General features: G+C 45.0%; 1 protein-coding gene across 4 annotated transcripts; it reads right to left on the bottom strand.

Moving 5' to 3' along the window:
- Positions 1 to 14,414: 14,414 nt before the first annotated feature.
- Positions 14,415 to 70,135, bottom strand: IMPACT (impact RWD domain protein). Of its 4 annotated transcripts, none has more exons than XM_050942052.1 (11): positions 69,970 to 70,135; positions 65,355 to 65,483; positions 64,428 to 64,480; positions 63,752 to 63,814; positions 53,148 to 53,233; positions 50,756 to 50,884; positions 50,318 to 50,412; positions 36,854 to 36,927; positions 25,909 to 25,999; positions 20,367 to 20,501; positions 14,415 to 15,210 (listed from the first exon to the last, which is right to left on the bottom strand). In XM_050942052.1, the coding sequence occupies exons 1-11, from the start codon at positions 70,003 to 70,005 to the stop codon at positions 15,142 to 15,144; spliced, it is 960 nt and encodes a 319-aa protein (XP_050798009.1). In that variant the 5' UTR covers positions 70,006 to 70,135; the 3' UTR covers positions 14,415 to 15,141. The 4 variants fall into 4 exon arrangements, with proteins under 4 accessions (XP_050798009.1, XP_050798008.1, XP_050798010.1 ...); XM_050942051.1 differs by having other exon boundaries at positions 50,756 to 50,887; positions 69,970 to 70,133; XM_050942053.1 differs by lacking the exon at positions 65,355 to 65,483 and having other exon boundaries at positions 50,756 to 50,887.
- Positions 70,136 to 72,089: the final 1,954 nt, after the last annotated feature.

Raw genomic sequence — 72,089 nt, 5'->3', positions numbered from 1 at the left:
GCTCAAGTGAGCACAGTCAGTTATGTAGATTTTTTCCTTGCAGGCATTCTTAGTGAAATTATTCCTGGGGGAATTCTGCACCACTGCACATGCACAGAGTTCATATCCCTGCAGAATTTTTTCACCCACCAGGGCTACCTTGGTGCCAGAAAAAAGGGAAGCCGCTCCTGGTAGGGAGCAGCCAGCTGCAGAGAGGGAAGTGGGAGAAGAGGCTGCGTTCCTCGAAGTTGTCATAAACAGATAGCTAAGGGTTAATGTCTCTTTCACCTGGAAAGGGGTAACAAACAACACCTGACCAGAGGACCAATCAGGAAACAAGACTTTTTCAAATCTGGGTGGAGGGAAGTTTTGGGTGTGAGTCCTTTGTTCTTGGTCTGTTCTTTTTCTGGGCTCTGAGAGTGACCACAGGAATCTCCAGGCTTTCTAATCTTCTGTTTCCAAGTCGTAAGTACAAGGATAGTAAGACAATAGGTTTATATTTTTTTTTATATTTACATGTGTGTAGTTGCTGGAATGTGTTAAATTGTATTCTTTTTGGATCAGGCTGTTTATTCATTTTTTCTTTTAAGCAATTGACCCTGTATATTGTCACCTTGATACAGAGACCAATTTTATGTCTTTTTCTTTCTTTTTATATAAAGCTTTCTTTTTAAGACCTGTTTGAGTTTTTTCACTGGTTAAGGCTAAGAAACGAAGGGAGGGGGAAAATCTCTTTGTGTTAGATCTACTAAGCCTGACTTTGCATACCCTCTGGGTGAGGGGAGAGAGAGATTTGGTCTCTCGGTACTTGTGTTTCAAGGACTTGAAGCAGGAAATCTCCTAGAGTACCCAGGGCGGGGAAATCTGGGAGGAGGTAAAGAGGGGGAAAGGGAAGTGGGTTATTTCCCTTTGTGGTGAGACTCAGGGCATCTGAGTCTTGGGGTTCCCCAGGAAAGGTTTTGGGGAGACCAGAGTGAGCCAGACACTGAAATTTTTCTGGCTGGTGGCAGCGATATTAGATCCAAGCTGGTAATTAAGTTTGGAGGTTTCATGCTAGCTTCTCATGTTCTGAACTCTAAGGTTCAGATCTGAGTAGGACAGTTATGACAGAAGTGCCTTGCTGATGGGGCCAGATGAGGAGGCATGGGATATGGTGGGGACAGACAGCGTGGAGAACCTTGGGCTGCTGCAGGGGGTTGCAGACTGAGGTTTAGAATGGCTATAGCAGTGACAGACAGGGGTGAGGGCTGAATATTGGTGCAAGGACACATGGGGACAGGGCAGATGTGTCTGACTGAATGATAGGCTAGGGTTAGCCAGTGTCTGCATAGGGGAAGCTCTGCAACTCCCTAATAATCCCTTCCTCCTCCCCCAAAAAACTGTTCCATACTTCTCCCACCCACATCCAACGACCCTGCAGGTTAACTCCAAGGCTTCTTCCCAGCAATTACTTCCCTCTCCCTCAGCTCCTCCATTAGCCCTGATTCCCCCAAACCTTTGCGGGAAATACATTTCTATATTGTAGTTTAAATGAACTATTACTCAAAGTTCTGTATTGATATTCCTATTAAGGAATCTATTTGTCAAAAAACATTTCCTAAATCTTTTTTTGTTGTCTGTATTATTACAGATATACTTGCTAACAGGTATTTTGAAATAAATTACCAAAATAATTGAAACTGGTGTGATTATATTGTGGTGTTTTGACAAATAAAATATGTAGAATTTTACAGAATTTTAAAATGGTGTGCAGAATTTTTAATTTTTTGGTGTAGAATTCCCTTAGAAGTATGAACTGCAAATCTAAAGCTGAACAGTAATAGGTAACAGAGCTGCACTGAATGCCTTTTCAAAGTATTAAGACATTACAAGACCAAACTATTACTACAATTCAAAATTTAAAATTGCTATGTTGGGATAATGAAATGATTTTATCTCCTGTAAAAAATAAAAATGGTTTAGGAACAAACTAATCCTTTTTAGATTTATGTGCTGAAAAATTCTGAGTACATGGTAGGAGTGTTGGATTAAATGTTTTAGGCTATCTTTTTTTCAACCTAAATCACTTTGCACTGAGGGTAATCAAAGCGCATCCTGCATACCATCTGGCCACAGGACCTCGCAGTTTATAAGACTAGCAGGAACTAGCTCTCAGTATTCTGTCATTCCTTTTGAATTCCCCTTGGCTCATGGAGAACCCAGCACTTTGATAGAAAAGGCTTGTTTGTTTTTTTTTAAAATCCATATCGGAGACCAGACTATAAATGTCAAAGGGGCTGTTGGCAGAATGACAGCATTTAAATTTTCAATTTAAACACAAAAGAAGGAATGCAGATACTGTTTCTAGGCACTTTGGGGTCCTAGAGTGGTCAGTTGGGTTTTAGGTGCAGTCTGATTTCCTTCCACTACAGTAAAGTCATTGCAATCAAAATAATAAAAACATTTTAAAGCACCCTTCTCCTCCTCTGTTCTCCAACTGCTGTTTGCACCCTTTTCTGGGCATATTTATATGGAGGAGGTGGCTGTATTTAATGACTTGAGTAGGGATTAATGCCATATTAATTTCTCTCTCTGAATTTTCTTCTGATAAACAGATTACTCAATTTTTCCAGCCTGCTGGAAAATCCTTTCACATTTATTGGATGAAATATGTATTTAGTCCATAATTTGGTATCTAAATTACAGTGGTAAGGGACATTTAACAGCATTTTGTTTCTTTGCTTGTTTAAAAGCACCATTATATTTTATTAGAAGTATAAAATATATTTGGATAATGGGTTTTAATATAAAGGAATTAGAATGACTTTTGCACATTTCTTCTTATTTGATCCTATTTGAAAGTTAAAGTCCTATAAGATTTGTTTAAATCTAGCTGATCCCACAGTAAATGAAGCATTGTTGTGTTCAGAGGGGGAGCATTGTGCTGTATTTAAATTTTGTTTTGTTAATTTTTAAATTCATCCATCCAAACCCTTATGAAAATACTGTAATATGTTGCAGCCAAGTTCCAAAGCACTACAGCTTCCAATAGTAAAAGACGGTTACTCACCTTTGTAACTGTTGTTCTTCGAGACGTGTTGCTCATATCCATTCCAGTTAGGTGTGTGCGCCGCGCGTGCACATTCGTCGGAAAACTTTTACCCTAGCAACTCAGTGGGCCGGCAGGTCGCCCCCTAGAGTGGCGCCGTCATGGTGCTCGATATATACCCCTGCCGGCCCACCCGCTCCTCAGTTCCTTCTTGCCGGCTACTCCGACAGTGGGGAAGGAGGGCGGGTGTGGAATGGATATAAGCAACACATCTCGAAGAACAACAGCTACAAAGGTGAGTAACCGTCTTTTCTTCTTCGAGTGATTGCTCATATCCATTCCAGTTAGGTGAATCCCAAGCCTTACGTAGGCGGTGGGGTCGGAGTGAAATGTGGCAGAATGAAAACTGCTGAGCCAGAGGCTACAGCATCTCTTGACTGTTGAACCAGGGCATACTGCGAAGCAAAGGTATGGACCGAGGACCAATGGAGCTGCGCGACAGATCTCGTGGGTAGGAACACGAGCCAGCAAGGCAGCAGATGAAGCCTGAGCCCTGGTAGAATGCACGGTGATGTGGCTTGTAACAAGTAATAAGCAGGAAGAACTGGAAGTGCTAATAAATAAATACAACTATGACATTATTGGCATTACTGAAACTTGGTGGGATAATACACACGACTGGAATGTTGGTGTGGATGGGTATAGTTTGCTCAGGAAGGATAGACAGGGGAAAAAGGGAGGAGGTGTTGCCTTATATATTAAAAATGTACACACTTGGACTGAGGTGGAGATGGACATAGGAGACAGAAGGGTGGAGAGTCTCTGGGTTAGGCTAAAAGGGGTAAAAAACACAGGTGATGTCGTGCTGGGAGTCTACTACAGGCCACCTAATCAGGCGGAAGAGGTGGATGAGGCTTTTTTCAAACAACTAACAAAATCATCCAAAGCCCAAGATTTGGTGGTGATGGGGGACTTCAACTATCCAGATATATGTTGGGAAAATAACACCGCGGGGCACAGACTATCCAATAAGTTCCTGGACTGCATTGCAGACAACTTTTTATTTCAGAAAGTTGAAAAAGCTACTAGGGGGGAAGCTGTTCTAGACTTGATTTTAACAAATAGGGAGGAACTTGTTGAGAATTTGAAAGTAGAAGGAAGCTTGGGTGAAAGTGATCATGAAATCATAGAATTTGCAATTCTAAGGAAGGGTAGAAGGGAGTACAGCAGAATAGAGACAATGGATTTCAGGAAGGCGGATTTTGGTAAGCTCAGAGAGCTGATAGGCAAGGTCCCATGGGAATTAAGACTGAGGGGAAAAACAACTGAGGAAAGTTGGCAGTTTTTCAAAGGGACGCTATTAAGGGCCCAAAAGCAAGTTATTCCGATGGTTAGGAAAGATAGAAAATGTGGCAAAAGACCACCTTGGCTTACCCTTGAGATCTTGCGTGACCTACAAAATAAAAAGGCGTCATATAAAAAATGGAAACTAGGTCAGATCACAAAGGATGAATATAGGCAAATAACACAGGAATGCAGAGGCAAGATTAGAAAAGCAAAGGCACAAAATGAACTCAAACTAGCTATGGGAATAAAGGGAAACAAGAAGACTTTTTATCAATACATTAGAAGCAAGAGGAAGACTAAGGACAGGGTAGGCCCACTGCTCAATGAGGAGGGGGAAACAGTAACGGGAGACTTGGAAATGGCAGAGATGCTTAATGACTTCTTTGTTTCGGTCTTCACTGAGAAGTCTGAAGGAATGTCTAGTATAGTGAATGCTTACGGGAAGAGGGTAGGTTTAGAAGAGAAAATAAGGAAAGAGCAAGTAAAAAATCACTTAGAAAAGTTAGATGCCTGCAAGTCACCAGGGCCTGATGAAATGCATCCTAGAATACTCAAGGAGTTAATAGAAGAGGTATCTGAGCCTCTAGCTATTATCTTTGGGAAATCATGGGAGACGGGGGAGATGCCAGAAGACTGGAAGGGGGCAAATATAGTGCCTATCTATAAAAAGGGAAATAAAAACAACCCAGGAAACTACAGACCAGTTAGTTTAACTTCTGTGCCAGGGAAGATAATGGAGCAGGTAATCAAAGAAATCATCTGCAAACACTTGGAAGGTGGTAAGGTGATAGGGAATAGCCAGCATGGATCTGTAAAGAACAAATCGTGTCAAACTAATCTGATAGCGTTCTTTGATAGGATAACGAGCCTTGTGGATAAGGGAGAAGCGGTGGATGTGATATACCTAGACTTTAGTAAGGCATTTGATACAGTCTCGCATGATATTCTTATAGATAAGCTAGGAAAGTACAATTTAGATGGGGCTACTATAAGGTGGGTGCATAACTGGCTGGATAACCATACTCAGAGAGTAGTTGTTAATGGCTCCCAATCCTGCTGGAAAGGTATAACAAGTGGGGTTCCGCAGGGGTCTGTTTTGGGACCGGTTCTGTTCAATATCTTCATCAACGATTTAGATGTTGGCATAGAAAGTACGCTTATTAAGTTTGCGGACGATACCAAACTGGGAGGGATTGCAACTGCTTTGGAGGACAGGGTCAAAATTCAAAATGATCTGGACAAATTGGAGAAATGGTCTGAGGTAAATAGGATGAAGTTCAATAAAGATAAATGCAAAGTGCTCCACTTAGGAAGGAACAATCAGTTTCACACATACAGAATGGGAAGAGACTGTCTAGGAAGGAGTATGGCAGAAAGAGATCTAGGGGTCATAGTGGACCACAAGCTTAATATGAGTCAACAGTGTGATACTGTTGCAAAAAAAGCAAACATGATTCTGGGATGCATTAACAGGTGTGTTGTAAACAAGACACGAGAAGTCATTCTTCCGCTTTACTCTGCGCTGGTTAGGCCTCAACTGGAGTATTGTGTCCAGTTCTGGGCACCGCATTTCAAGAAAGATGTGGAGAAATTGGAGAGGGTCCAGAGAAGAGCAACAAGAATGATTAAAGGTCTTGAGAACATGACCTATGAAGGAAGGCTGAAGGAATTGGGTTTGTTTAGTTTGGAAAAGAGAAGACTGAGAGGGGACATGACAGCAGTTTTCAGGTATCTAAAAGGGTGTCATCAGGAGGAGGGAGAAAACTTGTTCACCTTAGCCTCCAATGATAGAACAAGAAACAATGGGCTTAAACTGCAGCAAGGGAGATTTAGATTGGACATTAGGAAAAAGTTCCTAACTGTCAGGGTAGTTAAACACTGGAATAGATTGCCTAGGGAAGTTGTGGAATCTCCATAACCTGGTTGAGTTAGGTTAGATAAATGTCTATTAGGGATGGTCTAGACAGTATTTAGTCCTGCCATGAGGGCAGGGGACTGGACTCAATGACCTCTCGAGGTCCCTTCCAGTCCTAGAGTCTATGAGTCTATGAGTCTATAAGTGCGGATGTACGCCATCACCCAAGATGCGATCCTCTGAGAGGAAAACAAGCAAGCCTTCCCTTTGGTCTGCTACCGTGACAGAGCTGGGGCACCTTACGAAATGGTTCTGTCAGCGCAATATAAATGCGAGCACTCTACAGATGTCCAGGGAGTGCAGTTGTTGCGCCCATTGCATTGAGCTGTGGGTAACATGAAAGGCCGAAACCACCTTAGGGAGGAAAGCCGGGTGTGGTCATAACTGCACCTTGTCTTTGTGAAACCGAGTGTATGGCGGAACCAGCGTAAGAGCTCTGAGCTCGGAGACTCGTCTGGCCGATGTAACAGCTACGAGGAAAGTTGTCGTCCAAGAAAGGTATAGCAGAGGGCCAGTCGCGAACGGCTCAAATGGGGGAGACATAAGTCTGGTTAAGACTAGGCTGAGGTCCCAGGTTGGGGCTGGGTGGCGCACCCGAGGGTGCAAGCGCTCCAAGCCCTTGAGGGACCTCGAACCCACAGAGTGCGAGAACACGGAACGTCCACCTTAGCCTGGCTGGAAGGTAGAGATGGCTGCCAAGTGTACCCTCAGCGATGATACTGCCAGGTCCTGCCGCTGAAGGCCAGAGGCAGGCCAAACAGAGGGGATCGAGACCTCAGTAGGAGCAAGATCGAGCGTATTGCACCTCTAGAAGAAACGCTTCCACTCAGCCAGGTACGTTGACCAGGTGGAAGGCTTCCTGCCACCCCGGCTCAGTTATGCAGCAGCCACACCGTGAGGCGAAGAGGCTGCAGGTCCGGGTGACGAAGCCTATTGTGGCCCTGAGTGATGAGGTCTGGGTGGGCTGGCAGGGTAATTGGGTTGGTTATTGACAGGCCGAGCAACATGGTATATCAGTGCTGCCTGGACCATGCTGGAGTGATCATGATGATGCGCGCTCTGCCCCTGCGGAGTTTGAGTAGGACCTAATGAACCAGTGGGAACAGTGGGAAGGCATAAAGGAGTTGGCCTTTCCACGGCATCAGGAATGCGTCCAAGATCGATCCCGAGGGGAGACCTTGGAAGGAGCAGAACATCTGGCATTTTCTGCTCTCGCGGTGAGCGAACAGGTCTATGCGAGGAAAAATCTCCACTTCTGGAAAACAGAACGCCTCACATGGGGCAGAGTGACCACTCGTAAGACAGGAAAGACCTGCTGAGTCAAAGCACCAAGGCGTTCCGAACGCCTGGGAGAAAGGACATCACCAGCTCCATCGAGTGGGCCATGCAAAAGTCCCAGAAATGGATGGCCTCCTGACAAAAGGGGGGAGGACCATGTCCCTCCCTGGTTATTTATGAAGCACATGGCCGTTGTGTTGGCTGTAAACCCCGAGATACCACGGCCTCGCAGCTGCCGCTGGAACCTCTGGCACGCCAGGCGGACTACTCTCATTTTTGGGGCATTGATGTGGAATGCCAGCTCCCGAGAAGACCAAAGGCCTTAAGCTCAGAGGTGACCATGAGCACTCGAGCAGAGAGATGACGCGTCCGTCGTCAGGGGCAGTGAGGGCTGGGGCGGATGGAACCGCATCCCTGCCCACACCAGGGAGGGAGTTAGCCACCACTCTAGGGAGCCTAAGGTGCTCGAGGGAACGGTGACTACCATGACCATTGGCTCCCTGTCCGGGCGGTACGCCGAAGTGAGCCGGACTTGGAGAGGACGGAGGTGGAGCTTGGCGTGTTTGGTTACAAACTTGCGGGCCGCCATGGACCCAGGAGACTGAGACAAGTGCGAGCCGAGGTCGTTGGGAAAGTCTGCAGACCTCGGATGATTGTTGCCATCGCCTAAAACCGCGGCTGTGATAAGCAGGCTCCGGCTAGGTCGTAGACCAGGATAGCCCCTAGGAAGTCCAACCTCTGCATGGGAACCAGAGTGGATTGCTCTATAGTAATCATCAGGCCTAAACCTGTGAATAAGACCGTGACGATGCCCACGTGCTGAGTGGTTTGTGTCTTGGAGTCTCCTCGGACAAGCGAATCGTCCAGATATGGAAAAACACATATCCGACATCAGCGAAGGTAGGCGGTGACTATGGCCATATACTTGGTAAATACCTGTGGGGCTGCAGAAAGACCAACAGTAGGGCCGTAAACCAGAAGTACTGACGGTTGGCTAGAAAGCGGAGGTATCTCCTGTGCGGAGGGAAGATGGCGTTGTGAAAGTACACGTCCTTCATATCGAGGGCGGCATAGCAGTCCCCAGGAGGCAAGGATGGGATAATGGTTCCCAGGGATACCATGCGGAACTTCAACCTTATCCTAAACTGGTTGAGTCCGCGCAGGACTAGGAAGGTCTGAGACCTCCGTTCGAGTGGGGGACTAGGGCATAACGGGAGTAAACCCCCTTGTCCCTTTCATCTGTCGGCGTCTGCACCTCTTGTACGAGGAATTGCTCGTGAGAGGGGTCCCTGAAGGGAAACAGAGTTGGAACAGATTAGAGGTGGTACCCATGCTCCACCGTGCGCAGGACCCAGCGATCTGAAATTAACTGGGGCCACGCCAGGAGAAAGCGGGATTGGGATCCCGGCCTGTGACTGGTACACCGCCCTCAGGTGCACCTTGGAAGGTTCGACTTTGGTCCCAGTGGTAATTGCGAGGGACCTTGACCTTGGCTCTTTAGGGGTCCTGACATTTGTCTGCAACCACCTTGGCCTCGCCGTTTGCCAAAGTCCTGTCTCTGGCTAGGCGCAGAGTATGGCGGCTGGGGACAGAAAGGTCTGCGTTTGGCCGCTGGCATATGCATGCTGAGAGAGCGCATTAGGACCCTATTGTCCATCAGGCTTCGCAGCCTGGGGCTGTCTTTGCCGCGAAGAGGCCTCTACGAACAAAGGGTAAGTCCTGAATGGCATACTGCAGCTCCGGGAACCTTTTTCCCCCGTCCTCCAAGACGGCAGCGAACTCTTGGCTGGAGTTTTGAGGGAGAAACTACATAAACTAAACTACCTTCACCCAGGTGCATAATTATAGCAGCTAAGCAAGGCTTGTTGCTTTGCTACCCAGAGCTGCAGGGCCTCTGCAGAGTACACCTGGCGGCCAAGTAGGTTCATTCGCCAAGCCTCCTTCGGTTTCGGGGCTGGCGCCCGCTGGCCATACCAATATCTCTCCTTAACAGACTGAAAGACTAGTGAGCAGAGAGGAGAGCGGACAGACGAGTAGTCATATCCCTTAGAGGGCACCATACCGGGTCCTCTACCTCTGGGACCTCCTCCACCTCAGGTTGTCGGCGGGTGTATCAGAATCGTGGTCCTGAGCATAAGATCTGCGCATGTGGGATGACACGGATGCGTGTCTGGATGGCCATGGAGGTACTAAAAAAAAAACATGGGCAGAGTCTCTGACTCTCAGACCTTGCCCAACTCGGAACCGGGGACCGGCACCGGGAGGCGTACCGGTACCTGGAACGAGATCCAGACCTGCAACCAGAACGATGCCGGGAGGTCGACCGAGCTCTCGAGGCTCGGGGAGAGGCTACGGGAGTCACGGTACCTGTCGCGGTGCCGGGAGTCGGAACGGTGCCGATAGTAGCGGGTCGGCGAACAGGATACCGACAGGTGCGGCGAGTGCAACCAGTACCAATGAGGAAACAGCACCGGGACTGCAAGTGGTGTCGGGTGTGCCGACGGGACCTGGAGTGTCTGCGGGACCGTGATCATGAACGGTGCCGCTCCGCTGTGTTGACAGAGGACGGTCATATGAAGAGACTGTATTACCCGCACCGGCGGTGCCAGGGTCAGGCAGCATCGACTCTGTCATGGCAATGAGATCCCTCGCCGTTGGTAATGTCTCCGGCGTGGAGGGAACAGCAGGCTCAACCACAGTGCATACTGGGGAGATTTCAGGCACCGGATTCGACGGCCCTTGTGGGACCGGGATCGACGGTGCCGACGTCATCGGTGCCTCAGCAGGTGTCGGTGCCGGGTGATCCGACTTAGACGAGCTCTCTGGCTGCGGTGCAGTTGGCACAGAAGCAGCAGGATCAGTAAGCTCAACCACGGCGCGTGCCGGGGAGCCGTCAGGCACCGGATTCGACGGCCCTTGTGGGACCGGGATCGATGGTGCCGACATCGTCGGTGCCTCCGCAGGTGTCGGTGCCGGGCGATCCGACTTAGACGAGCACTCTGGCTGTGGTGCAGTTGGCACAGAAGCAGCAGGAGCAGTAAGCTCTACCACGGTGCGTGCCGGGGAGCTGTCAGGCACTGGATTCAATGGCCCTGGGGGACTGGAATCGACGGCGCCGATGTCATCGGTGCCTCTGCAGGTGTCGGTGCCGGGCAATCTGACTTAGACGATCTCTCTGGCTGCGATGCGGGTGGCACGGAAGCAGCAGGAGCAGGGGGCTCAACCATGGCGCGTGCCGGGGAGCCGTCAGGCACCAGCAGGAATGTTAGGCTTTCTCGACCTCGGAGGAAGGGAGCGGTGCCGAGTCGACTTCGCTGCCGGCGACGGCCGGTGCCGAAAGGCCTTGGCAGTACTGGCGGGGTCCGGTGCCGAGGAGGCGCTTCTGTCAGCCGCTTGATCATCGCTCGGTGCCAAAGGTGGAGAGGAAAGTGAAAGTCCCGCTCCTTTTTGTTCTCGGCTTAAAAGCCTTGCAAATGGGGCACTTAGCTGTCAAGTGTGATTCCCTGAGGCACTTCAAACAGGAGTCGTGTGGATCTCCCTTCGGCATCGGCTTCTGGCATGCCAAGCCCATTTTAAAACCCGGTGAGCCGTGCATGGGCTTCGTCACTGGGTGCAGGGAAGGGGCTACTTCCTGAACCCCGCTAACTATTACTAAACTAACTATGTTAGCAAAGAAAAAACGTATAAATATACAAATATATATATAAAAGGATTATAACTGCATAACTATATACGAGAACTACGAGTAGCTAGGGAAGTGGAGGTCAGCTAAGCCGCACTCCACTGTTCCAATGACCGACACGGGCGGTAAGAAGGAACTGAGGAGCGGGTGGGCCGGCAGGGGTATATATCGAGCACCACGGCGGCGCCACTCTAGGGGGCGACCTGCCGGCCCACTGAGTTGCTAGGGTAAAAGTTTTCCGAAGAATGTGCACGCGCGGCACACACACCTAACTGGAATGGATATGAGCAATCACTCGAAGAAGAAGTAATGCTACTGCAATGTTTGGGACTATTACTTTAGGATACTGAAATTCACCAAATTAAGATAATAAAATGAAATATAGGAATGTCTATTTATTTTGGACTAGACTGTGTCTTTGCCAAAAGCCCTGATGAGTTAAGGGTCAGACCAGGGACCAAATTCTGACTTAGTCTCAACATACTTCCTCTTTCATCCCTTGCTCCATGGTGGGTGATTACACTGTGCCAACCCTATCCCTGACTCAGATTGTTTCCCCCACATGCTGGCTGGCACAGCTAAACTGGCATGGAGAGAGTAGAGTGAAATCTCCATCCATTCCCTGCCAATCTGTATGGGATGGGGGAAAATCAGACTTGCAGAGGATGCTGTTCCCTTAGATATCCTTATCTCACACAGAAGAGACAGAGGGTGTCTTACTCCCCTGTACTCCTCTCAATGGGTGCATACTACAGACCACAACTGTGCCTTTTATTGCCTATAGCTCTATCTCAAAATCACGAAGAAGTTGGATTACATCAGAACTGTAAAAACTAACAGACTATCACAGCTAGAGAGATTAAAGATAGAAAGGTTCCCTATAATTTATTGATCAGAACAAAACTGACATCCATCTAGAATTTACATGCACATTAAACTTGAATTAAATAGCACATTCTCAGCGTTACACAAGTTGTACTCCAGCAGAGTATTCTGGAACACCATGTACATCGTCATTGTCAGATTTCAATAAATATCTCACTTGTCTTGATATCTACATCAATCCTAAACCTTTTGACATCTGACCTACGCTGCCCTTCTATGCTTTAAAGGACAATGAAGAGACAGTTGCATGCAATCAAATGATTGAGCCCAACTCCCTTGAAGGTCTGCCAGCAGTCCAAAGTATCACAGGGAACACAAGTTCTTTGTAAGATTCATTGAAGCGATGTTTGGAACAAAAATCTACTCTCATGCTTTGTTGCAAAACAAATGTTTTGTGGAAAGCCACAAGTAAAACTTTGTTCTCAATGAAGGCAGCTTTAAATTAGAAAAATACTTTTTTAAAAAAAGAGGATATAACTTCTCTTATCTTATCAGTCCAGAAGAGGTAGTTCACCAGCAGCTAACATTCTGCAGAAGAAACAAATGCAAGCATGATGGCCACCGTCCTGGAGGTGACACAAAGGGGACTGAACTGGGAACATCCAGAGCTAAAAGCAGGAGCTGCTTGAGCTAAAGAGAGAAGGCTCAGTAGCTGGCTGCTGTAACAAGTAGTCTATTCTCTGGACTGGCACAGAAGGGGATTTACACACCAGTGGTTACACAAACACATACATACTGTCATTTTGACTATTTGCTCTCAGAGATGTCATTTGCTACCTCAATTAAATGGGATTGTTTTTGCTCACTGCTTCGTTGACAAACTTTTGTAATAGGAAAATAAAAGGCAACCAACACTTATCTGAATTTTCAGCTGAATAATTATTTGGGCAAAAATTCACGGAGCTTTTGGGATTCTCTAAAATCTTCATAAATAAATTGGCATTGGTCAAGGTATCAAACAACAAACCATATGACACCATGAATAAGAGCTCACCAAAGTTACCACATTTATTCACTAAAATATTTGCAAATCATTTTTAGTATTATTTGAACAGCTCTAACTTGGAGAGTTCCATGTCAACCTTTCCTAAGGATTCTCAAGTCTCTTAGCTTTGCTAATCTGCTTTCCAATCTCCTTCAACTTGACGGTTGATTTGTTATAGTTTATTTTAGGAGGAATATAGACCTAAATTTTTAGAAGTGACCACGGATTATGAGTTCCTCAATTTTGGGGTGCCTGACTTGACACTCCAGAAAGGCACTTGCTTTTTAGGGGGTAGGGGCTCAGCTTTTTCTGAAAATCAGACCCCTTTAAGGTATCTCAACTTGGGCATCTAAAAACTTAAGACACTTGAAATCACTAGTCACTTTTGAAAACATTAGCTAAAGTGTGCATTTTGGAAGGAGTGTATGAAACAAACATATCATGGGACTGGAATCGATAGTGTTTGTAAAATATCTGAAGCCCAACCCATTTTTACATAAAATAATTGGAGCAATTTCTTCCTCTAAGGAAAACACTGGAATATTGGGAATATTTGTCAACAGTTTACCAGAAGTAAAGGACAGTGTTTTGTTTTTAAATGACTCCATCTGTAAGATAACTAAACAGCTGCAAAGGGCTCTGTGAGTGTTCCGTTCTTTTGGAAATGAGGCCATTAGATGACTTATCCATAACTTTAGTATGACCAAACATGTTATGAGATTTCTCCATTGCTCTGTAACACTCTGGTGTAACTAGTTTAATCAGCCCAGGTCTATAGTAGAAAATGTTTGTGTGTATAACTGTACCAGCAACTCAAGGGCAGATTAAAGTTATACTAGCAAAAAATTGCTTTTGCTGGTATGTTTTATACCATTTTGGTGAGCAAAATAAACTATACTGTAAAAGCACTTTTTTTCCTGATACAACTACATCTACACTAAGGCTTTTGCTGATATATAAATGCCATTAAAAAAAGCATACCTCTACTGACAGTGCTATACCACTAAAATTTTCTAGTGTGGACCAAGCCTATGAAAGTGGCTTTATTCTTAGAACTCAAATAGAAATTATCAACCCTAGTAATTAAAGATCATAAAAGTTAGAGATGAAAAAGAAGCTCAGCAAGTGAGAGATACAGGGAAAAAACCTCAGGATCCACATGGCAGGTCCTTAATGCATAAGAGGAATCCCATTCACTCCCTTTGCAGGATCAAGACCTAAGTTTGCAGTATAGTAGAGAGAAATCTGGAAGTTCTATGAGAAAGGAAAAATTATTGGCACGAAAGATTCTACACAATTAACAAAACAGAACCACTTGTATGGATACTTGGTATTTAATATTCATTATTAGGTGCAATACATGATGATTTCAAAATTGCTGTTTCCTGTTTCAAAAACATTGGCTTTTCTAATTTTAAGGCACCTCACCTACACAGGTTTCAGCCTGACACACATGCAGGAAATTCTCAATGGACTGACAAAGTGACTTTTATAGTCTGTGGATTGCCACCTTTTCTTTTTTTTCTGCGTGATAGTTCTTGAGACTCCATCAAGCAGACTCTGAATTGTATGTTCAAGGACTAGATACACAGGAGAGCCTATCTGCTTTTTTTCTTAGGTACAGAAAGCTTTAAAAGACAATATTCTTTACCAAAGTTTTCATGTCTTCATCCCAATGCTGAAGAAAACTGCTGACTGAGTCCCAGTCCAAGACAGGCACTTGACTAGTGACCTGATGGTACGAAGGCCAGTTAATCCATGTTCTGCCTGAATCAAGTGTAGTTGACAAAAAAAAAATGGCTCTGGGTATGCACAGGACCCAGTTTAAAAGTATGAGTATGGAAAACTCATTTGTTTAAGCTCTCTATTCCAGAACAGCTGAGGCAACCATAGAACAGAAAGAAAATGTTTCTAAGCCCTTGATGAATTTTCTGCTGAATAAACATATATATTTCTGAGGATCTTTTCTACAGAGAAAAGATTCATGTTTAATTTTATATAAATATGTGTAAACTAAACTTTTTATGTTATTTTTAAATGAATTAATGTTCAGTTCTCTTCTTGTCCTTTCTTACTCTTTTGTTCTTTCCCAATTGCTTAGATGATTCTTCCTGAAAGAAAAAAAATCACACAAGTATGATTTCAGTAATCTCTTGCCTTCTAGTAAAGTACACCTTGCTTTTCTGTTCACTGCTAACATTCTTTTGAGGTGACTCACTACACTACACTTAATAGTGTAATTCATTTCAAATATTCATAATTCAGAGATTTTGTGATCATTCAGACTTGCATATTTAACAAGCTAACTTGCTTATTTAGTAAATTTTTGTCTTGAGCAACTCTAAAACCTTCATTCATAGTTACAAAAGGAATTATTGCCCTGGCTCTGACCTCACTTACAACAGCTAAGCTCTTTAGGACAAGGATCTTATCTTCCTCTGTTTGTACATCAACTAACAGAATGGACCACTGAACCTAACTGCGGGCTCTGGGCACCATCCCAATAAGCACTCAGATACTAAGGAAGAGAGCTGAATGAATAGATGAGAAACATAATAACTTCACACTGGTGTGACTTCACTGCGTTAACTGGGAGTGGATCAACATGTGTGCTTCACTCATTATCTTGCACTTCAGGACCAAAAAAGAAAGAAAGTGCTCATCCCAATAGCCAGCTGGGATTTTAGTGGAGGCAGATGCAGTGGAAACAGTTCTCAACTAGAAGCAGCTAATGCAGTGTTCCACATGCCCCCTTACTTCCTACATTCCCCTCACCTCTGGTGGGTGGGGGATGATGCTTCACTCTTCTCCTTATTTCCCTTTCCCCAAGCTGCCTCTCCCAAGGGCGGAGGACCTATATGTTGCATCTGTGTCCAAGCTGTGGGGCATGACAGGCTCACTCCTGCTGCCACTGGATAGGTGGAAGGAGGAGGGGTGCAGTGTTGGATGATTGGCTCCCATGTGGTGCAGTGGGGGAAAGGGAGTGACAAGGTTTGCTTCCCAGGTGGGGAAGCATTGCAGGCTCTCTGTTTCAGCCCCACTTTTAAGATACTAATGCTGGATCTCCTCTGATGCCAGAACAGGAGTAGAGATTTTTCCCCACATGGTGAAATTAGCAAGTTGCTGTGTGAGTTTTTTCACCTTCCACATGGCATCCAGGAGGTTTGGCTGTGGGTGATTTAATTACAATTGTTATAACTTTGGTGTGATCTGGTGTGGCTGGAGGATTAGGAAAGGCATTGGCCCTGAGTCCTTTCGTGGAATACCCAGGGGGTATGCCTATATGCAGGACCGGCGCTAGGGATTTGAGCACCCTAGGCAGACGGCAATTTTGCCGCCCTGTGCGCTGGTCCCGTAGCTCCGGTGGAGCTGCCGCAGTGGTGCCTGCGGAGGGTCCGGTGCTCCGTGGTTCCGGTGGAGCTGCCGCAGTCGTGCCTGCGGGCGGTCCACCGGAGCCGCGGAGCACCGGACCCTCCGCAGCCACCACTGCGGCAGCTCCACCGGAGCCGCCTGCCGCCCCCTCCGGCAAAACGGTGCCCACCATTTATTCTGGCGCCCTAGGTGATTGCCTAGGCAGCCTAAATGGTAGCGCCGGCCCTGCCTATATGTCTCATGGAGCTTGTGCCTTCCCTCGTGTTGTGTCTCCTACCTCCAGCATGGAGGAAAGGTGGGGATCAGGACTCTAGCTTCCAGGCTGGGGTGCCTGGCAGACCTAAGGGTGGCCTTCACTCTCATGTTCAGGTTTATAATACATTGGGGTGGCTTTCCCTAGTATGGTGTGAGTTGTTAATAAAAATACAGCCTCCACATTTCATCACATTATGGTGTCTGTGTCTCACTGTTTCCGTGTTCAAATCAACCCACGGTGTTTACGAGCTGACCACTATGAAGGGCCTCCAGTTTCTCATGTCTGGCATAAGTATCAAACACATCTGAATCTGTTGTTAAAACCTGTTGCCTTCCTACTGGCATGCATTTCTCACATTTTATGCATAATTTACAAAATGCCATTGATCCTATACTGGAAACTAGCTTTTAACAGAAAAGTTCATCATTGGAACACATTAAAGAGTACTTTTGCTACGCTGAAGACAATTAGCAAAAAAGAACACTTTTCCAAGAACCACAATTGCTATCTATAGTACTAGTATCTTTAGCATTCATTTGATAAACAGTTCACTGAATGATGTTAACTGCTATAAAGCAGATCAAATTACACATGCCTTAAAAGGAACCGAGTCAATCTGAAATGTCATTACAAAAACGCATCGAAAGTAAATCCTGACTCCTTGAGGACAATTTTTTGTTTTACAATCACATTTTCCTATTTAAAAAAAATATTTTTCTCTACCCTGCTGCTGTGTGAACAATCCACAACGCACACAAAAGAGAGGAAATGGATTGACTATACCATATAAGCAAACAGTAAAACTCAATATACACAAACTGCTGTGAAATGCACAAAGTAAAGAAACAGAAACGGGGGAAAGAAAATTCTTATCTCTTTCAGCTATAACCATCTTATATGTACTTTGTATCAGAAGTAAGAGAAAAGTTTCATGCAAAAAGTATGATTTTTGAAGTATCCCTTAAACAATTGGTTCCAAGCGTCTGGATCCTTTTAGAGTTGGCAATTACATATCATATACATACATGCATATTTACAAACATAATTTATATCTTCTAGAGTGAAGAGGAGGAAGGGAACAGAAACATTGAGACATGAGAAGCTGGCACGGACGGTAAGGTGCCCGAGGTAGGGAACTTGAAGTTTCAATATTTGAATTGTTTGGGAAAATTAGAGAAGGATATCATTTTGATACTTAGCACTTATACGCATAGGTGCTGACTCCGTGGTTGCTCAGAAATGGTGGGTGCAGCCAGACTCCTCCTGCCTGCTAGTGGCCCTGCCAATCAACTCCTCCCCCTCTCTTCCCGCACATCCTGCCCACAGTGGTCAGCTGTTCCGTAGTATGCAGGAGGCACTGGGACGGAAGGGGAGGAGGGCAGAACCGGGCAGGAAGAGGCAGAGTGGGGTGGAGCAGGGGCAGGGTGGAGGCTTGAGGGAAGGGGTGGAGGTGAGGAGAGGCAAAGCGGGGTGGGGGCTTGAGGGAATGGGTGGAGTAGGGGCCAGAGGTGGGGCAAAGCCAGGGAGTCAAGCACACACACACACACCCCAGCACATTAGATAGTTGGCATCTCTGTTTATACATAACTTCTGTTTCAGTACTTTGCAAATATTAATTCATCCTGTGTGCGCAAATATTATTGCTTACACAATGTATTACATAAGTAAGAATTATTATCTGAACTTTATAGATTAGGAAACAAAACCCAGAGAAGTTTAAGAGACTTTCCTATCGTCACACAGGGAGTCTGCGCAGAGCTACGATCAGAACTCAGATCACCACACTTCAAATTAGCAGAGCCCTGCAAACCTGCAGGTATCTGCTTTATATCCGTGGAGCATTTTTGCGGATAGCAGCACAGATGCAGATACAAATTTTGTATCTGCGCAGGGTTCTGACGGTAAAAGACGGGCAGGCAACTGTGAGGAACTCAGCACAGAACCTCCATCTGCCCTGGGCGGGGGACTGGGACACAGGTCGGAGGCTGCTCAGGCTCCCCACCCAAGGCAGGTGAAGGGTCCGCAGCAACTCCCCACAGCTGCCAGCGCAACTCTCCACAACCCAACTCCAGCTGGGGATGGGGGGGTGGCTCAAAACCACTGCCTGGCCATGGCCATGGCGGCTCAAAACCTCCATGCTGGCCTGGCCAACTCCATGCTCCACAGGTCTTCCCCTTCCCCTGGCCAGGCCAGCATGGAGCCCAACCGGGGAGCCATGGGGAGTTGCAGTGGACCCTCCACCTCCCCACGGTGTGAGGGTGGGGAGCTGAAAGCAGCCCACAGCCATGTCCCCACCCCCCATGCTTCCTGCCTGGCCAAGGGCAGGTGGAAGGTCCGGGACTTCGCGTGGGATCCCCACAGCTGCCCACGCAGATCTCCCCAACCAGGCTCCGGCGGTGGGGAATGCCTTGGAGCCTCAGCCTGGCCCCAGTGTAGAGCCCTGCTAATCCATGGATATGTGCAGATATCCGCACGCACGGATGCGGATAGCCACAGATAATTTTTGCAGATCGAATGCAGATAACATTTGTGTATCCGCGCAGGGCTCTACAAATTAGATACTTTAACCATAAGCCCAACCTTACTCTCTCTCATGGCCCTGTTAAGAGTAATGCTCAAACTGGAATATTACTCTGGAAGACTACTTAAAATCATATAAAGAGCAACACCACCAGGTGGTTTGTTATCAAGCTGTAAAATGTTTATATCAGCATTGTATAATGCGCTAAGATAAACATTTCCAAAAGCAACTAAGTGATGTAGGAAGCTAAGTCCCATTCAAAGTCAATTCACTTAGGTGCTTTTGAAAATTTTTACCCTTAGTCTTTTCTTTGTTCTCGATTTCCACTCTTCTAATCTGGTTTTAAAAAGGGGAAAGTTTGGTGTTTTATTGTTTATGAATTGTTTACATGTTTTTCTCTACATATAAATTTCTTCTGAGAGCTGCTTTCTCTTTGATAAAGCATCAAGAATGTTGAATTGTACAATCAGTGTAGAGTGAACGGTATTTCTGAAAAACAGCTCACTGTAGTTAAATAACCTGAGATTTATACTGTGTATCAGAACAAATGAGGTGTTTACAAAGAAAAAAGATATAAATATCAGACCAAGTCCTGACCTCTTTGAAGTTAATGTGAAAGCTTCCATTGATTTCAATGGGACTAGAACTTGGCCTCACTCAATCTCTGAGTCATTTGAGGATGAGGATGTCCCACGATGGTGCCTATTTGGTTATCAGGCACATACTCTAACTTGGGGATCTCTAATGCCATAGTCTTTACCCATGTAAGGCAGTCAGGTATTTACAAATCAACTTTTTTTTCTTTTTTTAATTTTATATTTAACAAGCAATAAAACCAAAATTACGCAACACACGGGAAAATTCCAAAGAAGTAAGAAAACAAAGGGGAGTCTATGGAATCTTAATAAGGAGAAAAGTAGTGAAAGAATCTTTTTAACTGAGCTCTTAGGTTTAGCATAAGCACTCAAAAATTACCAATGGAACAGATCCTCAGCTGGTATAAACTGTCATAGCTCCATTGACTTCAGCTGAAGTCAACTATGACAATTTCCCCAATTTAAGTACGTGGCCCTGTTTGTTCAGATATCGACATTGTCAATCTACCAGTAATAACTTACAGCTGAACTTGTATAACTGTATTCCACTAGTATATTTCTGGCACAATTGTTGATGTGTTTAAAGCGATCTGGTCCTAGCAGGATACCTCCATACCAGCGGGATACCACAACCAAAACATTACGGACATTCAAAATCTGTTTAAAAAAAAAAACCCAGAACATCATTTTAAATAGATAAACACATAAGTCAACAATGAAACTAATTTCTTTTGAATAATGAAAGCTTTTTCTTTCCCAAAGGAACTTGCAAGTGATAACCCCTGTTGATTCACATTTATTGTTTTTAAATATTATGCACTTTTAATTACTATTTGTATTGAGGTCTGAATCCCTGCCCCATGAGCAGAGCTTCTAGCTGCATTTTTAACTTTATCCTGAAACACTGTGAGGGTTAGGGTAGGTAATTGTCTTGGGCTGGTTCTCTGAAGACTTTTGTAAGCTGCGGCTTCAGAACATGCTTCTCAGAAATGCTCCAGGCCTGGGCTGCTGCCACTTGCATGGCAGCAACAATAGCAAATGGAGAAGACATGATAGGTAAGGAGCACTCATGTCCGAGTTAGGGTCTCTTCGCACCCTGAAAAAATAATTCTGGTGAGGAGGACTTGATTCTCATCTCTCCACTCAAACAGAAAGTTAAGGCAAATATTGGCCATTTGCCTCTTTTATCCCTCAAAAATACCCTTGCCTAGTCCCTGTGTTTTTCAGTTAAGTCAAATGTATCTTTCCGCTTTACTCCCCCACTCCTTCCCCTCGCATTCTCTTTTTATAAGTGCACTGGAGCCAGAGAATTTTGCCTAGCAGTACTTGTAGGAAGCAATGCTTGTGCCCCCGGCTCATAGCCCCTCCCCTGGCTTTATGGGGCTGTGCCGCCTCGATCCCCCTCAGTTCCTTAGCATTGAAAGCCCAGACACTAGACTCCAATGAAGAGAGGATGGAGGGTGGGTTGTGGAATACACGTCTGCATCACATATTGAAGAACCACTGCATCACATATTGAAGAACCACAGTGACAGTAAATAACCATTCCTTTTTCAAGTAGATGCAGCCATGTATTCCACTTGGGTGACTCACAAGCAGTACCCATAGGAGGCAGAGTCTATCTAAATAAGGATTCCAGGATTGCCCTTCCAAAGTTTGCATCAGCTCTGGAAGATGCAGTAATGGCATAATGGTTCATAAACATATGGATGGACGACTATATGGCAGCCCTACAAATGTCCAATATTGAAACATCATCAAGGGCCACTATTGGCATTGTTTGTGCTCTCATAGAATTAGCTCAGACCCACTCAGTGGGTGTAGTTGAAGCTATTTTATATGAAGACTTGATACAGGATGTTATCCATCTAAAGATCGTTTGTGAAGAGACTGCTCGATCCTTCATACGATCCCCATATAACACAAACAGGTGAGGCAAAGCACGAAATGATTTAGTCCTGTCAATATAGAAGGCTAGACATCAATTGACATCTAGTGTATGGAGATGCTGCTCCTCTTGAGATGAATGCGGCTTAGGAAAGAACACAGGTAAATATACTGCCTGGTTCAAATGAAACCAAGAGACCACTTTCAATAAAAAATTTTAGTGCGGATGTAAAGTCAATTTGTCCTTGGAGAACTGTGTATAAGGTGGTACTGCAATCAGAGCCTGCAACTTGCAGACTCTACTTGCAGATTTTCTCACAAACAGTAACACAGTTTTCTCGCACAAAAGCGGAAAGAAACAAGATGCCAGAGGCTCACAGAGGTCCCACTACGGCTGCCAGAACTGTGTGAAGGTCTTACAGAGGAACCAGCTCTCAGACTGGAGGATGGAAACAAAGGGTATGTCTACATCTACAATTTTGCAGCGCTGGTTGTTACAGCTGTATTAGTACAGCTGTATAGGGCCAGCGCTGCAGAGTGGCCAAACTTACAGCAACCAGCGCTGCAAGTGTGTTAGATGTGGCCACGCTGCAGCGCTGTTGCACACCGCGGGGAAGGAAACCTGCTTGGAGGGGGGGTCGGGGAACGCCAGAGCAAACCGCAGGGCTGGATACCTGCTTGGAGGGGGGGTCGGGGAACGCCAGAGCAAACCGCGGGGAAGGAGACCTGCTTGGAGGGGGGGTCGGAGAACGCCAGAGCAAACCGCGGGGAAGGAGACCTGCTTGGAGGGGGGGTCGGGGAACGCCAGAGCACACCGCGGGGATATCTGCTTATTCCACAGAGGTCAACAAAAACGCTGGTGAGTGTCTACACCTGATGACCAGCGCTGGTGATACAGCGCTGGATCCTCTACACCCGAGGCACGACCGGGTGTACGGCCAGCGCTGCAAACAGGGAGTTGCAGCGCTGGTAATGCCCTGCAGGTGTGTACACATCCTAAGTTGCAGCGCTGTAACCCCCTCACCAGCGCTGCAACTTTGTAGTGTAGACAAGGCCAAAGAAGCGCTTTTAAGAATCTTGCTACCATGGCACTGGAAAAGACTGATCTTCCAGGAATGGGGGAAAGAAATGCTGAAATTGCCAACAGGTGCATTCTCAATGAGCTAAGCACAAGTCCCAATGACCAATGATGCAGGAAGTACTGGTTAGAAGCCAGCATCAGTTGAACTCTGCAGGCCGACAACCACATAGAAAATCATTTCCATTTCACCAAATAGACAATTCTGGTAGAGGACATGCCACTGTTGAATAGAACCTGTTGAAAGCTGCTCAACAATGCTCTTCCTCCTCATTCAACCATGAAGTAGCCAGGCAGTGAGAAGGAAGGGAGCTGACTATGGGGTGCAAGCTGTGACCGTGATTCTGCATGAGGAGGTCAGGAGGGAGAGAAAGAGATATGGGAGGCTGAATCAGGAAGGTCATACAACCAAACACTGCTCGGTCATGCCAGGGCAATGAGGATGAGCTTGACCTGATCCACTTTCAGCTTGAAGATGACCTATGGAATGATCGGGATCAGAGGAAACAGAAGAGCCAATTGCCAGCTGAGATGGAAAGTGTCAGTCAGGGAGCCTGGACCAAATTGCACGTAATGATAAATATAATGAACCCAATTCACCCCAGTGTAACTCCATGAACTTCAGTAGTTACAGTATTGCAATTCAGGCATAAAATTGGAAGTTGTCCAATGAAAAGCATATATGGATACATGCAATCCAATATAAATTCACCTGCAATTGTTTTATATGGCAATTTATACAGAGAAACTTTATTTATGTAATTGTAAAAATATTGTCAAATTGTTCTGCCTTTGTATGTGGAAACAGGAATTCAATAAAAATTCCAGAATAAAAAAGAATAAAGGGGCTATGTAGCGGGGTAGTTACCCGCTCCAGCCCTGACAGGATTAAAACCAGCCCTGGGAGAGGGCTGGAGGGCTAAGAGAACAGCCCAGACTGAGTGGGAAGCTGGCTCAGCTGGGGCCACGCCCCATTTAGAGCCCAGCTGGCCCTATAAAGGCTTGAGCCAGGAGCTCAAGCAAACAGTCTCTCTCTGGCTGTAGAGGACGATGGGCCTGGCTGCAGGTAGCTAGAGACAGGGTACCTGAGTGGAGCAGGGCTGGGGAAAGGCAGAGGAACTGGGGAGCTCTAGACTGGAAAGCCCCAGGCTGTGGCCTAGCATTGGGCTAATAGGTACTGGGGGTTGCACAGGGCAGCCCAGGGGTAGGCAAAGGCAGCAGGTTCACCCCAACTTTGTTAGCGATGAGTAGGCTGATACTGCAGTCTGCCCCAGGGTGCAGGGGCTAGACAATGACTAGGAGAAGCTATATACTGAGGTGATGTGGGGATAGTGGGTGGGGGTTCCCCAAGGAGGGGATACCCTAAGACTGAGGGGTTACTGCCGGGGGCAGCACCCCAGATAACAGGGCACTGGGTCTGGGAGGGACACGGGGGTCAAGTGGCAGCGGGACACCGACTTGCAGAGGGCACTCCGGATGGCTGGTGAGCTAATTCCTGAGGACGACCAGCAGGGGGCGCTGCCAGGTCAATCTGCACACTTACAGGCTATCTAGAAAAGAAGCATTGAGACAATTTCAATACAGTTCATGTTTCACAATATACTTATACAACAATTGTGAGCTCAGTGAATTAACTCTAGCAAAGCAACTCCAGATATCGATTGTTCATAGTAAGCAGGATGCCAAATGGCATTAGGAAATTTTTGAGCTCTCTATCATTTTCAATCTAAAAAGTGTGTCTAAAATATTGTTTCTTCTAACTGGAAAGTACTATCTTGATTGAAGTTGTTTTAGTTTATCTTAGATAAGATAAAAGTCCTACAGAAGAGAAGACCACATCTTCACCGATCATATCACTAGAACACAGTGATATGATCATAGCACTAGAACCTCGGTGATAAAGAAATACGCCCAAGTTTGTGCAAGAGCTGGGGGGGGGGCGGGGGTTTTTTTTTTTAAAAGATGCAACACAAGTTCCCCAAACACCACACTTTCCTCAAAACTATTTTTATTCATTCTTCATGAGAATAGGGAAGGATGGGCCATAGTATAGTTATTGCATAGAGTCCAATCCTCCTCCCCAGGCATAAAGTATAATACTTTGTTCAATTCTATTAGTGGCAGAAGTTAATTTAGTCTACCTTGTCATTTTGGGTGAAGTATCCTATAGAGCTGCTATAAGAATATGGAAAAGTTAAAAAGATAGGTAGAATTTATGAAAAAAGAACAAGGAGTACTTGTGGCACCTTAGAGACTAACAAATTTATTTGGGCATAAGCTTTTGTGGGCTAAAACCCACTTCATCTAATTCTGCTCCAGTGAAGTGGGTTTTAGCCCACGAAAGTTTATGCCCAAATAAACGTTTTAGTCTCTAAGGTGCCACAAGGACTCTTCGTTCTTTTTGCTGATACAGACTAACACGGCTACCACTCTGAAACCTGTCACCATGCAAAGTAGAATTTATGGTTTAACTTCTTGCCTCATCAAGTTTCAGTAGAATAGAGACTGCAAATGATATACTAACCTGCAAAAACTGCAAACTCCCAAATGAAGATTAAAACAGAAAGAGCAGAAGTGGGTGAATTTCCCAATGTACATTATCAGTCATACGTGTGTTTAAGCAGGAAGTCAAGAGATCTCACCAAAGAGCTACAAATAAACTGCTACTACTCAAGCACTCATACACTTTTCTTTCCTCTGGGAACTATGCTTTCCGGATCTACACAGAATAACTTTCAAATATCTAATTGATGTGGTGTTAAGCAAAGTGATGGTCCTACGTAGAATCTTACAAGCTGGTGTGTACTGTTCCATTGGGAAGAGCAGGCCTGATAATGTCAATGAGTATTCAGTGGATAAGGGGCTGGACACTGCAGGGAATGCTCTGAGAACCTGGGAGTTGGTGTGTGCCTATCATTACCTAATAGAACTTTTTTTTTTTAAAAGCCAGGTAATATACAGAATACTAAATCTACAGGGCTATTTGCAGAGCAAGAATTAGAATCAGCTTAAGTGCATAAAGCTGTGAGCCTTATTTATGATCTATGATTTTTAAAACAGATTTAAAACTATCTAAAGACAAAGTTTGTTTCCTTTAACCTGCATAAGATGGAGGAGGCGTCCACCTGCTGCTGTCTCCCCATCATCTTCACAATCCTGTAAGTATGTCTGTTTGTCCTCACAGTATATTCTGAAAACAAGCAACCGTATTAGAACCTAATCCAAAAATATCAATCACTTAATATTTTTACAGTATGACACCCTTGCACACCCCAATATTCACCACTGTTATGTAACTATGATGTTTTGTACAAAGTATGCCTTGTGAGGTATCATGCTAAAAGTCTTGATCTGCTAGACAGTAATATCTCATTGGATTGTATGTGCTATCATTGTATGTGAAGTTATGAAGTTTGGCTATGTGTGTGTTACTGAAACATGGTGTGAAGTTGAAAACACCCACAAGCAGCCTTTCAGGTACAACAGTAAAAAGGCCAAACAATGTTAATAGCTTGTTGAGGAAATGCACACAAGCACAAGTATTACCCCAGGAACTGTGTACCACAGAAACCTCTCAGAAATAGCACTACACAATGGGAACTATTTGACCAAAGTCATGGCAAAAGAGCTTTCAAGCAAGTGGAAAGAAGATATAAAAGGGGGACAATGACATCATCATGGTACCTCACTCTCCCTGGAAACACCTGTGGGGCAAGGACTGAATTGTGGAAAGTGATGGTCCTAGGCTCGAGCGATTTTTAGCTTGTGTATGAAAACCTGCGAAAGCCAAGGCAGCTTGTGCCTTAAGAATAGACAAGCCTGTTTATCATCAGGGTGAGAGTCTGCTAATTCATATCCTCCCTATCTAATGTGTTAAGCTCAGTTTGACATTTTGTTTATTTACTAAGGTAATCTGCTTTGATCTGTTTGCTATCACTTAAAATCTATCCTTGTGTAGTTAATAAATTTGTTTTTGTCTAAAACCAGTGTGTGGAAATTATAACTTGGGGCAGAAAACCGATGCATCTCTCTCTCTCCACATTGAGGGAGGGGGCAAATTTTATGAGTTTACACTCTACAGTTCCCTGTGCAGCACAGGACGGTATAATTCTGGGTTTACACTCCAGAGGGGAGCGTGTGCCTTAGCAACTGGAAGGTGCCTTAGCTGAGCCTTCTCATGCAGAGCTAATCTCAGCATGTGTGCGTGTGAAGCTGCAGCTCAGTATGTCCCTATCTGTGCGTATGCTGGTGAAAGAACAAGCTTGAAGAGCTTGGCAACTTATCACAGCACCACAGTGAAAAAGGAAGCCCAGACTGGTTGGTGAGGCAGGCTCAGTGGTACCCTAGTTCCAAGTGGCACCCCAGGGGGAACCTATCACATACAGATTTACTGATATCTTCAAAAACTTTCATAAACACTGTGTAATCAACAACTTTGTTTACCAAGGACATCTGTATGAAAACAGGATTCCTGTTTCTTAAGAGCCAATCTGTAGGGACTGAATGTCTCAGGAGGTTGGTAATGGAAAGCACAGTTTTTTCACTTCTTGGACACTGGCTCAAGTCATCCAGGTCAGTAGTGAGTTATTAGCATTTGATGACAGTTCTGTCTGATAGGACTAGGACTCACACATGGACAGAAACTCATCTGAAGTCCCAGGCTAAGCAAAGAAAACCCTCATCAGAGTTCTGCATTTATTTACAACTTTTTTAATGTGACCAAAATAAAACAAACTAATAGAATCTGTGGCCACATTCTCTATATGCAGCTTAGCAGATTTTAAACACTAAATCAAATAATAAAAACAAACCAGCTCTTATCTCTCCCATGAGAACACAGAATAAAAACACACCTTTTTTCCTATGGGTCCCCTGCAGAATGTCAAAATGTTATTTTGAGAATATAAAGGTTTGTGGTTCACCCTAGTCTAAGCTTTAGAGCACATCACAAACATTTATCTGTACCACAGAACGTACATTTGGGGAGTGTCTACCCTTGTTTTTGCAAAAGCATTAACCACATCAGGTTAACAGGCAACCAATTAACCTGAGATAAAAAAAGACGGTTACTCACCTTTGTAACTGTTGTTCTTCGAGATGTGTTGCTCACATCCATTCCAGTTAGGTGTGCGCGCCGCGCGTGCATGCTCGTCGGAAACTTTTTACCCTAGCAACTCCAGTGGGCCGGCAGGTCACCCCCTAGAGTGGCGCCGCCATGGCACCCGATATATACCCCTGCCGGCCCACCCGCTCAATTCCTTCTTGCCGGCTACTCCGACAGTGGGGAAGGAGGGTGGGTGTGGAATGGATGTGAGCAACACATCTCGAAGAACAACATTTACAAAGGTGAGTAACCGTCTTTTCTTCTTCGAGTGATTGCTCACATCCATTCCAGTTAGGTGAATCCCAAGCCATACCTAGGCGGTGGGTATGGAGTGAGAAGTCGCGGCATGGAGCACTGCAGATCCGAAGGCCGCGTCCTCTCTGGACTGCTGGACCAGGGCGTAGTGGGAAGCAAAGGTGTGGACCGATGACCAGGTCGCTGCCCGACAGATTTCCTGGATGGGCACACGGGCGAGGAAAGCCAGCGACGACGCCTGCGCCCTGGTAGAATGCGCAGTCACACGGCCCGTAGGAACGTGGGCCAGCTCATAGCAGATCCTGATACAGGATGTTACCCACGAGGATAACCTCTGCGAGGAAATGGGAAGCCCCTTCATGCGGTTCGCTACTGCCACGAAAAGCTGGGGGGATTTGCGGAACGGTTTGGTCCTCTCCACATAGAACGCGAGAGCCCTACGGACATCAAGCGAGTGGAGTTGTTGCTCCCTGCCTGAAGAATGAGGTTTCGGGAAAAAAACCGGGAGGAATATCTCTTGGTTGACGTGGAAGGCTGAGACCACCTTGGGGAGAAAGGCAGGGTGCGGCCTCAGCTGCACCTTTTCTTTATGGAAGACTGTATACGGGGGATCTACCGTGAGAGCCCGGAGTCCCGACACCCGTCTAGCTGAGGTAATAGCTACTAGAAAGGCAGTCTTCCAAGAAAGATAGAGTAGGGAGCAAGTAGCTAACGGCTCGAAGGGGGGCCCCATGAGCCGAGACAACACCAGGTTAAGATCCCAGGTCGGGGCAGGGGGTCGGACGTTAGGGTATAGACGTTCCAGCCCCTTCAGGAATCTAGTCACCGTCGGGTGAGAGAAAACGGAGCGGCCATCCCCACCCGGGTGAAAGGTGGAGATAGCCGCCAGGTGGACCCGCAGGGACGAGATCGCCAAGCCCTGTTGTTTGAGGGACCAAATATAGTCCAAAATATTGGCCACTGAAATTTCCATCGGGAGGAGACCTTTCTCCACGCACCAACAGGAGAAACGCTTCCACTTTGCCGAGTATGTCGCTCTAGTGGAAGGCTTCCTGCTGCCCAAGAGTACCTCACGTACTGGGGTGGAGCAGCGCAACTCAGAACTGGTCAGCCACGCAGGAGCCACGCTGCTAGGTGCAGCGACTGGAGGTCCGGGTGACAGAGAGTTCCGTGGTCCTGGGTGATCAGGTCCGGGTGAAGGGGCAGGGGAACTGGGTCGGCTATGGCCAAGTCCAGCAACATGGGGTACCAATGTTGCCTGGGCCACGCCGGGGCTACCATGATCACGCGGGCCCTGTCCCTGCGCACCTTCAGAAGGACCTTGTGGACCAGGAGGAACGCGTAGAACAAGTGGGTCGTCCACGGAATAAGGAAGGCGTCCGCTATAGACCCGGGTTCCCGGCCCTGAAAGGAGCAGAACGCCTGGAATTTCCTGTTCCCCCTGGACGCGAAGAGGTCCACGCGGGGACAACCCCACCTCTGGAAGATCGAGAGGGCGACGTCCGGGCGAAGGGACCACTCGTGCGAGAGGAAGGATCTGCTCAGGCGGTCCACCAGCGTGTTCCGTACTCCGGGGAGGAAGGAAGCCGTGAGGTGAATGGAGTGGGCTATACAAAAGTCCCAGAGTCGCATCGCCTCGTGACATAGGGGAGAGGATCTGGTGCCGCCCTGCTTGTTGATATAGTACATGGTCGTCGTGTTGTCGGTAAATACCGCGACACAACGACCCCGAAGCTGGTGACAGAACGTTTGACAAGCAAGGCGGACCGCTCTCAACTCCAGCATGTTGATGTGTAGCTTCACCTCCTGTGGGAACCACAGGCCCTGTGTTCTCAGGGTTCCCAGGTGGGCCCCCCAGCCGAGATCTGAGGCATCCGTCGTTAGGGACACCGAGGGCTGGGGCGGGTGGAATGGGAGCCCCGCACACACTACGGACTGGTCTAGCCACCAGCTGAGAGAATCCAACACCCCCTGGGGGATTGTGATCAGCATGTCTAGTGGTTGCCTTGCCGGCCGGTAATGTGCAATGAGCCACGACTGGAGGGGCCTCATGCGGAGCCGTGCGTACCCGGTCACAAATGTGCAGGCTGCCATATGGCCTAACAGGGTTAGACATGTCCGTATCGATGTCAAGGGGGCTGTCAGCAAGCGCTGAACGATCACCGACAACGCCTGGAACCTTGGCAACGGCAGAAGGGCCCTGGCCACGGTGGAGTCCAGGACGGCCCCAATGAACTCCACCCTCTGCGAGGGGAGCAGGGTGGACTTGTCCACGTTGATCATGAGGCCCATGGTAGCAAACAGGCCGGTGATCCTGCAGACGTGGCTGCAGACCTGCAGCTCCGACGTGCCCCGAATTAACCAATCGTCGAGGTAAGGGAACACGTGAATGCGACTGCGCCGAAGATGTGCCACAACGACAGCCATGCATTTTGTGAATACCCTCGGAGCCGTAGAAAGGCCAAATGGGAGGACTGCAAATTGGTAGTGAAGGCGGCCCACCACGAATCGAAGGAAACGTCTGTGGTGTGGCCATATGGCAATATGAAAATAAGCGTCCTGCATGTCGAGGGCAGCATACCAGTCTCTCGGATCCAGGGATGGGATAATGGTCCTCAGGGATACCATGCGGAAGTTCAACTTCACTAGGTATTTGTTGAGCTCTCGCAGGTCGAGGATAGGCCTGAGGCCTCCCTTGGCCTTGGGGATCAGAAAGTAGCGGGAATAAAACCCCTTGCCTTTCTCGTTTTCCGGAACCGCCTCTATAGCTCCTTTGTTGAGGAGCGTCTGTACCTCCTGTCGAAGGAATTGCTCGTGAGAGGGGTCCCTGAAGAGGGACGAGGAAGGGGGGCGGGAGGGAGGAAATGATACAAACTGCAGACGGTATCCCGTCTGCACCGTGCGTAAGACCCAGCGGTCGGATGTTATTTGGGTCCACGCCTGGAGGAAAAACGAAAGGCGGTTGGAAAACGGGGGGGAAGGATCCGTGGGGGAAACTGGTACTGCGCCCTCGGGCGCACCTTCAAAACGAAGGTTTGGGTCCAGGCGGGGCTTTGGAGGAGCTCTGATTCTGCCCCCCTTGGTTCCCCGACTGTCTGCGCCTTCCATTTCTGCCGCGGCGCCTATTAAGGTCCTGCCGCTGGCGGAACTGGGGGTATGGCCGACGCTGCTGCTGTTGCTGCGGCCGGAAAGGTCTGCATTGCGTCCCAGGCATGTGCATCCCAAGGCAGCGCATAATGACCCGATTGTCCTTAAGACTTTTCAGTCTGGGGTCTGTCTTCTCCGAGAACAGGACCTGGCCTTCGAACGGGAGGTCCTGGATAGTGTATTGGAGCTCCGGTGGAAGGCCAGAAACCTGAAGCCAGGAGATGCGGCGCATCGTTACCCCCGAGGCGAGGGTACGGGCAGCCGAGTCTGCAGCGTCCAAGGAGGCCTGCAACGAGGTTCGTGCAACCTTCTTGCCCTCGTCAAGAATCGCCGCAAATTCTTGACGTGCCTCTTGTGGCAGCAGCTCTTTGAACTTGTCCGCTGCCACCCAAGAGTTAAATGCGTAGCGGCTAAGAAGGGCTTGTTGATTGGAAACCCTGAGCTGAAGGGCCCCAGCCGAATAGACCTTGCGGCCGAGGACGTCCATACGCCTGGCCTCCTTGGATTTGGGGGCTGGGGCTTCCTGTCCGTGACGCTCCCTCTCGTTCACCGACTGCACCACCAGGGAACATGGTGTCGGGTGAATATGGAGGTACTCATAGCCCTTGGAGGGGGCCAAGTACTTCCTTTCGACGCCCCTTGCAGTAGGGGGGATGGAGGCCGGTGATTGCCAGATTGTATTGGCGTTGGCCTGGATCGTCCTAATGAAGGGTAGGGCGACCCTGGTGGGAGCATCGGAGGAGAGGATGCTGACGACGGGGTCCTCGATCTCAGAGACCTCCTCAGCTTGCAGGCTCAGATTCTGTGCTACGCGCCTGAGGAGGTCCTGATGTGCCCTGAGATCTAGCGGAGGAGGGCTATTGGAGGAAGTGCCAGCCACCGCTTCATCAGGAGAAGAGGATGAGGAGACCCCTGGCAAGAAAGTGTCCAGCGGGGGGTCCGCCTCAGCCCTCGCCTCTGGCTCAGGAGGGAGACCAGGGTCTTGTTGCTTCGATCCGTCCTCCCCGTCTGGGGAGGGAGGGGGGCGAGACAACGACGCCTCCGGCGCCCTGTGCTCTGCCGTTGCAGGCCTAGGAGGAAGCTGTTGGGGGCCCTGGGCTTGATGGTACGCCCAGGGTGTCCAGAACCCCCACTGCTGCGGACCCTGGTCCTGTTGCGGAGGGTCTTGGAAAAGAGCCGCTTGTCTGTCGGTGCCCAGTGCGTATACGCTGTCCGCCTGCGATGACACCGACGGCTGTCTGGAAGGCCATGGAGGGGCCGACCGCGGCTGGTAAGAGTCTCCGCGGTCCGGCACCGAAGATGTTCTCGGTGCCGGGGACCGGTACCGGGAGTCATACCGGTGCTGGGATCGGGACCGGGTTCTGTCTCGGTGCCGGGATCTGGACTGGTACCGGCCGCTGCCTCGGTGCCGGGATTGGGACCGGGACCTGCCACCGACGCGGTGTCGGGAGGTCGACCGGGACCTGCCACCAGCTCGGTGCCGGGAGGTCGACCGGTGTGCTGATCGACGGCGGGACTGGCTCCTAGAGTCCCGGTGCCGGTATCGGCGGCTGGAACCCGACCGTGACCATCTGGAGGCCGATCGGTGCCGCGAGTACAACCGGTACCGCCGAGGGGAGCGGTGCCGGGACTGCGAGCAGCGGCGGGATCTTGAGCGACCGTGGTGTCGGGACCTCGACCGCGAGCGTGAGTCCCGAGACGGCGCCGTCATCATGGGTTTGCCCCTGGACGCCACCCGCACCGGAGGGACCGGGGGTGGAGGCTGAGTTGACTCAGTCAGGGCAATGAGGTCCCGTGCCGAGGCGAAGGTCTCTGGAGTCGATGGGACCAATAGCTCAACCCCAGATCTTATGGGGGAGCTCGGCGGGACCGGACTCGACGGACCCGGAGTCGACGGTGCCGGTAGCGCCGCGGCAGATGTCGATGCCGGGCGCTCCACTCGAGTCTGCCTGGATGGAGTTGCAGACTTCGAGGGTCTTGCTTCTGCACCCGGTGCCGGGGAAGGTCGGTGCCGGGGAGTCTTTCCGGTGCCGGTGCGATCCGGTGCCGGTGTAGAGATGACGGTCTGCGAAGCTGCCAGGTCGAGTGCCGCTTCCATTAGGAGAGTCCTAAGTCTCTGGTCTCTCTCTCCTTCTTTGTTCTGGGCTTAAAAGCCTTGCAAATGCGGCACTTGTCCGACCTGTGCGATTCCCCCAGGCACTTTAGACACGCGTCGTGAGGGTCGCTGGTCGGCATAGGCTTCTTACAGGCCGCACATTGCTTAAAGCCCGGCGAACCAGGCATGAGCCCGGTGCCGGGTGCCGGGAAGGGCTACGGCCCAAACCGGCTAACAACTATCTACAATATTATTTACACTATTAACTATATAACTAACTACACTTAACTACTAACTATTAACCGTAGAACAAGGAGAGCTAGGGACGTGGAGGACAGCTATGCCACGCTCCACAGTTCCAACGACCGACACGGCGGTAAGAAGGAACTGAGGAGCGGGTGGGCCGGCAGGGGTATATATCGGGTGCCATGGCGGCGCCACTCTAGGGGGCGACCTGCCGGCCCACTGGAGTTGCTAGGGTAAAAAGTTTCCGATGAGCGTGCACGCGCAGCGCGCACACCTAACTGGAATGGATGTGAGCAATCACTCGAAGAAGAACTCTAGTTTAAACAAATCCTTAGGTTCTGAGCCTAACTAGGTTTAGCTGAACTGAATTACATCACAGTACAGATAGAAGTTATAGATCAGAAAGGGAGTCTCAAGTCTGGTCTACACGGAAAACATACATTGGCATAGCTACATCTCTCAGCAGTGTGAAGAATCCATGTACGGATGTAGCTAGGCCAATCTAATCCCTGGTGTAGATAGCACTAGGTCGACAGAAGAATTCTTCCATCAACCTACCTACCAGCTCTCAGGGAGGTGGATTAACTACAGTGACGGGAGAACCCCTCCCATCGCAGTAGTGAGTATCTACACTGAAGCACTACAGTGGTGCAGATGCAGTGCTGCTGCTGTGTTGTAAGTGTAGACATAACCTTCAGAACTCTAATAAAACTATTTTTGACATCAGTGGAGTCATGATTTCACTGTCAATCTGAAAGTACGACTGAGATTTAACTCAGATTCCCCCGGCCACTCTTTGTCTCTGTGGGGCTTCCCCCGCCTCCAGGAACAGCTCTGGGGCAGCATGTGTCATGAGTAATGCTCAGATTTTGTCACAGATACAAAATGGGGAGAGATGGCGGTCCAAATGGGCCGCTGTGGGGGGAAGGAGGCCCTCACCACACATCATGGCTGAGCAGATGTGGCAGGACCCCTCGCCACCCACTGTGGCTGAGCAGCTGCAGAGGGGCTCCCACCGCCCGCCGTAGCTGGGCAGCTGTGGAATCCACTCACCGCCCACCAGAGCTGGGCAGCTGTGGGGTCCACTCACTGCCCACCAGAGCTGGGCAGCTGTGGGGAGCCCCACTGCCTGCAGTGAGTAGGAGCTCTGGGTTCCCTGTGCTGGGCTGGAGCTCCAAGGACCCCTGCTGCCCAGCATCTAGGAGCTGCCTCCTCTTCCTACTATTTTGCTCTTTGGTAGTACCACTAATAGATATAACTGTCTAAGTCAGTTTCCATGCATGGTGTTTCAGATCATTGGCTTCTCTGCTAAGACTGCCGACAAGGGATAACTATTAGTATCAGTTGTAGTGATGGCAGTTTTTGTTATGTGGATCTGGACTGAGATCAAGTCATATATGAAGCCTATGTGAAATGAGTTTATGATAAGGTAGGGCTGCTGGTAGCACTCATTAAGGTTGCCCAAAACTTCTCATATTAAGACCTCATTTTCAGTTACTTATAACTTTGCCAAATTTTTACCATTTGGGTGAAAGTTTCGATGGCAGATGTCTGCCTCTGGCTGAATTTTTTTGGGAAAATTTCAGCAAAAATGCTTCATCTGCTTCCAAGAATGAGGCTAAGAAATAATACTTTTTGTCCAGATTCAAAAATTCTGGTGACCTTTTTTCTTTGAGAAGTTCTAGTATCCTCATGTTTTGGAGAATGGACTTGAAATTCGGCAGAGGACTTACTTTTACATCAAGGACGTACTTTTTGTCATCCTCATTAAAACATGCCCAAATTTGGTCAAGATATAAGCCTTTTAAAAAAATCACAATTTGCACATGTTCAGCCTTAGACCTTCACGGCAAAACCTCTGAAGATTCCATTCACACTGGGCATACTCCAGCCCAGGGCTGAGCAGAAATTTAATGTGCAACCTTAATTCATCCCTCTGGTGCATATGAATTATGATACAGTTCTTAATAAAATGAGGACATACTATCATTTCCACAGGATCCGTTTTATTCAGTGCACAGGATGGACAGTACTCAATGACTGACTGTTCAATATTTTGTTTCAGCCTCATTGTTCAATGTGTGATGCTAGGCCTTATTTACTGCACACTATTCAGATCCTGCTATGAAGACAGGAAACCTTAATTCTGGTATTTCCTAACTTTTCAGTGCCTGACTTTGCAACCTTAAAAATGGTTCTTTTAATGTCATTTTTTTTGCAAGTCGTATACATAAAATGTATGTTTGTGTGTATGTGTTTCACTCTCTCACATACACACACAAACACATAGTTTAACAAACACACACAAATCCACTGGAATGTCTTTTTGGAAAACTGGAAATAACCCTGCATGCAAATATGCAGCCTAGAATATTTTATCATCAAAATAAAATAAATAGAAGTGAGGACGTTTAAATGTAGGCCAGGAAAACAGTTTATGGGATGTTTTACTTTATATTTTATTTATATGTACAATAGAGTGATTGTACATTATCTTCAAAGCAGTATGTCTCTAATGGATTTTGACCATGGAAACGTGGCTGAGATAACACACTGTTGTCCAAGTACCATCCACACAAACTGATTTTAGACATTTCCTGAGTAGCTTTTAAATATACTGTCCTCTATGTCCCTCTTTGCCATGCTTTGTCCACATGTATGTGGTGTGTGCAAGTGTGCATGTGTGTGTATATATTTATTTCTATTCTCACTCTATTCTTCTGGTACCATACTTATTTATTATTTGTATTGCAATAGTGCCTTGGGACTTCAGTCAGGGATGGGGGACTCATGCAGATACATAAAACAACAAAGAGGTTCCTATCACAAAATGTTTACTATCTATTTTTCTTTCTATTTTCATTATGAATTAGTGGACTCTGCTGGAAGGATTGTTTTCATCCAATAGCATTCCAAAGGTGTATGAGTAGATTCAGAATGATCAGTAATTTTCAGACCATATGGAATCAGTGTGTACACTTTTGACTTGTAGTTGTAGATCACTCTTAGGCATTGTTTGAATCCAAATGCAGTGTAAGAAAATTATATGACCCCATAACACAATTTCTGATTTTTATTTTATATCTGTGATCTTCATGGTTTCTATGAGCATGTGTACTCATAACAAAACTTAATACTCTTAATGTATAGTTAGGGTCAAAGTTACTGAGGCTGAAAATTCTCTACTCTTCACTCACCTGTATGCATATATGTTGTGGGTAGCGCTTGCTATTTTCTTATTCTCATATAATTTGGCAAGAACCATTTTCACCTTGGAAAAACAACAACAAGGTTTGTAGGCATCATTTGTAAAGGATCTGTATACAGAAATTAAAATAAATAATTATCTAACATTAATCTTGAATTGTTTTAATGTATCAAAAGAAATTGGTGTTTAAAAAAAATAAGTAAACTATCCAACAGATACTTCTCTCCCTATATTCTCTCGATCACCCTGATTCAGCAAGGTACTTAAGTATATGCTTAACTTTAAGCACAAGATGGGACTAGTCAGAGGTTTATGTAGCTTGCAAAATCAGGGCCTATAAGCATTTCTACAGCCCTCATCATCCTAGAATTTAAGCACTATAGTCTACTGCATACTCCCTTGACATGCAGGTGTAACTGTTGTGACAAAGTTCCTCCTCTACCTTGGTGGGTCCTGCGCTTACCAGCGGATTTGCTCACCTCAGTGATCTTCCCTTCTGGTGGAACCCACAGTCTTGGTCAACTCCTCCTGTGTCTGATCAGGAGTTACAAGGTTTGTGGGGAACCCGGGTCCGCCCTCTACTCCGGGTTCCAGCCCAGGGCCCTGTGGATTGCAGCTGTCTATAGTGTGTCCTGTAACAGCTGCATGACAGCTACAACTCCCGGGGCTACTTCCCCATGGCCTCCTCAAAACACCTGCTTTATCCTCATCACAGGACCTTCCTCCTGGTGTCTGATAATGCTTGATTGTCTGATAATTCCTCAATCCTCCAGTAGCACAAAGTCTCAGTTCCTTGCACCTCTTGCTCCCAGCTCCTCACACATGCTTCTTCTCCTCTGGCTCCTCCCCACCTGACTGGAGTGAGCTCCTTTTTAAACCCAGGTGCCCTGATTAGCCTGCCTTGATAGGCTGAAGGTGTTCTAATCAATGTAGCTATCTCCACTGCCTTCTAGAAAGATCTTAATTAGCCCTAGGTGCCTTGATTAACCTGGAGCAACTGCCATTTGGTTACCACGGTACTAGGGATTTGTTTAGCCTGGGGCTAACATACCTGTTCCTCAGTACTTTACTGTAGCCATCTGGCCTTGCCCCATCACACTACCTAAAGCAAGCAGTGGTGATTATACAGAGCATGATGTAAAGAAGATACAATAATTTCTTTCTATAACATCAAAGGTGCTTACTTCTGGAAGTTAAGAATGAATTTGATGATATGTCTCTCCTATATCAATATGCAAAGCATCTGTTGTTCACACTGTTCGTGCAAAACACTCACAGAACATATGGGATGGTCTTTAGAGTTGCACATTACACAAGTTGCACAAGCATAAATTTTGAAAACTCAGCAGATTACTAGAATTCTATGATGTATTCTGGGGACAACGTGAGGAACAGTACTAATGTTTTCTTAAAAGGTGATGACCAGTTCAATCAGTTGAGCTTCATTTATTCATAGAGCTTCACTCTGAGTTGAAAGCATTTAAAATTGCTTTTGTAAATGTGGAGGAAGCAGATTTCTCTCTTTTAACACATAACACAGTATGTGAATAGCAGAGCCAGGCCATCTCTTATTGACTATTGTTCCAACTGAGCATACTGTTCACATTGTAAGAAACTGATAGGCTGAAAAGGATAGACCTATTTAAATATATAGTATTAATGACTTTGTAATGTTCTTGTTTTACTGTGCAGAAAAATAATCTCTTAACAAGTTGATATGTTTTTAACAAATAGCACTTTTAAAAACATTTAGTAAATCAATATTAGTTCCTCTTCTGTGTCTAATTAAACAAACTTGCAATTGTTCTGCCTTTATCAACTGGGTCTAGCAAAGAAAAGAGCTTTCCTAAAGACACTGTTTTAGTAAACAATGCATGATTAATATTACTTTAAGCAAAATATTATTAAAGTTGTGAGAGCTTAAGAAAGCATGTCTGGCAAGCAAATTGTTTTTAATTCAAAAGAAAAAATGTCTGTTTAGAGTAATCAATATATAGCTTCAATATTAATCGTTGCAGTATGGTGCTATTCCCATTTTTTTCCACAGTGAAATCAGTAAATGCACTGCAAAAATAGATCTAATACATCTCAACAAACCATTTACTGCATCTCAGAAGAAAACGCTGCTTCAAAAACTTATTTTCCCTCAACAATTTTGTTCCTTTTTAAAAAATATATGTTGAAGTACTATTTATATCACTTTACACACTTTCAGAGCTTTGTCTGAATGGATGCAATTAAATTATATAATGCACAGAATCACCAGTTTTGAGACTGCTTACCTAAAATAGAGCATTATTTATTATCTGTCAGGTTCCCAAAAGCATGTAATAAAGGTTCATTCTAAGGAACCTTCAAGACACACACATAAAACTTAGCAATCAGATAATTTTTTTGTAACCCATGTCCTCTCTTTATTTCCCCTCCCTACTGATCCTACTTGTTGTATTTTTTTGTATATTCAAAACTGTAAGCTACAAGAGGCAGAGAACCTAACTCTTTATATGTCCATCAGGCACCTAGCAAAGTTTTAGAGAACTTGATAAACAGTAACAAGGTGAAGGTAAAAAGAGGGAAAACAGGAGCACTCAGTTATCACAAAATCAAGATGTTGAAAATAAAATTAATCAAAGAACCAAAGGACATGAAAAGAAATTCTTTTGAATTGCTCACACTGCAATGCTAGGAACCCGGGTAATAAATCAAAGAAATTGAAATTGCTAATGTATGAGCATAAATTAAATCCCACTGATATTACTGAAACCTGGTGGGATGATCTGCACAACTGGAATGTTAAAATCAATAGTTTCAAGCTATTTAGGAGGATCGAGTGAGCAAAAGGGGAGGGAGAATGGCACTCTGTCACAAATAGCATTACCTGTTTCTGAGTCACTAATAACGCTGAAGAAAATGATCTTAAATGCATTTGGAACAATGTCCTAACAGATAAAGCACAAGATAGGGTACTAGTTAGTGACTGCTACAGATCACCAAATCACACTAGAGACAGACACATAAGGAGTCAGTCATTCTATCTACAATGTGTAGGAAAAAAAGCAGCATGATCATGAGGGACTTCAATGTGAATGACATATGTTGGTGGTCTTATGCTGCCAATACTAAAACATCCTTAGAATTTCTAAACATTATAGATGAGAATTTCCTCACTCAAAAAGTGTTGCAACCAAGGAAGACCTTGCCCTAACAGATAAAGAGGAACTTATCACAGAAGAGAAGGCTGGGGCAATAAGTTTGACACTGACTTGTCCTCTTTGATCTTGCGTAAGATTCTGCATATCAGTGGGATGGGCGGAAAAGCATACATGAGTGTCTAGTTCCACGGAATGAGGAACGCGTCTCCAGGGGACGCGTTCCGAGTCCCTCTCTGGAGCAGGATTTGCAGTTTTGTGATGTGGCAAACAGGTCCACCCATGGGTGCACCAGTGGGAGAAGAGTTGTCACAGTATCATGGGGTGCATTTCCCATTCATGTTCTTGTGAGAAGTGTCTGCTGAGTGTGTTGGTGGTAGTGTTCTGACACCCAGGCAGATAGGAAGCAGTGATCTCTATGCAATGTTGTATGCACCAGTTCCATAGCTGGATGGCTTCTGTGCACAGGGAGTGCGATCCCGCCCCTCCTTCCCCCCACTCCCGTCTGTTGATGTAAAACATGCATATCTGACTGCTCTAAGCTCTAGAAGATTTATGTGCAGATGCATTTCTGACAGGAACTATCAGCCCTGTGTTCTGTGAGCTCTCAGGTGCGCTCCCCAGCCTATCAGGGAAGCATCTGTCATGAGCATGAGCACAGGGGAATTTTGATAGAAGGGGATGCCTGTGCATACGTTCCAGTTTTGTCCACCATTGCAGGGAGACTAATACCTTTGCTGGAGGAGTCAGCATCATGTGGAGGCTGTGCCTGCTGGGTCTGTATATGGAACTAAGCCAATCCTGAAGGCACCTCATATGTAGTCTGGCATATTTGACCACGAAGGCAGTGACCACCATGTGACCAAGAAGCTGCAGGCATGTTCTTGCCTCTACTCTGGGGCAAACAAATAACATGCGTATGAGATGTAAGATGGCAAGGAATTTGGTGTGTGGGAGTGGGACTCTGGACAAAATCGAGTCCAGATAAGCCCCGATGAACTCGATTTGCTGTGTAGGTATCAGGGTGGATTTTTGGAAGTTTATTTGCAGGCCTAGACTGTGGAAGAAGGAGATAGTAAAACCAGTGGCCTCTAATGTCTCGTTGTATGAATGGCCTTTGATAAGGCAGTCGTCTAGGTAGGGGAAAAGTACAATTCTGTGTTTGTGTAGGTGGGCCACCACTACTGCGAGAGTCTTGGAGAATACTCTAGGTGCTGTGGCGAGTCCAAAGGGTAGCACTCTTTATTGGAAGTGTTTGTGCCCTACTGTGAATCACAGAAAGTGTCTGTGTGCTGGGTGAATAGATATATGAAAACAGGCATCCTCTAGGTCAAGGGCTGAGAACCAATCCCCTTGTTCCAGCGCAGGTATTACTGCACCCAATGTGACCATCTTGAATTTTTGTACGTGTACAAATTTGTTCAGTCTGCGTAGGTCTAATATGGTACTCCATCCCCCTTCTGGGTCAGAAAATATTGAGAGTAAAACCCTTTTCCCCGATGTTGTGGCAGTACAGGTAACACTGCACCGAGCTGTAGAAAATGAGTCATCTCTGCTTGAAGTAGGTGCTCGTGCGAGGGGTCTCTGAAGAGGGACAAGGAAGGGTGGGTAGGCATGAAGTGAAAGGGATGGAGTAGCCCAATTGTACTATTTCCAGGCCCAGACATGGTGGAAAAACTGGAGGCAGTGGCCAAATGGACAAATAAGCAGTAGTGCCAAGGGATGGTCGCTCTGACCCTCAACCAAGGCTTCAAAATTGTTTGTTTCCTGATGTGTGGGACGTAGTGAGTTGCGCTTGGTTGTGTCTGTGCCTGGGAGGTCTGTTGCGGTTCCTCCCATTATCATACGGTCTCGACTGGGGCCAGTGATATTGTTGTGCGCAGGGCCCCTGATAAGGTTGATACCGTTGTCTCCTGGGGAGGGACGGGTATATCCCAAGTGTGTGCAGAGTGACCCTGGAGTCTTTCATAGTGTGAAGGACTTCATATATTTTTTTTTTTGAAAAAAGTTTATCCTTATCAAAGGGAAGGTCCTCTACTTTGATCTGCAGATCCTTAGGAATGCTAGATGCAGACAATCAGGAAGACCTGTGCATCACTACCGCGGTGGCGGTAGGACAGGCTGCTGTGTCCGCCATGTCCAGGGATGCTTGTAGCACCATCTTAGACACCAATTGACCTTCAGCAAGGACTGATTTAAAATCTGATCTTCTCTCCTCTGGGATATGGGAGGTAAATTCAAACAACTTGTTGTAATGTTAATAGCTGTAGTCTGAGAGGAGGGCAGAGTAATTTGCAATTCTGAATTGCAGAGTGGAGGAGGTATAAATCTTACAGCCCAGGAGGTCAAGTCATCTGAGGTCCTTATCTTGTGGAGCGTGTATTGTGGTTGCTTTGTTCTGTGGGTCGCAGAGAGAGTTGGGCTGTGGGTGGGAAAATAAGAAGTCTACGTCCTTAGCCAGTACATAATATTTACGTTCAGCCCTTTTACATGTTGGTGGGATGGAGGCAAGGATCTTCCATATAGTGCCAGAGGGTTCCAGTAGGGCCTCGTTTATGGGTAGTGCGATCCTTGATGGCGCAGAGGGTTGGAGGATTTTCAGGAGTCTCTGCTGTCTCCTGCACTTCCTCTAAAGCAGTGGTTCTTAACCTTTACTGCAGCCTGCACCCCTTTGGTTCTCAAAAATATGTTCTCTCATCCCTTACCAAAAATCGTTGAAGTACGTCAGTTCTTTAAACCTAGATATATCATAACTATAGAATGAAAGAGAGAGAATTATATATTTACTTTAATTTTGCAGTTCAAATTTAATCATTAAATGTATAATGTTAATACATAGGTTTGATGAAACAAAGTAGTTGTACTTACATGCCTGTGCTTAATTTGTATTTTCAATTATTTACCTTCTAAAAAAAATTTGGCATGTTTCGCACCCCCAGAAAGGGCATCTCGCACCCCTAGGAGGTGTGTGCACCCCAGGTTAAGAACCACTGCTCTAAAGGAATGTTCTGACTGTTTGCCACTCTCTTAAAAAGTTCCTGGAACTGCTTAAAATCATCCATGTTCTGTAGTGGTGGCATGAGAGCTTCATCTGCTGCTGATGGAGAATTATGATGAGATGATTCAGGGAAAGGTTCATAGCCCACTTCCTTGTGGGGGGGGCTCCGGAGCTCTAGATGTAGATGGAGCTGGAGATAGAAGTGCAGAGCGAGTCTGAGGTTTGGTGGAGGGTCCGTAAGAAGGACTGGCATCATGGGCAGACCAAGGGTACCACTGTGGCCACTACATAGGGTATGAAAAGTGGGGCCCCACCCATGGGGGGACAAAGCAGGGAAATTGAGGCTCATTCTTGTGGGGTGCCATGCAATGGCTCCGGAGGGAGAGGAGAGTCAGGTGGGGAAAACTCTGCCTGCTGCGGCATGTCATTCGCACTGTCAGTGAGTGCAGCTGATCAAAGAGTGAGCACTTGGTGCCTAGGAGAGGAGAGTCAGGATCTGGGGCCATGGAGATGTCAGCATGCTGTAAGAATTGTTGCTGCTCTGTGGGCAGCAGTGCCATGGGTCTTGGAGCATGAGCTGACGTCCACAGCAATTTCTGTTTAGTTGGCAGCTGTCTATAGGTGCCCTCCAGAGGTGGCATGTCTGCAGTGGGGGTTATTGTCAGTCTCGGTGCTGACGGTCTTGTCAGCGCCAGGGTGTACCATGCAGCCGGTCCCAAGTCCGTTCGCAGTGCTGGCAGGCTCGGTGTCGAGGAAAGTTGACGGCTGGGGGGGGGTCAAATCCTTGTTTCTGTGCCCTGTGTGAGCCATGTTTAAGGTGCTGGGGCGGTCGGCTGTGCCGGTTTTTGGGGAAGTGACTTCACCGGAGGAACACCAGGGGAAGTGACTTCACCGGAGACCTTTTTCATTTCTGTAGGTCTCTGTGTGGAGAGGTTGAGGCTTCCTGCCTCTTTGCATGAGAGGGTGAAGCTGCACTCCTGGTCAGTTCCAGGATATTTCTAGCTAACTATTTCTGCTTGTTTTCTTAAGTCACTTGGGAAGAGGTTCAGCACTGCCCCAAGTCCCATCTTCAGCCGAGGACGGTTGAGAAGGAACTGAGGAGGTGCAGGACACATACACACAAGACAGACCCTAACAGACAGACCCGGCGTGAGACAACAGCTGGGTGCGTGCGTCCCAACCAGGCACTGACACCGAAGATCTCCGATCAATGACACCAGGGCACACAGACACCTGGAGGGAGCACCCACAGGGACAGAACTGGAAGAACTAAAAATTAATGGTATCTTAGGTATAAACGATCATGACTTCATCACATTTACAATGTACAAGCAGAATTAAGCCCAGAACAGTAATATATCTACTTGGTACTTCAAAAGGGCCAATTTCACAAAGATAAAAACAATTGTGTGGCACATCAGCTGGGAGGAACAATTTAATCAGAAAAACATGAATGATGATTGGGAATCATTTAAGAACACCTTATTTGATCTCCCAAAAAAACAGAATCCCACAATCAAAGAAGAAGGTTGTGCTGCTTAAAAAACCAGCCTCAGTTAGCAAGGAGATGATGGCAGCTGTAAAAAACAAAAAAATACTATATAACAAATGGAAGAAAGGTGAAACAATTAATGTAAATCAGAAGTTAGTAACTGTAGAACACTGATAAGGGAAGCCAAGGGACATGCGCAATATATGAACAGCAGAGTTAAGGACAATAAGAAGGAGTTTTAAAAATATATTGGGAACAAAAAGAATCTTGACACTGGTATTAGTCTATTACTAGATGGAAATGGTATAACTATCAATAATAACGCAGAAAAGGCAGAAGTGTTCATTAAATATTTCTGTTCTAAATTTGAGGGGGAAAAAGATGTTATAGTCTTATATAGTGATAACACTCTTTCCATTCCACTAGTATTTTGGAAGGATATTAAACAAATTAGACATTTTTTAAATCAGCAAATCTAGATAACTTGCATCCAAGAGTTTTAAAAGAGCTGCCTGAGGAGCTTGCTGGAATGTTAATGTTGATTCTCAATATGTCTCAGATTACTGGGGAAGTACCAGGAGACTGAAAGAAAGCTAATGTTGTGCCAGTTTTTTAAAAGGGTAAACAGGATGACCCAGATAATTATTGGCCTGTCAGCCTGACATCAATCCTAGGCAAGATAATGAAGAAGCTGATACAGGACTTCTTTAATAAAGAAATAAAGGAGGGTAATGTGATTAATGTAAATTGACATGGGTTTATGTAAAACAGGTCCTGTTAAACTAACTTAATATCTTTTTTATGAAGTTACAAGTTTGATTAATAAAGGCAACAGTGTTGATGTAATATACTTAGATTTCTGTAGGGCTTTTGACTTGACACCATACAACATTTTTATTAAAAACTGGAACAATATAAAATTCACATGGCACACTGTAAATGGCTTAAAACTGGCTAATTGTAAATGGGGAATTGTCATCAAGAGGGTCCATTTCCAGTGAGGTCATGCAGAGATTGGTTCTTGGTCCTACACAACGTAACAATTTTATTAATATCCAGGAAGAAAACAAAATTACTACTGACAAAGTTTGCAGATGACACAAAACCTGGGGGAGTAGTAAATAATGAAGAAGATAGGTCACGGATTCAGAACCATCTGGATTGCTTGGTAAACAGGGCACAAGCAAACAATATGCATTTTAATATGGCTAAATGTAAATGTTTACAACTACAAAAAAAGAATGGAGGCTATACTTACAGGATGGGAGAGTCTATCCTGCGAAGCAGCAATTGAAAAAGATTTGAGGGTCACGGTGAATAGTCTGCTGAACATAATCTCCCAATGTGATGCTCTGGCCAAAACAGCTAATGAGATACTAGGATGCATAAAAAGGGGAATCTCAAGAAGCAGAGAGGTTATTTTACCTCTATATTTGGCACTGGTGTGACTAGGCTGGAACAGTGTGTCCAGTTCAGATGCTCACAATTAAAGACGAATGTTGATAAATTGGAGAGGGTTCAGAGAAGAGCCATGAGAATGATTAAAGAATTAGAAAGCATGCCCTACGCAATAGCCTCAAGGAGGTCAATTTATTTAGCTTTATAAAGAGAAGGTTAAGGGTGACTTGATTACAGTCTAAATGTATTTACACAGGGAACAAATATTTAATAATGGGCTCTTCAGTCTCACAGAGAAAGGTATAACATGATCCAATGGCTGGAAGTTGAAGCTAGACAAATTCAGACTAGAAACGAGGCATACATTTTTAATAGAAAGAGTAGTTAACCATTGGAACAATTTACCAAAGGGTGTGGTGGAATCTCCATCTCTGACAATTTTTAAACCAAAATTGGATGCTTTTCTAAAAAGTATGCTCTAGACATTATTTTAGGGATGTTCTATGGCCTGTGTTATACAGAAGGTCAGACTAGATGATCATAATGGTCCCTTCTCCCCTTAGAATCTATGATGTACTATTTTAGGTGATATTACACATAACAGAGTTTCATTCTGTCCATTCAGATGAATCTTTGCAAACATGTTGTGGCACAGATTTAAACTGTCATCCAACATATACAGACTGAGAGTGAGTGCAGTTATTTCTAGTACAAGTTTTCCAGGATGCTCCATGAATTTTATTTACAGCAGATTGTGAACAACAGCGTGAAGGATTTTTTATTTTTAATCTCTAGACCATTATTTGGACAGATCTCATCTGTTATTTCAAACAGATGTATCTGGAATGTTTTATATTTCATAATGATTTAATTTTCCATACTCGTTACTAGGATACAAAATTAGAGGCCTGAAGTTCTGTTTATTTCAAATTTTGTATGCTCCTCTCATAATGAATTCTAAAGAATTTCCATTAAAAAATTTGGGGTTTTTTTCCAAACATTTCCCTCCTGTGCTTTTTCAACTTTTTAACTCTGCAATTTTCAAGTTAAATACATACACATCTTTTCCATAACCGATTTAAATCAATTTCTCCCTTATAAAGGCATAATCAGTAGCATACAATACATCTGAAAATTTTTCAGTGTGATTTTACTAAATTAGCTTAATCCAATTTCACACTAGTGGTTAGATTGTTTCCCACACTTCTGTGGGCAAAAGGAATAGAACCCAGTAGCTCTCTCAGTTGGGACATATAGGGAGACAAGTAGCCACTGCTTGGCATTTTTTTTATCTGGCGCCACCCTAGGATCCCACAAAAGCTCTAGTGGAACTCTGAAGGGTCCTTCTTCCACATTATTTTGGAAGTGAGGCCAAAGCAGGTGGAACAGCACCAGTCTTCTGATGCATCATCCCTAGCTGACGATGCAGATATCTAAGTGGATATCCAATTGAGAGTTAATACAGCATTAACTCCTTAAGAGCTTAGCTTCTCTGTAACTGCTACTGCACAACTCCAGAGGGACTCAACCAAAGGATGCATGGGCCCTGAAGGAGATATACTGCCAGGGCTGGGATGGAAGTCAATGGAGAACCATGGGGAGAAGCCAGCCCTCCAAGTGGACACCTCTAAAGCCACAGCAAGAAGGTTCTCTTTCACTGTGAACCATCGGAATCTGTGAGATTAGGAGCCCAAACACTCAGCCCAATCCCTAAACTTCCTAAACTCCTCCCAGTAGAAGGGACAATTATCTGACAATCTGGACAGTAAGCACATATTTTCCTGGCCTTTTGCCTCCTCCTGCGGGTAAGCACAAACTAGCTTAGGGAATTCATTATTGCTTTTTCATCTCCCCAGTAAGAATTTATGAATAATTTTTTTCATTTATGAATTATGAATAATTAATTTGTTTGGTGGAAGAAATGAGGATACTCAAAGGGAGATAACACTTTCAAACTGGATTAGTATTTTATACTTTCAAGTATATTTGTGGAAAAGAAGCCAAGTAAAGATACCTTCCAGAATGATCAAACAATCCAGTTGCATAGACTATATATGCAATGTGCATGTTTTGCTTTTTTAAATTTCAAAAGAATACATTAACACAAAATATTAAGTCAGAATAATAAATAACGCCCAATGAATGTAGAGCCAGGGAGAGTTAGGAAGCCCCTTTGCAAACGCAAAACATAACTTTTGGTCTTTTATCTTCAAAACACCAGGTCAACTCTTTTTAGCACCTTTCAAAAATTTAAATACCAACCATGGAAGCTTTGTGGATTTTAAATACCTAATCCCTTCAGCAAAAGAAGAGTAGAAAAAGTAATGCTACAAAACATGTTAAACTGCAGCCATTACCTTTGTTTTCAGTTTTAAAATAATAATTACTATACCAATTAAAAGTACCAGTAATATTATTTAAAATCATAGTAAAGGTTAATTGAAACTGTTAAAGAATGTGAAATACTGAACAATAATTAGAAGTTACATAGCACTTTACATTTTCATAGTGCTTTACAAATATCACTTAATATTATGAGGTAGGCAAAGTGTTATGAATAAATGCTACTCCCTTCATAGTTACTGATGAAGCTAGTTTTTGTTATGATCCCAGTTTTAACCACACATACCATCACTTTAACTTTGCCCAATCAAAACCCCATCTGTCTGAAATTTCCTAAGTATTTTGAGAGGAGGGATGAATGGAGGAAAGGAGAATTATTATTTAGTTTTCTACATAGGTAGCTTTAAAAATCTGTTCAGATGAGTACATCTCTGTGGAGATACTATTGTGCACGTCACAAATATATGCTTTAGGAAGCGCATACCCATTGGTTATGGGCTTCCTCCAATCAGTATCTGTGCTATGCATAGCTTAAGAACTGTGACCAATAGGTGCAAGTATCCTAAAGCAAGAAGAGGAAATAACATTGGTGGTACTGATTCCCTACTTTACTGAAGCCATATTATCCAGAGGGACTTAATTTTAGTGCCTCTCTAGCCACCATAGTCAAAATAATATGTATACACCTCTACCTCGATATAACGCTGTCCTCAGGAGCCAAAAAATCTTACCGTGTTATAGGTGAAACCGTGTTATGTTGAACTTGCTTTGATCCACCAGAGTGCACAACCTCGCCCTCCCAGAGCACTGCTTTACCGCATCATATTCAAATGTGTGTTATATCAGGTTGCGTTATATCGGGGTAGAGGTGTATGTCAAGTGATAAAGACTCTGCAGCTCACATTATGCCCTCCATGATAACTCTATTACCTCCACCAGGTTTGTTCTATATATCTTAAGTACTCATATGGCCCCTGTTGCCACAGAATCTGAGCACTTCACAATTTTTAATTCATTTTATGCTCAACATGCCTGAGAGGTAGGGAAGTACTATTAGCCCCATTTTACAGGTGGGAAACAGAAACATTGACTAAGTGATTTGCCCAAGATCTCACAAACTTCTTGTGGTGGAGCAGGGATTTGAACTCCCAAGTTCTTGGCTAATGCCCTAACCATTATTCCCCTCTTTGTAGCAGCTGTCAAAAACGTAAATGCCAACCACAAAAGTGTTGTGCATTTTAAACAACTAATCCCCTTATGAGCAGAAAAGATAATGCTACAGAACAGGCTAAATTGCACCCATTACTCTTGTTTTCTGTTTTTGTTCAGGTATAATAGACACAAATGTTTTTGTTAATGATGGACTAGACTCCAGATCACTTTGCCATAGCTGTACTGGCTACATAGTACCAAAAAGAGACTGAAAAATAATTATTTGTATCACTAAAATGAGAAAATGCGACTAAGACTACAAAAAGATTACAGATGTTGAACTAGGAATTTAATGTGTATACAGTCCCTTTCCAGAGTAGAAACACACTTTAACTGATTTGCCCAAGGTTACACAATATGTCAGTGTCACAACTAGGACTAGAACAGGGGTTCTCAAACTGGGGGTCAGGACTCCTTGGGGGTCATGAAGTTATTACCTGGGGGGTCGCAAGCTGTCAACCTCCACCCCAAACCCCGCTTTGCCTCCAGCATTTATAATGGTGTTAAATATATAAAAAAGTATTCTTAATTTATAAGGGGGTGGATCACCAGTAAAAAAAGTTTGAGAGCCACTGGACTAGAAACCAAGTCTCCTCACTCCCAATCCCATGCCTAGTCCACTTGAAAGCAAGTGATAATACTTACCTTCTTCAACAGTGAGATGGGACAACTGCATTAATGAAAAGTATCACAGGGAATAGATTCAGCAAATAGTGAATCACAATGACTGGTTCTTATCAGAGCAGTATTAGCATATATTTCACAAAATAGAGATGCATTCAGATAGTTCCAAGTACATCAGTGGTATTTAATCAGGCACAAAACTGTAGGATACAAATCTGTCTTACAAGCTTTACTCACCTGTTTGGGGCTCACTATAGGAGCCAGATGTGCCTGAAAAGTACTCCTTCGGTCCGAGATTGGGTTCCCATGATTAATTGGTGGCAGTTCTTCATCTACCAATTTAAAATTAAGACCTCTTTATTTATATTTTTATTTTGGGAAGAAATATGTCTACAACTTCCTAACAGTGTATTTAGCTAGCTAGGAAATAAGGCATACCTCCAAATTCTAAAGAACAGCTCAGAAAAAGCTAAAATGACAATATCTCACACACCACAAAAAAAGGATGCTTTATAGTTACTATACAATACTATAGGCTAGGGAAACAAAATACTTATTTTTAAACCAAATATTGTATAATTATTTGATAAAATATAAAGGATGGTGATAAAAAGTAGAAATATAAAGGTTCTCTCTTCTAAATTTTTACATTAAAATTAGCAGAGATTCTTTTACCTTCTTGGCTTTCAGACATAACAAAATTCAGTGTTTTAATTGTATCTTCTTGAACTGGTTGATACTCCAGGGAATAATCATCTTCATTATCTTCATCAATCTCTTCAGTAATTTTCTCAATGTTTGGGCCTGCTGGTGTAGACAAATAGAATTTGTAACAAATTTTATCAGGGTTATCTGGCACAAAGTATAAACTCCAATCACTTTGCTCAAAAGTCTCTAAAACCGACAGTACGAATCAGTTTTTAATCTGTGATTAAACTATTAAATGTATTTGACAATAACATTAATTACATTACAACTGGTATTTTTAGTGCAATATCTGTGATTGCAATCTTGCTAAAAAGTATTATTGTAATACTGGCAGTATGGTAGACATATGCCATAGGTTATAAAACATGTTCTGTTTTAATACTGGTTTAAAAAAAACTGAAGAAAATCGTTGTCTACTATTTAGACCAAAAGATTAAAATATTGTTGTTGTTAAATGAATAGTAAGATGAGAATGAAAACAGAAGTTTAGTCATCCAAGTGTGATCCACATTAAACAGGGTTCCATACCACAAAAACAGTCCACATAATTTGGCAAAGATTATATGCTTTGGTCAAGAAAGTGTGAAGACTGACCTATTCACAGAATCAGAAATGAAATGAAAATGTCCTGGTAGGTTATCAAACCTATCGCCCCTGCTAAAGTAGGATTGTTCCCTACAGTGCACTTTTAGTATTTTGTCTACTCTATTTTTAAGTATAAAGACTAAGCTTAGTGACTGTTAGTGACTATTCCCTCCAGCTCAGGTGATTTGTTGAGCATTGTAGGAAAGATCTGAACCTAATGCCCAACTCTAACTAGTATGGGGTAATAAAATCCTTCAGGTTTTTTACTATTCCCAATTCCTTTCTGGTCCCATTTAAGTTCCATGTTGGTGAAACATGCTACATTGATAGTGTTGGAGATTGAAGTCTTTTATTCACTGGGAAGATAGTCTCTCTTATGGTTGGTGGCAGTGCCAGTTTCCTCAGTAGCATAGCTACAATGGTGTGAGAGGTGCTGTCATATCAAGGCCCATAAGGTTATGGGGGCCCAACCAACAGAGGCTGCTCTATCTTAGGGATCGTTGTACTTACACCATAGTCTACATACAGGCTGACTAGGCAGTGCCGATCAGCTGGGGCTCCAAGAAACAGGAAGCAGCCCCTAGCTGGGCTTCTGAGAAAAATTCTCCCAGAGGCTCTGAGGACCAGGAAACAGCACCCAGGCAGGCTGTCAGAGAAGTGTTCCTGCCCTCTCCACAGCCACTTCCTGCTCCCAGCATGGTACGATCATGGCTGTGATTCAGGCACCAAGCAGCTCGGAGCTGCTAATGGAGGCACCACAAATGCTGCTGGGCCTTCACGTTAGTGTCCCAATGCACATGCCATTCCGAAGCCAAACCCCATGGGCCCTGCTGCTTGACAGCCTGCAGCCCCTGCCACGGTTGCTGCCTTGGGTTTGCACTATAGTCACCAGTGAGAAGCTCATCTGGAAAGTTGTGTAGGGAGGACTGGTGGTGTAGGGAACCAGGCAGGCAGTATGATGTACAAGAGGCTGAGGGTGTTCGGGGTGTGGGCTGGTGGCGTGAAGTGCAAGAGGCCAGACAGAAGATGCATGATGGGATAACCTGTGGGAGTGGAGTGTGGGGAGGCGAGTGAGGGGTACATGGTGCAAGTATGAAGAGCCAGGCAGAGGCTGGGATGGGCTTCGGGTGCAGGGGGCCAGGCTGGGGGTTCCGGGGGTAAGAAAGGGGATACAGAATAGGAGCAAGGCTGGTGGTGTCCAGGTCCCATTGTGGTTGAGCTGAGTGGCTCCAGGGGCACAGATGGGAAGCAGCCCCTGATTAGAATTAATCTCTTAACTCCGTTAGAATGTGTTTCTCCTCACTAAGCTATTTTCACTGGTGTTAGGTTTTATAACATAGTAACATAGTTTTATAACATAGTATATTGAGAAGAAAATTGACTGAGCCAACTAACATTTTTTAAAAAGCCAAGAAAATTTTGTTATATGACAGTAAGTAATGACCAGAGGTTGTTGCCAACACTTTTAGAGTCATTTAAGCCTTAATATTTCATTATTTATTTCTACATTATTTATTCCTACATTATCTGGAGTCATTAAAGCCTTAATAGCTCATTATTTATTTCTACAGACATCCATGTACTGGCGTGATGTGGGACTCAAGAGCATCAGAGCCAGCCCTATGGATATCACTAAGGCAAAAAATTCCAACAGCGGTGCACGTGGACCCGCACATATCCAGAATGGAATCAACATGAGCAAGCGTTCAAAGAAGAATCTTACTTTAAAATTAAAACAAAAGTAAACCAAAAATACCACATTTTTCCACATTACCTGCATCAGATGACTGAGACTTTTCTATCAGAACTTCTCGTATCTTCTCCACCCAGAGGTAAAGGATGCTTTCACCAAGATTCTTCCTGGAAGTTATACAAAATTCACAGTAAGTAAAAGGGCCTTTTCAGAGGCTTCACTTGGGGAATTATTTACATTCAATAAATAATATGAACAAATTTTAGAACTACATTATAGAAATATTATAGATTGAAATGCTGAAGGATTTACACATGCATGTGGGAGTAGAGTTCTTTTCTGAGTGGTGGTTTACAGTTTGAAATTCTTGATGGCTTCCATTACAAGGTGCTGCAACTGGGGCCTGGTCTACACTACACATTTATACCGAATTTAGCAGTGTTAAACCAATTTAACCCTGCACCCGTCCACACAACGAAGCCATTTATATTGATATAAAGGACTCTTAAAACCGATTTCTGTACTCCTCCCCAACGAGGGGAATAGCGCTGAAATCGGTATTGCCATGTCGGATTAGGATTAGTGTGGCCGCAATTCAACTGTATTGGCCTCCGGGAGCTATCCCACAGTGCACCATTGTGACCGCTCTGGACAGCAATCTGGAGTCGGATGCACTGGCCCGGTAGACAGGAAAAGCCTCACGAACTTTTGAATTTCATTTCCTGTTTCCCCAGCATGGAGAGCTGATCAGCACAGGTGACCACGCAGAGCTCATCAGCCCAGGTTAACTATGCAGTCTGAGAATCGAAAAAGAGCTCCAGCATGGACCGCACGAGAGGTACTGGATCTGATCGCTATATGGGGAGAGGATTCTATGCTAACAGAACTCCGTTCCAAAAGACAAAGTGAAAAAACATTTGAAAAAATTTCCAAGGCCATGATGGAGAGAGGCCACATTAGGGACTCAGTACAGTGCCGTGTGAAAGTTAAGGAGCTCAGACAAGCCTACCAGAAAACCAAAGAAGCAAACGGAAGGTCCGGGGCAGGGCGCAAACATGCTGTTTCTACGCTGAGCTGCATGCAATTCTAGCGGGGGTCCGCCACCACAACCCCACCCGTCTCCGTGGATTCCGAGGTGGGAGTAATCTTAACCTTGCCTGAGGATTCGGCGGACGGAGAAGATGAGGAGGAGGAAGAGGACGAGCTTGCAGAGAGCACACAGCACTCCATTCTCCCCAACAGCCAGGAGCTTTTTCTCAGCCTGACAGAAGTACCCTCCCAGCCCTCCAAGCCACTATCCCAGACAATGAAGCCATGGAAGGGACCTCTGGTGAGTGTACCTTTGTAAATAAAAAACATGGTTTAAAAGCAAGCATTTTTTAATTATTAATTTGCCCTGAGGACTTGGGATGCATTCACGGACAGTAAAGTTACTGGAAAAGTCTGTTAACATGTCTGGGAGCAGAAATCCTCCAGGGACATCTCCATGAAGCTCTCCTGGAGGTACTCCAAAAGCCTTTGCAGAAAGTTTCTGGGCAGGTCAGCCTTATTCTGTCCTCCATGGTAGGACACTTGGCCACGCCACGCATGTAGCAAGTAATCTGGTATCACTGCATGACAAAGCCTAGCTGTGTATGGTCCCGGTGTTTGCTGGCATTCAAGCAACATCCGTTCTTTATCTCTCTGTGTTATCCTCAGGAGAGTGATATCGTTCATGGTAACCTGGTTGAAATATGGGAATTTAATTAAGGGGACAGAGATGGTTGGGCTGTTTGCCTGTGCCTTAAAAGAAATCCTTCCCTGCATTAAGCCAAACAGAGGGAGGAGGGGGGGGTGATTGGCGCTGAGCTTTTTCGCGTTTGGCTAGCTGGGATCTTCCCTGCCACCAGCCACGTGGCGGGGGAGAGGGTGGCTAGCAGCGATCTTCCATGATACCAGCCACGCGGTGGAGGGAGAGGTAAAGCGAGCATCCCAGAGAATTGGATGGAGGCGGTTCTGGTGCTGCACGTTAACAGGAAAGAAGCAGCACTCAACGGACTTTGCTTGCTATTTGGGAAAGGAGGGCGCTGGATATATGAAGGCTGCAGAAGCTGAAAGACAATGGTTTACCATGGCCACATGCAAGCCGAATTCTGCTGCCCGGACCTGCGTCTGTGATCTCTAAACACCAAAGCTGCAGGCACTCAATATTAAGATGCAAAATGCAACCTTGTAGTGAGATCACATGTGCTATGTAAGGTGAATAGTGTTGTTCACCCTCAAAGAGTATAACCATTGTTCTGTAAAATGTATCTTTTTAAATACTTCTCTCCCTTTTTTCCCTCTCTCCTGCAGCTGCAAATTTTTCAAGTCTCCTTCCTCCGTCCCGAAGGCTATCTCAAATAAGGCGGCGGAAAAAAAAGACGCGAGACGAAATGTTCTCGGAAATCATGGAAGTGACCCGCTATGAAAGAGCTCATCTGAATGAGTGGAAGGACGTGGTATCAAAGTACAAGAAAGATGCCAGTGAATGTGAGGAGAGGAGAGATGCTCGAGATGAGAGGTGGCAGCAGGAAGATCAGAGGAGGCATGATGCAATGCTGGGGCTGCTGCGTGATCAAACGGACATGCTCCAGCGTCTGGTGGAGCTTCAGGAACAGCAGCAGAATCACAGAGTGCCGCTGCAGCCCCTGTATAACCGCCCTCCTCCCCCCACCATGTTCCTTAGCTTCCTCACCCACCAGACGACTAAGAATGTGTGGGGGAGGCTCCATGCACCCGCCCATTCCACCCCAGTGGACAGCTCAACCAAAAGGCTGTCATTATTTTGAAATATTTTTAGTGGCCTTTTCCTTCCCTCCTATCCTCCTCCCAAACCCCACCTAGGCTACCTTGTCAGTTCTCTCCCTCTTTTTATAAATAATTAATAAAGAATACATGATTTTTAAACTAGAGTGACTTTATTTCCTTAGGAAGCAAGCGGTAATCGAAGGGGAAGAGCGGGTGACTTACAGAGAATGAGTGAAGCAAGGGGGGGAGGGATCATCAAGGAGAAACAAACAACAGTCACACCGTACCCTGGCCCGTGATTAAACTGGTTTTCAAAGCTTCTCTGATGCGCACCGCTTCCTGGTGTGCTCTTCTAATCGCCCTGGTATCTGGCTGCATGTAATCAGTGGCCAGGTGATTTGCCTCAGCCTCCCACCCCACCATAAAGGTCTCCCCCTTACTTTCACAGAGATTGTGGAGCACACAGCAAGCAGCAATAACAATAGAGACATTGGTTTGGCTGAGGTCTGAGCGAGTCAGTAATGTGCACCAGCGCGCCTTTAAACGGCCAAATGCATATTCTATCACCATTCTGCACTTGCTCAGCCTGTAGTTGAACAACTCCTGACTACTGTCCAGGCTGCCTGTGTATGGATTCATGAGCCATGGCATCAAGGGGTAGGCTGGGTCCCCCAGGACAACTACAGGCATTTCAACATCCCCAACTGTCATTTTCTGGTCTGGGAAGTAATTCCTTTGCTGCAGCTGATTAAACAGAGTAGTGTTCCTGAAGATGCAAGCGTCATGAACCCTTCCCGGCCATCCCACACGGATGTTGGTGAAACATCCCTTGTGATCCACCAGTGCTTGCAGCACCATGGAAAAATACCCCTTGCGGTTTATGTACTGGGTGCCCTGGTGCTCCAGTGCCAAGATAGGGATATGGGTTCCATCTATCGCCCCACCACAGTTAGGGAATCCCATTGTAGCAAAGCCATCCACTATGACCTGCACATTTCCCAGAGTCACAACCTTTCGTAGCAGCAGCTTAATGATTGCTTTGGCTACTTGCATCACAGCAGTCCCCACAGTAGATTTGCCCACTTCAAATTGATTGACCGATAGCTCTCTGGCGTTGCAAGCTTCCAGAGGGCTATCACCACTCGCTTCTCAACTGTGAGGGCTGCTCTCATCTTGGTATTCTGGCGTTTCAGGGCAGGGGATAGCAAGTCACAAAGTTCCATGAAAGTGCCCTTACGCATGCAAAAGTTTCGTAGCCACTGGGAATCGTCCCACATCTGCAACACTACGCGGTCCCACCAGTCTGTGCTTGTTTCCCAGGCCCCAAATCGGCGTTCAATGGCTAGAACCTGCCCCATTACCAGCATGATCTCCAAAGCGCAGGGGCCTGCAGTTTGAGAGAATTCTGTGTCCATGTCCTCATCACTCTCGTTGCCGCGCTGCCGTAGCCGCCTCCTCCTCAACTGGTTTTGCAGGTCCTGGTTCAGCACAGACTGAACGAGAATGCACGAGGTGTTTACAAGGTCCATGACTGCTGTCTTGAGCTGAGCAGGGTCCATGCTTGCCGTGCTATGGCGTCTGCACAGTTCACCCAGGGAAAAAGGCGCGAAACGGTTGTCTACTACTTGCACGGAGGGAGGGGTGAGGCAGGGGTGAGGCTGTACCCAGAACCACCCGCGACAATGTTTTTTGCCCCATTAGGCACTGGGATCTCAACCCAGAATTCCAATGGGCGGGGGAGTCTGCGGGAACTATGGGATAGCTATGGGATAGCTACCCACAGTGCAATGCTCCGGAAATCGACACTAGCCTCGGTACATGGACGCACACCACCGAATTAATGTGCTTAGTGTGACCACGTACACTGGACTTTATCCAATCTGATTTAAAAAACCGGTTTCTGTAAAATCGGAATAATCCCATAGTGTAGACATACCCTTAGGCTTTCTTCAGCTCCAAGGGTACCACTCAGATTTCCCTTAGCATCCTAGGGATTTATGTACGTTCATGACTCCCATTACCACATTGTACATGAAACCTCTTTAAATGTCTCAAAATATTGTGCAATTCTGTAGTATAACCTGAGTAGAATATTGTCCCTACTCAGACGGTGATGGTCCTATTTTTGACTTCCATGTTTTTTCCTAAGCCTCATGATCTTCAAGGTAAAGCAAGGTTGCACAGATTGCAATCTATAAGAACGCTCAGATCCTGATCCTGCAAACATTCTGAACATGCTTAACTTTAAATCAGTAGTTCATATTGACTCCAGTGGAATTATTCATGTGCTTACAGTTACGTCTGTGCATAAATGTCTGCAAGATCGGACAGTTAATAGTTACTATTTGGAAAGAACAAAACCTTTCCCAACTCTTTACAGATTAAGGGGAAAAATCCCAGGGAAAAGCCCTTCAACATAAACTTTAATTAAAATGGATCATCGATGGTGTACCTGTACAGGATGGGTTGAAATTAAATTCTAGGAGATTTTTTATTATAATCAGCTCTACTTCTATGAAAAATCTCTAAATATATTCTTGAAATAAGGCTGCCCTGCATTTGAGACTTGGAATTCAGTTCCTACCTTAATGAAATATTACTCTCAATTCTAGAGCTAGATCAGATTCTTGGTTTCTGAAGCTAATCCTTTAATATCTGTTTTAATTAAGCACTCCTCAACCCACCTCCTGGACTGTGACACTTCTAGATAATCTCCTATAGTGTGGATCTGCAGAGGAAATTCAGGATGAAGAAAGAAAGATTACCCATAAGTAAATGGAGTTCTGGCTGTACTGCTTCTGCAGATCCACACTGATAATTCGTCCTTACTCTATTTTTGAAGGCCTTCGGTTAATATTTGAAGGTAGAGAGGAACTGAGAACTGCTATAAAGACTGCCTTTAGCATTTCCTGGTCCTTTCACTTTCAGATCTTAGACAGACACAAATAGCTTCCAAAACTTTACAACTGTCAGTGGTTCCATTGCTCATAAGACATGGCACAAAACTTCTATGATGTGGATCTGCAGAGGCAATAAATTTGGAAAATTCCAATTATTGGTTATGAATCATGTTACTTGTTTTAATTACAGGTGAACAGACTTGCTGACAATACAGTTATTATTTCATAAGCAATAAAGGAGAGCACGACATATGTACAAAAAAGCAGATTGAATGCTGCAGCAAATATAACTACTATTATAAAATTAAATCAATTATTTGTTTTTAATTATTTTGTAACCATTGATCCATCTTTCCTCCAAACAATTCAGGAGATCCAACACAGGGAATGAGTCCCTCAATTTCTCTGTTTTTTCTTGTAAGTCACAATTCTAGAGCGTAAATTTATTTTTATAATCATTTTGATTAAATATGGAGTTATTTCAAGGATTCATACCTCAAATGCTTTTTATTATGTATGAAAATATCCTAATTTATTAAAATTATACAAAGTCAGACACAGAAATTAAGAAAGTGTACTGATAAGGGTAAAACTTACTTCCAATAATGAAAGTTAAATAATTAACTAGAAATAAGTTTATAAATGTACCTCATAGACTCATAGACTCATAGGTCAGAAGGGACCAATCTGATCATCTAGTCTGACCTCCTGCACAAGGCAGGCCACAGAACCCCACCCATCCAATTTTATACAACCCCTATCCCAGGACCGAGTTATTGAAATCCTCAAAAATGGTTTGAAGACCTCAGTGCCTCTGGGTGTTACAGACATGATACAGCATGTTTATCTTTACCTGTATATATTCTTTTCCTTCACGTAATCATATTTTTCCCTGAAGTAGTTAAACTAATAACTTGTAAAATTGTACTTGTAATTTACACAGAAAGGAAAATACTTATTCGGAACACTTTTGTATTTTGCACAGAATTCAAAATCTATTACAAGCTGAAACTGCATGTACTAGAAAATGAAAATTTAGAACACTGTCAAAAAATTTTCCAATTATGATGTTTTTTAAAGATGCTTAAAATTCATATGTTTGCCAGGGTCACAAGACCAAAATGCATCAAATGTGCAAGCTCAGGCTTCACTTTCAATAACTTTTTTAAAGCTACTGCCACCTTCTGGAATAATAATGCATAAGTAAAATTCTGTGGCAGAAAAATAGGTTTAAAAATGTAAACTTTCAGTAAATCTGTATATTACTACTGAACATAATCAAAATATTTAAGCAGTAATATTACTAAGACAAGACTCAAACAAAGAATCAGGAAACTATAGACTTGTAGCTGTGACCTCAGAATCCAGACATACTCTAGAATGAGTTAGGTACAGTTAAACCCCGCTACAACGCGATGTTTGGGGTCGAAAAAATTCCATCGCGATAAATCCGGGGTCACGGTATAGCGGAGTTTCAAGCCGGTCAGTTTAAGTCAGTGGTCCCCAACGTGGTGCATTGATGTGTGCCGCCTACTGCCCCTAGTGCCTAGTGCCCAGCAGAGGAGAGAAGCCGCAGCCCCGCGCCTGCTGGGGACAGAGAACTCCAAGGCTGTGGGCGCCGGTGCTCTCTGTCCTCGGCAGGCGCAGGGCCGCGGTTTCTCTCCGGCTTCAAGAGGAGCCACGGCCCCATGCCTGCCAGGGACAGAGAACTCCAGGGCTGCGGGCGCCGGTGCTCTCTATCCCCGGCAGACATGGGGCCACGGCTTCTCTCCCCTGCTGGGCACTAGGCGGGGGCACATCAATGTTCCGGCGGGCGCCATGGCGTTGGGGACCACTGGTATTAGGCCTTAAAGGGGAGCCAACTTATGATCGGGTGATGTGCGATTTCGCATTATGGCGGGGCGCGTTATTGCGAAGTTTGACTGTACCTTGTTTCATGCTTCTTTCTGACTAGTAGGTATACCAGTACCATTTTTAATACTTGCAATTTATCTCATTCTGTATAATGAAGAGCAACAATTTTAACTATAGCGTCATGAATAATTTTGTTTAGCAGTTCTATTCATCATATTTAATGTTTCCCACTTCATAGCAGATTTCATATTACTGAACACTCATTAGGAAATATTTTGGAAGGGTGATCATGCAGTGTCACTGATGAGTCCAGGGAACGCCCTGAGGACTTCTGGAATATTAGACACAGTGGCAGTGACCAAAAGTCAGACAGATCATTTAAAATAATTAGCGAAAGATTTGAGAATATAAGTTATTTATGTTTAAGAGAAGATTATCCAAGGTTTGGATAGGTCAGAACTCAGAGCCCTCCAGAAATAAGTAAGTGCTGTAGAACTACAGTAGTCAATCCTCCTGCCACCAACTGAAAACTGAACCAGGGCAGGCCCAGCGTGTTAGAGAGCACTGCTTTTAATACAGACTGCTGAATAAGCTAGAAGGACAGATTTGTTGCTGCAATCGGTTTCTCCTAAGCAAAACAAAGAGGTGGAAATGTCAAATAGCCAGTTACATTTCCCAGCCTGGGGACAGTTCTAACTTGCACCAGCTAACTATAGTCCACAAGGGTCCATACGCTAGTTAGGAATAGTCTGAGGGCTGGTCTACACTGGGGGGGAAGCGGGGGGCACGAATCGATCTAAGATACGCAACTTCAGCTATGTGAATAGCGTAGCTGAAGTCGAAGTATCTCAGATCGATTTAACTTGGGTCCTCATGGCGCAGGATCGACGTCCGCAGCTCCCCCGTCAACTCAGCTACCGCCGTTCGCGCTGGTGGAGTTCCGGAGTCTACGAGGAGCACGTTCGGGGATAGATATATCGCGTCTAGATGAGATGCGATATATCGATCCCCGAGAAATCAATCGCTAACCACCGATAAGGCGGGTAGTCTGGACATACCCAGAGTATATCACACCCTGGCCACTGCACCTCAAACCCTGTTCTAAATGCTGTCAGTCAAAAGGTGCAGAAGCCAGCTACTGTGTATCTACACATGCTGGAGACTCCCCCATGCCAAGCATCACCCTGGCTGGGGAATCTCTGTTCCATCTGCACTGGTGAGGAATGTATGGTCATTAAAGGTCCCTATAGCACTTTTCATAGGACTAGAGCTGTTACCCCATACGCTGTTCAAATTTTAACTTTGGTAATTACATTCTGCCCGCCTAGCTTCTCCAGGGCTTAGTTGGATAAGGTATCTGCTTCCAGGCCCAAACTAACTACTGTGTTGTTTCGTGCCATTTAAAAGCAACCATAGTCCACACCAAAAGTGTTTGTATTTCAGTACTCAATTACATGACTTCTGTGCTTAATGTGTATTTCACTTTTGTTAGGTTCATATCACGCTTTAGGATCTGATTGGCTAAAACAGACTATATAAAATTATTGTTTCTATTATCCCATGCTAATACTAATAAAACCCGCAAAAACACAGTCTGAGCATTTCTTAATATTTATTTATTCTCACAAATTACGAGAAGTTCTGTTATCTGCATATTACGTTAACAAGCCTCTTCTGGCTACTGAGTGGCTTTATAGTTAATATTTTCTAAAGCTACTTTTATTTAAAATTCACTTTTTCTGTAGCTGAAACATTTGCTTTTAATAAAAACTGGTTTTCTGCCTGCATTCAAAGGCCTGAGTAGGTATTTTCAGGTCCTGCAGTTTAATGTATGGATATAGATTGGAATTAAGGAATTTGACTTCCTGGGACCAAACTCTAAAAGTAACCTAACATATATTATAAGTGAAAATAAAGAATTCTATAATTATGATAGAAATTATCCATCAAGATTAATGCTTGTAACTTTATATAATGCCCTGTCCTCAACATAATTTATGTACAAAATGTACAGTAAATATCTATTTGATTAGACTGTTTTATTTATGCACAAGTCTTACTTCATTTCAGCTGTTGCAGCAATTACCTCAATCCTTCCAATTCATGCATCTAGTACTCCTGGTGGAATTTTGCATCACTGCATGTGTGCAGAATTCATGGCCCCCCACAGATTTCTTTGCTTACCTGCAGAAAAATGACTTCTGACGGTGAAGCAAAGGGAAGTCGCAAGAGCGGTCATGCATCCACTCCCTGGCAGTGCAGACAGGTCAGTTTGCACACCCAGAGCAGCCGGTAGAGACATAAATCACCGCCGGGGAGGCGTGGAGGCTGGGTGGTCATGTGTGTGAGAGAGAGACACTCTGTCCCTCTTGCTCGCTATTGCAGCACACTTGGTGTGGAGGGGCAGGGCTTTGGGGTATTTCTAAAGAAGTAGGTGTGGGGCGGGCTCTGTTCCCTGAGGCAGAGCAGAATTTAGCAGCCTGCCTGCTTAGTGAATTGTTCCCATTGTTCTCAGTGAATTTCCCCAGAAGTATAAAACAGGTGTAAAAATTTTAAGGGTCCTTTACATTGCCAGAGTGGTGTAAAGGAGTCTTATTGTAAAAGACAGTATGACCTTATAAATGCTTATGGTGCTTTAGTGATTAGCACTGGCCGAAATTTTTTGACTGAAAAAATTTCCTATCAGAATGTGCTCCGTGAATTGTTTGCTACTGACCTTTTTGGAGATGGTCAGTAGCCAATATTGTGAGTTTGATTCCCCAGCCCTCCCTTCCCCTTCAGTTACCTATGATGTAACACTGAGCATACAGCTGCATATCTTTGTCGACTAATAATTAGAAGTAAAGGGTCAATATTAGCTACATTACTATTAGACAGAGGGGGTTTGAAGATTTCCTCCAATGCTCCCCACTCCCATTCTCCATCCATTGTATTGTAGTTTAAATAAATTACCAAAATAATTGAAACTAGACAGATTATATTGCATTATTTTGACGAAAAATGCAGAATTTTGAAGAATTTTTAAATATTGTGTGCATAATTTTTAATTTTTTGGCACAGAATTCCCCCAGGAGTAGTTTTGTTAACATAATAGGTTTAGAGAGATGTACAACTGAAAATACAATAAGCAATTTTTAGAATTTTCCATCTTCTGCCACTTACACATAGATTTCTTCCAGGCTATTTGTTAGTTCGATATAATCCTGTCCTCGAAGCCAAGGGGCACTAGAATGACAAAAAAAAAATACAAGGAGGTTAGTGCCTACAAACTGTGAGTTTTGGTGTCTTTGTTTAGCTCGAAAAATGATAGATTTAAAAAAATGACACTCAGAAGTAAAACCTTTAAGACAAAATATTGTCAGCTGTTCCCACTGATAAAGATTTTGGTTTTGTAACATCTCAGGGTAAGCAGTCTCCCAAGATATTCTACTGCTCCCCTCTAACGCCCTACTTTGGGATTCGCCATCACTCCATTTGAAGAAGGCTCAACACACTTTCCATTAGCATAGCTCCAGAGTTGCTCTGAGCATAGCGTAAGCTCTCTCCACTGTCTCCACAAAAGCTGTGCATGCTGCTGCTTTTGTTCTCTCTGTCCCTGCTGCCATCCTGGCCTAACACACTTGCCCAGTGATCGTTTAATCCTGTAGTGCTAACATTTCAATCCCAAATTAAACTGTAAACTTTACAAAAGTTTGTTAACATCTCTAATGCCCAGGATGTATATGCAATTCAACCAGAGCTACCTTAAACTTCTACAAGCATCTGCAATAATAATAATTTGAAAAAAATGCAGTAAATGTGTAAAATAAAAATCTGTTAACAAAGAGACATCACTTACTTCAGTTGATAAATAGGTGGGGCTGAAACTGGATATTCAGAAGGGAGAATCACCTAAAAAGAACGTTAAATATAGATATTCATCAAGTTGGACCTCCAAAACTAGCTAAATTAAAAATGGACCATGACAGAACCAATTAGAGTATTTGGATAGTAAGCAGTGTTATAAAAAGGATGAAATAGGTTGCTCCATTATTATGTGATGATACAAAGGCTGTATTTCTATTGTGAGTGTATAATTCAGGCTTTTGCCCACCTGTGATACAAACAAAGTATCATATGGCCTACTCTCTGTAAACAGATAACGTGGCATACAATATATCCTTTACAATAAGCAAAAAAGGTTAGAAGAAATGTAACTGTTTAGGTGACTATTTGATTTATTAAGAAGTATGCGTAGATACTTCAGCCCTGTCTACACTAAACAAAAACGTATTGCAACAAACTATTGCTTGGAGTTCTCTTGGCTTGTAATACTGTACAAAGCCATGTAGGACAGATATCCTAAACATTTTACAAACACTGATTGCAACACCTAATAGAAAAATCTTTCAGTCAGGTCAGGCTGAACTGTAATGCAGTCTAAAATGGTTTCTTTCTAGTTCTTGAATAAAGAAATAAGAGAACCAGCTGCACCAATTCAGACAATCCTTCTATGCAAAATGCAGTATATAAATAGTGAAAGACACTTTTAATTAAAATATTTAAAGGTGTGGAATAAGCAAAAATAATTACTGAAAAAGTTAGCAGATAGTGATATTTTATGGAGATAATAACTGAACAGATTGTGAAAAGCCTGTATCCTATGACTGGATCCATAGGAGCAGACCCTTGAGCCTATATGGAGCCCCATTAAAAAAGGCACCAAGATCCACCCAGCATGATTCCGATAGCTGAATTTGGGCCAAATTCTGTACCAACACCATACCTGCAAACAGACTGTCCATTTTGGCTGCTCCAAACAATCACTAATCGTAATGCAAAATATCCTTTCATCTTCATCAACAACACACCAGTCATCACCATATATAGATGAGAGAGCGTCAATTTCATCAATCTACAAAAACAAGATCAAGAAACTTAAAGGTGATGATGATTAAGCTGCTGTTGGTTGGTTTTTTTCATGTACAGTCCGTGATTCTCCTTGTAATCATTGCATTGAAGACTGTATGCTTTAGCCAACATAATCTAAATTTTCTCTGTTAGAGGACGTACTACAAAAGTCAAATAAAAATCAGTCTCCTGTTTAAAAAAAAAAAATCAATCTACAAAAAAAGAACGTTAAAAAACAAACAAAAAAATAATCCTCTAAGGCAGTGGTTCCCAAACTTGTTTCACCGCTTGTGCAGGGAAAGCCCCTGGCGGGCTGGGCCGGTTTGTTTACCTGCTGCGTCCGCAGGTTCAGCCGATCGCAGCTCCCAGTGTCTGTGGTTCGCTGCTCCATGCCAATGGGATCTGCTGGAAGCAGCGTCCAGTACATCCCTTGGACCGCGCCACCTTCAGGCGAACCGTGGCCAGTAGGAGCCGTGATTGGTCAGACCTGTGGACGTGGCAGGTAAACAAACCGGTCCAGCCCAGCCTGGCCCGCCAGGGGCTTTTCTTGCACAAGCAGTGAAACAAGTTTGGGAACCAGTGCTCTAAGGTGCTGAGCACCCTTGATTCCCAATCACCAGAATTGTGCCCCTATCTGTACATGAAATGAAAGTTGTCAAACTCATAATTTTCTGCACTAATATGATTTTTGCATCTTTTCAGTGTAACACATCAAACATTTTAAATGGACACCATCAACTTGAAAAAAAGATGTCTAAAAATGTCATACTATGGGTATCCACGTGCATGGAGCCCAGTTAAAGTCAATGGAGCTGGCTCTATGCAGTCACCGGAGTCTGCAAAGAACTCATTGCAGGATTGGGCTCTATGTGAACACATTACTCTGAATTTACCAATTATATTGACAGGACAAATGGTTCTTCAAAAATGATACTGCAGACAAAACATTTAGATTAGATATGGGGTCTCAAACACACAGCCCAGGAATTATTTCTTGCAGCCTGCCAAGCTCCCATCCCCCTCTTCCCACCCCCTGCACCCCCCTAGCGCGCTGCGTCTCCACTCACCCGCCTACCTCCCAGCACTTCCTGCCACCAAACAGCTTTAACAGAAGTAATTCTAAAAGTAAGTGCGTGTTTTGTCCTTTGAGTGAGGTGCATTACTGAGTGGTTTTTATTTTATTAAAACCCCTCGAAAATTACTTCGGCATCAAAAAAAAGAACACTCATGGAAGAAAAGAGAGTTTTCTCAAGACAAATGGGAGAATTTATATTTTTTTACAGAGGTAAAAGATAAAATTCAATGCCTTATTTGTCAGCAAATGTTTGCTGCTCCCAAGGAGTATAACGTGCATCGGCACTACAACACGATGCACCATGAAAAATATGATGCATTCATCAGAAAAATCCAAGAGGAAAAAGTTCAGCAATTTAAAGCAGCATTTGCCAAGCAAAGAAATTTCTTTTCAGAGTTTAACAAGTCTAGTGAAGATTCAGTAAGAGCATGTTTTGTGATAAGTGAAGTAGCTAAATCATCGCTACCTTTTACAGAAGACCTATTCGTAAAAGAATGTCTTGTGAAGGCCAGCAAAATTTTATGTCCTAATAGGAAGAAAGTTTTTGAAGGCATAATCTTGTCTGCCAATACAGCTGCCTGCAGGATAACGGATTTAGCAGATCATGTGCAAAAACAATTGATTCAAATGGCAAACGACTTTGAAGCATTTTCAAGTTCTCTTGATGACAGTACAGATGTATCGGATACCAGACAGTGTGCAGTGTTCATTAGAGGCTTGGATTGCAATTTGAATATAACTGAAGAATTTCTAGTCTTATTGCCACTGAAGGGTAGCACAATGGGATGTGACATATTTCAAGGACTGTAAGAGTGCATTGAAAAAGCTGCGCTGCCATGGAACAAACTCGTATCTTTGGCTACGGACGGAGCGCCATCAATGTGCTCCGAAAATGTTGGTGTGGCTGGATTATTGAAGACCACACTGAACAACTTCAATATACCAGGAATTAGCTTCACCAGTATACATTGCATTTTGTACCAAGAAGCCCTGGGTAGTAAAAGTCTACAAATGAAGGAAGTTATGGATGTAGTTGTTAAAATCATTAGTGCAGTGGTCCCCAACGCAGTGCCTGTGGGTGCAATGGCACCCGCCAGGGCATCTATGTGCGCCCGAGTACTGTTCGGCAGACAAGCATCTGCTGAAATGCTGCCGAGAAGCAGCGTCATCCAGAGTCGGCGCCGCCAAAATGCCACTGATTTTCGGTGGCATTTCAGCGGCAACACCTCTGGATGACACTGCTTGTTGGCAGCATTTCGGTGGCAACGCCTGTTGATGTTGCTGCTTCTCGGCAGCATTTCGGTGGATGCTCGTCCGCAGGCCATGGTCCTCGGTGGCTCATCGTCCGGCGCACGCCAGATGAAAAAGATTGGGGACCACTGCATTAATGTTATACATGCACGAGGGCTGAATCACTGACAGTTTACTTCTTTTCTAGCAAGTATGGACAGAGAATATGGGGAACATCTGTATCACACCAGTTAGATATCTGAGTCGTGGAAATGTTTTGAAGCATTTTTTTTGCATTTAGAGAAGAGATTGATTCCTTCATGAAAATGAAAAACAAGGAGGTTCCACAGCTTGCTGATTCCATTTTTATCTGCAACCTTGCTTTTCTAACAGATGTACCTAATCACCTGACTGCACTGAACTTGAAGCTCCAGAGTAGAAAACAGGTGATAACACAGATACATGATGTATGTTAAGTCACTCAAAGTCAAGCTTACTTTGTGGGGGAAATAGCTGACTACTGGCAATTTGGTCCATTTCTTGACTCTGAATTCCTTAGAAAAAGTTGAATCTAAATCTTTGAAATAATATGCAGATATTTCTAATTTACGCAAACAGTTTGATGTGTGGTTTAAAGATTTCAAGGCACTTGAACACCATTTGCTGTGGAAACTGACAATGTTGCAGAGGAAATGCAGACAGAGTTGGTGGAGCTTCAGTGTGATACTATTTTGAAGCAGAAGTATACAGATGTTGGAATTCCAGTATTCTACCGGTTTCTTTCACAAGAAAGATTTCCCATGTTATTCTCTGCTTCTGCAAGGGTAATGGCAATGTTTGGAAGTACATATATATGTGAACAGTTTTTCTCTTCCATTAAGATTAACAAATCTGTGTTAAGGTCAAGGCTCACTGATGAACATTCGAAAGCAACACTGAGATTGGTTTCGTCTCAGGATATCAAACCTAATATTGCTGCTCTGGTTGATGCAAAAGGTTGTCAACTAAGTGGCTAAAATTAGAACCGACTTTTCACATTACAATTTTTAAAACGTTAATATATTGCATACTATATTACTCTTATTTTTTTTTTTCATTTTTTACTATACTTTTGTATTGTCGTATGAAAAGGTTGCAGTGATGCGGCCCACAGGCCAATGTACTAGTCCTCATGTCACCCTCGTGGTGTTTGAGTTTGAGATCCCTGGATTAGATGCTGGTTTCTTGGGAAATAGTAACAGTTTGACAGCTTTAATTTAATGACTTTTCTGCTTTTAAACTCTCAACAACAAACTTGCTTTACTGTACATTTGATTTCCCTGCTTGTACATATTTTTAACAGATAAAAAACAAAGGTGGTGCCTACTACAGTAGTGTGTTTGGTAAATTTCCCATTGTCCCACCTGTGGTAACAAACTGTGCCATTCCTAGCATAGATGAGGCTCCTGCAGTCACTGGCGTTTTTAATACACAGTGGCTCTACATAGCATAGCATTGAACACACAGACATGCAAAGGTGAAACTGTGCCAGTGCTAGCAGCCGTGATGGGAAACGTTCCAGTGGTTCTCAAGCTTTTTGAATTGAGAACCCTTTTCACACAGCAAGCCTCTGAGTGCAACCCCCCAACCCCTTCTACAGCTCACAACCCCCCAGGTAATAACCTTGTGACCCCCTGAGGGGTTGCAACCCCCAGTTTAAGAACCCTGGTTAAGAAAAAGCTTAGTGGAGCCAAGGACATGGACCCAGCGCCCCTGGAGAAGGCTCCTAGGCCTTACAATACACATGATAAAGTGAATGGGGACTGGCCAGGCCCCTGGTCTCATGTAACAGCCATGGGGGGGGGGGGGAGCACAGGGGGAAGAGGCTGGCGATGGAGTGACAGGGTTAGGCCTCTCAGGACACTGAAGGTGGGGGGGACTGAAGGCTGGGTGAGGGGCAGGGCTCGCAGGGGTCTATGGCAGGAGGCTAGGGGGGGTAGCCTGGCAGGGGGCTATAGTGGGAGGCTGGGGAGCAGAGGCGAGAGCCTGGCAGGGCTCGCGGGGGAGGGAGGGGGGCGAGAGCCTGGCTGAGGACATGGACGAAGTGGGGCTCGCAGGAGGAGCCACCCCCAGCAGCGGGGTCAGCGCGCCCAGCGAAGCTGGGGCCGAGCCCTGTGGGTTTAACCCCCGCGCCCCCGTCACTCACTTGTCTCTGGGCCGTTTCCGGGTCACTTGCCGCCATTGCCCTGCCCCCCAACCCCAGGCCTGCACGGTGCGAAGGCGCCTGCGCGGCTGGACTTACAGGTGGCGAAGGAGGCTGGGCTGCTCCGCTCGTGGGCTGCAGCGCAGCGTCCCGCGGGCAGCGACGGGAGGGTGCCCCGGCGGGGCGGGGGATCAGTGACCCCAACAGATGGAGCCGGTGCAATCGGATCTGCCAATTAGTAACCCGGCCCCGTGCGTGACTGGTGCGGCTGCCCTGTTCGCTGTGAAACGTACCTAACGCCGCTCAAATCCATCCAGCGCCCCCGGGCCCGCCTGTGTGCGCGCACGCGGTCGTGTTGCTATTTCCCGTCCTACCCGCCCAGCGTTTGCAACAGGAGCCTCTCTTAATTCTGTTGTAAACTCTTCCAGGCATGGACTCTTTTAAAGTGATCTCCAAACATGCGGCACGATGGGGCCCGATCCTGATTCTAGCCTCTAGACTTTAAAATATGGTGACAAAAACCTCAATGTTTTAATTTCATTAAAGCTGCCACATAATTAGGAGGCAGCCATAGCAGAAGGCAGGGAACTGGTGTCACAGTCACAAGGCAGCTGCACCTCTGTCCCCTTCTGGTCTCTCTCAGCGCACATAGTTGTCTGGCCTTCTGCCCTTACCTTTTCTGGGAAGGAATTGTGCAATTCTCCCACTTCTAGACTAGGCCCAGGGCTTCACTACTCTTAATCAACCATGTTTACGCAGTGATGAGGGGTTGGGACATGTAGTTCTTCCTTTCAGGAGTCTGTGACCAGTAGAATGCAGTGTTCAGGCAACCTTTTTAAACAAAAGACCTGTTTATTTTAACAGTAGGAAAAAGCATCTATTATTATATTACTGTAGCATTTAGCGGAGCTAGTTCTTGACTAGGATCTGGTACCCAGCAGTGCACAAGCACAACAAAAATACAGTCTTTGCCCCCAAAGAGCTTCAAACTAAGTATAACACAAGAGACAACAGACAGAGACAAATAGATAAGTGAATACAAGGAGTCAGCATTATAGGTAATGGTCTCAATCCATCAGCAGCCTAACTTGCCAAGTTTCTTGTAGGCATCACAGCAGAGGAGAGTTCTGAGAAGGGGTTCGGAGGAGGATAATTAGACAGCTTTGAGAATGTTTATGGGGAACATCTCCCAGGCATGAGGGGCAGCATGGGAGAAACCACAAAGGTGCTTATTTGAAAATGTAACCAGTGGGCGATGGAGGCTGGCGTGGGCTGATTGGAGGTAAGCATCAACTTCTTGATAGTGAATGAGAGATGATAGGTAAGATGGGGATTACTCATGAAGGACCTTGAAAATGAAGACAAAATCTTATGTTTAATGCAATAGAGAAGGGGAAGCCAGTGGAGGGATGCAAAGAGAGGAGTGGCATGCTTAAAGCTACAGCCTATGAAAATGATCTTTGGCAAAGTATTCTAAATGGATATGAGAAAAGCAAGATGGCATTTGTTATGTCCAGAAGGATGTTGCAGTAATTGAGATGCACGATTATGAGAATTTGGATGAGAGTTTTAGCTGTGTGAATGGATAAGAAAGGCTGTTTTAGAGGCATTATGCAGAAAGAATTAGCAAGATTTAGATGTAGTCTGGATATGGGGACCTAGAGAGAGAAAAAGGACTTTAAAGTAACAAAGTCTACACAGATTTCTATTTTACCATTCTATGATAGTGACCAAGGCAGACCTAGCTTCTTCAGACACCATAGGTCAGGAGTGGGCAAACTATGGCCTGCGGGCTACATCTGGCCCATGGGACCATCCTGCCCAGCCCCATAGCTCCTGGCCAGCGAGGCTAGCCCCCAGCCCTTCCCCTGCTGTTCCTCCTGGCCTGCAGCCTCAGCTCGCTTGCTCCGCCACCGGCGCAATGCTCTGGGCAGCGGGGCTGTGAGCTCCTGGGGCAGCGCAGCTGCAGAGCCCGGCCTGACCCGGTGCTCTAAGCTGCGTGGTAGCGGCGGTGGCAATGTGGCCCAGTGCCAGCCGGGTGGCGCGGCCGTAGCACCGCCCGCCACCGATGCTACAGGCAGCACTTTAAGGGAGCAGGCGGGGTTGGATAGAGGGCAGGGGAG

This window comes from Gopherus flavomarginatus, chromosome 2, assembly GCF_025201925.1.
Source record: "Gopherus flavomarginatus isolate rGopFla2 chromosome 2, rGopFla2.mat.asm, whole genome shotgun sequence".
Classification (NCBI taxonomy): Eukaryota; Metazoa; Chordata; order Testudines; family Testudinidae; genus Gopherus; species Gopherus flavomarginatus.
This window is presented reverse-complemented; position numbering and strand designations above follow the sequence as displayed.

Excerpts from the sequence above, each read along its gene's own strand:
- IMPACT (XM_050942051.1), bottom strand. The coding sequence starts at position 70,005 with ATGGCGGCAAGTGACCCGGAAACGGCCCAGAGACAA. Across the intron at positions 64,481-65,354 it reads AATGGACAGTCTGTTTGCAG|GTGATTCTCCCTTCTGAATA; the intron begins GTATGGTGTTGG and ends CGTTCTTTTTAG. Across the intron at positions 36,928-50,317 it reads CTATAGTGAGCCCCAAACAG|GTGAAAATGGTTCTTGCCAA; the intron begins GTGAGTAAAGCT and ends TGTTTTTCCAAG.